This window comes from Porites lutea, chromosome 4 (genome assembly GCF_958299795.1).
Source record: "Porites lutea chromosome 4, jaPorLute2.1, whole genome shotgun sequence".
NCBI classification, from domain to species: Eukaryota; Metazoa; Cnidaria; class Anthozoa; order Scleractinia; family Poritidae; genus Porites; species Porites lutea.
Window position 1 is genome coordinate 47,459,655 of NC_133204.1, and position 70,722 is coordinate 47,530,376.

At 39.2% G+C, this 70,722-nt stretch overlaps 6 protein-coding genes across 8 annotated transcripts in view; all 6 read left to right on the forward strand.

The window, feature by feature from the left end:
• The window catches only part of LOC140935976 (proton-coupled folate transporter-like), a 12,226-nt gene extending 9,758 nt beyond the window's left edge, over positions 1-2,468 (forward strand). The window contains exons 6-7 of the mRNA XM_073385556.1: positions 469-628; positions 1,618-2,468. Of these exons, the coding sequence (XP_073241657.1) occupies positions 469-628; positions 1,618-1,834 (377 nt within the window). The 3' untranslated portion in view covers positions 1,835-2,468. The remainder of the gene's footprint in view (positions 1-468; positions 629-1,617) is intronic.
• Positions 2,469-7,215: 4,747 nt separating this feature from the next.
• LOC140933863 (proton-coupled folate transporter-like) lies at positions 7,216-12,801 on the forward strand. Of its 2 annotated transcripts, none has more exons than XM_073383523.1 (7): positions 7,216-7,496; positions 8,359-8,589; positions 8,910-9,225; positions 9,506-10,048; positions 10,823-10,906; positions 11,643-11,802; positions 12,583-12,801. In XM_073383523.1, the coding sequence occupies exons 2-7, from the start codon at positions 8,443-8,445 to the stop codon at positions 12,611-12,613; spliced, it is 1,281 nt and encodes a 426-aa protein (XP_073239624.1). In that variant the 5' UTR covers positions 7,216-7,496; positions 8,359-8,442; the 3' UTR covers positions 12,614-12,801. The 2 variants fall into 2 exon arrangements, with proteins under 2 accessions (XP_073239624.1, XP_073239625.1); XM_073383524.1 differs by having other exon boundaries at positions 7,216-7,454.
• Positions 12,802-12,836: 35 nt separating this feature from the next.
• Positions 12,837-15,327, forward strand: LOC140933864 (uncharacterized). 2 transcript variants are annotated; one of them, XM_073383526.1, is made up of 4 exons: positions 12,837-13,440; positions 14,093-14,551; positions 14,707-14,800; positions 15,036-15,327. In XM_073383526.1, the coding sequence occupies exons 1-4, from the start codon at positions 13,348-13,350 to the stop codon at positions 15,209-15,211; spliced, it is 822 nt and encodes a 273-aa protein (XP_073239627.1). In that variant the 5' UTR covers positions 12,837-13,347; the 3' UTR covers positions 15,212-15,327. The 2 variants fall into 2 exon arrangements, with proteins under 2 accessions (XP_073239627.1, XP_073239626.1); XM_073383525.1 differs by having other exon boundaries at positions 12,841-13,440; positions 14,707-14,884.
• Positions 15,328-19,420: 4,093 nt separating this feature from the next.
• On the forward strand, positions 19,421-32,357 carry LOC140935978 (proton-coupled folate transporter-like). The gene is made up of 7 exons (XM_073385558.1): positions 19,421-19,530; positions 22,463-22,696; positions 26,810-27,125; positions 27,746-28,294; positions 28,612-28,695; positions 30,338-30,497; positions 31,487-32,357. Exons 2-7 carry the CDS (start codon positions 22,463-22,465, stop codon positions 31,701-31,703), a joined length of 1,560 nt encoding a protein of 519 aa, XP_073241659.1. The 5' UTR covers positions 19,421-19,530; the 3' UTR covers positions 31,704-32,357.
• A 4,926-nt stretch (positions 32,358-37,283) lies between these two features.
• LOC140934783 (proton-coupled folate transporter-like) lies at positions 37,284-44,271 on the forward strand. Its single transcript, XM_073384349.1, has 8 exons — positions 37,284-37,434; positions 39,600-39,779; positions 40,234-40,464; positions 40,785-41,100; positions 41,381-41,923; positions 42,722-42,805; positions 43,542-43,701; positions 44,187-44,271. The coding sequence occupies exons 2-8, from the start codon at positions 39,666-39,668 to the stop codon at positions 44,269-44,271; spliced, it is 1,533 nt and encodes a 510-aa protein (XP_073240450.1). The 5' UTR covers positions 37,284-37,434; positions 39,600-39,665.
• Positions 44,272-50,037: 5,766 nt separating this feature from the next.
• LOC140935979 (proton-coupled folate transporter-like) lies at positions 50,038-60,427 on the forward strand. The gene is made up of 6 exons (XM_073385559.1): positions 50,038-50,346; positions 54,164-54,479; positions 55,100-55,648; positions 55,975-56,058; positions 57,810-57,969; positions 59,563-60,427. Exons 1-6 carry the CDS (start codon positions 50,113-50,115, stop codon positions 59,675-59,677), a joined length of 1,458 nt encoding a protein of 485 aa, XP_073241660.1. The 5' UTR covers positions 50,038-50,112; the 3' UTR covers positions 59,678-60,427.
• Positions 60,428-70,722: the final 10,295 nt, after the last annotated feature.

Genomic DNA, 70,722 nt, shown 5'->3' on the forward strand with positions numbered 1-70,722 from the left:
CTTAATTTTCGTCGTGCTGCGCTGTTTTCTTCGTCGTCATCTTGAATTCTTACGAGTAAACCACTGTTTTAATGTTTGTTGTGACACTGACTCGATTGTAGCACGGAAAGTGGCGAGAAAATGCGAAAATCTTCGTTTGAACTCGTTTCGTGACGTGCTTTCAATATGGCGTCGTGAACAGTGTGTTTGCCTTAGCAACGCGCTAATTTGCATAATAGGTCATTTAACTGTGGCCTTATCTGTCATCAACCTTGAAAGGATCATATATCTAATGTGTCTCTAGAAGGCTTTTTTCATTCACACCTTCGTCTGGAGCTATACAAGGACGAAACAGCGGTCATGACCGTGCGCATGCGTGAAATACTATCCATACCAAAGAGATTGTGTGCTGGTGGGGCTTTGTGCTGCCATATTTCTGTTTGGTTAATATTGTGCAAACGAATAACTTGGTTTCTTTTTTTTATTCAGGTTCCTTGTTTTGTGTCTACGGGATTCTGAATGTCTTTTCAAATTTTATTGGTGCAATGATTTTTAACAATGTATACGAATCGACGCTGGGCATCGGCTTCAATGGCTTGGTATTTCTGTTAAACGCTGGTTTGAAAACTTTTCCACTTGTAATCATCAGGTAATGAAAATCAAGGTCGTTGTAATTGTTTCGTCTCATTGAAGACCATGAAGTCTGATCGGCGCGGTGAATGAAAGAACATCTGTCAACCTGTTCTATGATAGCAACTTCCATTATGGCTCTTTACTGTAATAGCTAAAATACTCTTCAAATTTCGTTGAAAAACTAGACTGAAAGTGAGGTTTTTTCATGTCACGCCTTTTCAACCAACTTATCCAGCTTTTCCCCGTGGGTACTTCTTCTCTCCTTCCCCAATGTTGAGATTGGCGATTATTTGCAAACCATGGGTGATACGTGACTAGCTGTGAATCAACATTGGGGAGGGCGTAATGTGACGTTAAGTGTTTCAATAAATGTCTGGAGTATTGCAGCCTCTCCAGTACATGCGGGATCATTTGAAACCTGGCTTGTCTTTACTTTGTTTAATAGTACTGTTTGAGAGCTCTTTGCCGAAGTCAAGTGACTTTTAATTTAATTTTGTTTCTTGTTTTCCATCGGCCGTTTTCTCATCACACTAATATCTGTTGCTCAGTTGTGCTTCAATCTTAAACTTCTTGGCTAAATTTACAATACCTGGAGTTTAATATTTTGAGTTTTTTTGGATAATTAATATTAACCCTTCTTCAATTTAAAAGCCATGATTATTTTCGTGCTAAGATTTGGAAACGAGTTACCATGCGTTTTGGTTCATCTTCTTCTTCAAAATACTGGAAAAGTTATTTCCTTTAATGAAGTTTCAGGAATTCAGTACCTTGTTAAATCCAGTGAAGAAGGAGTTTGGGGCAGATAGGTTTTTTCACCCTGTCAATCCTTTCGTTTAAAGAATAGCAGTTATGGGAGTTTTTGGTGTTATTTTGAAAGTGCATCACTGGCTCGGAAACTTAATTTCATTCTTTCTAATAACATAATAATCATTTGTGTTTACCAGGCAAGAACACTGAGAATGTCATGACCTAAGTGCTTTTGTTTCTACATTTCCTGTTTTGTAGCTGCATGCACATTTCACCGCCAGAAATTGAAGTACAACAGATAGAAATGGTAGATGAGGAGCCTGGATTGAAGAGCGAAGAACCAAATGGCAATAAAGAAGACGACACCTCATTAACTAAAACGAAGATTAATAACGACGTCAACGAGAACCAATTAGACAAAACAGCCGAGAACCCAGAACACATAGAGCTTGTGCAGAAGACAGCAAATAGTTAAAACATTAATTGGGAAAACCTGATTCGCTTTTTTCCCAAAGCCTTACAATGGACTCACTAACGGGACTAATAATGGGGTGGTTTATCCGTTCTTTGCTTACCGATCAGAACTAACCATGCAAATCATTTTTGAATCCATAAATCTTTTGTAAGTCAGTTTAGAAGAAAAATTAATTCTATTATTTGAGCTTTTAAGGTAGCTGAAACACCAAGTCAACGCTTTCAAAAACAACAACAACAACAAAAATTAAATTCACTTCAGAATGTGATTGTATTGTACAAGTCCTATGGGCTCCCGAAGCATTTGAATCTGTTTTTCTTTGTAAATACACTCGAAATAAAGGGGATATTAAGTAGGACAAAAGATAGTCCAATCACGATGTGGGTGTGTATATATTATATAGTACTATCCACAAGGGTAAAATCCCGACACTGAGCGACATGGCCTTGAAACAGCGACTCAAGACAGCTTAAATGGCGACAAATGGCACAAAGAAGGGCTGAAAGTGCGACAGCGAGGGAGAAAAGCTCATAAACAGTATTTAGGGCGGATTACAGTTAAACGCCTTGTTTGTATTATACTTGAGTACTTTTCCTTGATAATCTTGTCAAAATGTCATTCGATTTTAAAAATAAACACTCATTCTGAAGTTCTTGGAACGATGAGTTTTTGAGAATTTTTTGGTGAAGTTAGAATATTTGTAGTCAGTAAAAGTTTGAAGGGCAAATGTTAAAATTTATGGAAAAATGAGAAAATATTGGATTTAAGGGTAGTTAAAAATTAAAATTTGAAGTGAATAATTGATAGATAAAAGACCAGACAGTCCGCCACCACAACAAGATGGCCCTGAGCCAATTCAGAGCGGACTAACCGACTTGCGTGAATACCCTTTTCTATCCTTCTTTGAATCCTTTCATTCTCAGTTGAACCCCAATTCCCCCAAAATTCAACTGTAATCTCCCTTAAAATACTAACAGGGACATAACCCTGAGCTTCAGAGCCAATATTCTGGCCTCAACGGCCGTGATACGGTACCCAGGAATTGCATAAAACGTTTTGTCACACGCAACTACAAACGTCTGGCGTTAAAATGAAGACTTAGTGTTTGTGAACGTGCTGGGGCGGATCTAGGGGGAGGGTGCAGGGGGTGCGCACCCCCCCCCCCCCGAGATGACCTGCGGTTTTCTAATACAACTGGTATTCTGCTAAAAAAAAAACAAAAAAAACTATGTGGTTTATTGGTGTTGAAGTAGAGGAAGAGACAAGTGCACCCCCTCCTAAAAAAATCCTCGGGAGGCTATCTTTCCAATCGAAGGTAACAGGTAAAACTTGGGAACGTTCCGCATTTGACAGGGCAGGATTTAACGGCTGGAATTCCCCAAGGATCCATACTTGGCCCTGTTCTATTTAAACATATTTACTAGGGTATCTAAAAGATAGTAATGCTGCGGCACATTCTGTTGATACTGGCATTAGTTAGGCAGTGGGACTTAAAAGAATCGAAAATGACATTGAATGTCCTATTTACATGTTGGAAAGTACTAGAATAATTACTATCAGTCTATATAAAGAACTCGTGGGAACGTTGTTTAAAAAATGATCAAGTGGTTATGAACTCTGGTTTTCCCACAGTAAATTGTAGGAAATGATAGAAATTCAGATTGTTTATCCATATATTTAATATAGGGTGTACTATCTTTTCTCTGGAAACATGATACTTTTCTTGCTGTTTATTGCACTTTATTAAGTAACAGTTATTTAGCTATATATTTATAGAAAACAACAACACAAAAAAACAGGAAAAAAAAAGAAAGAAGGAAAAAAGAGTTCGGTAGGACTTGAACCCGGCACCATCGGCTCGACGCGACTACACCTCACCACTACACCACAGAGACGGATTACGTAGTTTTGGGAAAAGTCTTTAATTTAATTCCTTTTCCATGAAACTTCCGCCTGGGTAGCGAACGATGCGAACTTCCCTGTGTTTTCATTTGACTTGTTCGTGGCGCAATGCACTCTGGTTAAATGCAATGCATTGTGGTAAAAAGTGTGGTTAAATGCAATGTATTGTGGTAAAAAGTGATGAATTCGAGAATTCGTCGCCCCTTATATATTTCCCTTAAATCCTGATTATGTTGCTGCTCGCTCCCTACGGTCGCTCCGCAGCAATGAAAGATCTCGTTTACGAGATAAAACGAAGCAACCTATCGACTTACGCAGGTGACAGATATTCTTTGTCGATAAGGATCCTTTGATAGTCCGAGAAACCGTAGACTCTGACTTGACATACCTAGTAGATAAATGGTTTTTGGAGAGTGGCATGACACTGAGAAATCTGCACTCTAAATACCAGACTATGCATGGTGATGGCACCTGGCATTTCTGCCAAAAAAAATTAAATTGCTTTTTTACCCTCGAAGCAACTAGGAATTCAGATGAACTCGTTCGTTTAAACGTGTCCGTGCGTTCCAGATCGAATTGAAATTTGGAAGTGTTGGTTTTTGAGGAGAGGGGAAAACCGGAGTACACGGAGTACCTCTCGGAGCAAGGGAGAGAACCAACAACAAACTCAACCCACATATGGCGTCGACGCCGGGAGACGAACCCGGGCCACATTGGTGGGAGGCGAGAGCTCTCGCCACTGCGCCATCCCTTGCTCCCCAATAAGGGTAAAAAACTGGTAAAAAGTAAATGAAAGCGCCGTTCGGTTTGTTTTTAGAGTAGACACACTATATATGAAGAACTTTAAGCTTTTAGGTCCTGAAGAACCCTGATGGAGCAAAGATTGCATAAAATCCTCTGTTCGGTTTATAAACTCGTCAGTAAACCATGAAACAAACCTGGAGTGTTTGAATGAGTTAATCTCATCAAGAGAACAACATATACCTTGAGAGGAAAGGACAGTTCTAATTATTTTTATTGTTATACATTGTAGTCACCATCTGTCTTCTCATTGGCTAAAAGCCTACGGTTAATTCTGGGAAACAGCGCAACCTACAGATTATTCACTAATCTGTACCTACAGATTAGTGAATAGAGCGGTTTTCACTTGACTGTCGAAGGGATTGGTTTTGGTTTTGGTTTTGGTTTTACTACGCCCTTTGGTTGGCTAGTGTATTTACTTTGGTTTTGGTTTTACGACAGTCAAGTGAAAACCGCTCTAATCTGTAGGTTGCGCGCGCAATGCATGATTTCCAAGAGTAATGTCAAGTGCACGGACAACAATGTCAAGTTCGCGGACAGCGAAGTAAGAATGGCTTCTCGATTCGCTTCATCGACCCAGCAAGAAATTGAGAAATTACTTGAAGATAAAGTATAATAAAACAATTATTAGATTCGGTTTTTGTGATATCCGGAATAATCAAGGTCTCGGTTAGTGTTATCAGCCTCAGCCTTCGGTTTCCGCTGATAACACTTACCTCGACCTTGATTATTCCGGATATCACAAAAACCTCATCCAATATATAATTGTTTATAGTACCTACGAATCGTCCCTTTAATCGACTTTGTGATACTTTTTGATAGTATTGCTGAGTTTGATTGTAAATAGCTTTTGTACAGTGTCTCATTTATTTTAGTCACATATTCTACTTATTTTATTTGCAGTGGCATACCTGAAAATAAACTGGTGAAGTTTTCTTTTACTGAGACTAATCCATATCGCTAAGGCCTGTTTTAAACGTCGTGCTACTGCCGTGCTAAGCTGGCTCAACTGTAGCTCGACTGCAGCACTAGCTCGACTTGGTTTCAGATGTCGAATTTAATTCAGTCGAATAGAAGTCGGCTGTTGCCGAAACCAAAACGCAAAAGAGTAGTAAAGAAAAAGTTTAGCAAACTTTTAAATGTATTCTGGTGTATTTATAATGTATGAATAGAGTTCGGCTTGGGGTACAGCGGTAGCACCAATCGTCGCGCTACTGCCGTGCTTAAGTCGAATTCTTGAGTTTGGTACGGCAGTAGCACGACGCTTGTAACAAGGCTGTACGTCCATTGTATTGTATTGTAAACCCCAGCACTGTGCTTTGACTATCAATTTCGTTCCCAAGGACCATTCCCTTTGAAGTAAAGGCCGCTAGAAACGAAGTACTTTTGTTAGTAGTTGTTTTCAATGTAACTGAGGAGCAGGTCGGGAGTGTTAGGCGTGTTTTGGCAGATTGGCTCCCAGATGTTTTCGTGTCGTCCCTTCTTGTGAGCCTGAAGCTGGCTAGTCATGCATAATAGATAGTCACGAGATCTCTTTGTTTACAAACACACGCTTTTGAACGAAAGCGTGGTCTTCATGTGACGCAAACCCACGCAATTTAAGCCTGAAGCTGGCTATTCATGCATAATAAATGGTCACGAGATCTCTTTGTATACAATCACACGCTTTTGAACGAAAACGTGGTACTCATGTGACGCAAACCCACGCAATTTATCAGTGACTGATTAAATGAAGAATTTATGAAGTTAAAAACTAATTATCCTCTGCACCCAGTCTGTACGTAAAGATGTGCGAAAATGTAGATTGATGCAAGTCAGATCAGATGCGGTCAGGTGTGTATTTTCGTTTCATATACATATTCTCTCGTAGTCAACGGTATGTCAAAAGTTGACTATAGTACACTGTCATTTTTGTAAACTTCAGTTGCAAACGTACAAACGACCCTATTAACTGTCGCCTTCGAAACTGACTATTGCCACAGTAGTTTCTGTTGCAAGCGTGGCCATAGTTCTTGGTGGATAAGACAAACTTTACGTAAAACACAATTCAGTTTTTGTTCCAACACTGATAGATTTCTTCCACAACGTTCACCATAATGTGGGCTGATGCAATATAGTGCAATCAGCCTCGACCTAGTGTTACCATCTCGTACATGCACTTCCGGTAACTAATTCCCCGTTACAGTTGAGTTTGTGTCCAACAGTTTCGACAATAATTTGTTTATCAACGATAATCTTGCATAAATACTGAACATTTTATGACAAAGTATTGATACCGTTTCACTAGTTACTATTGCGATTGTTGTTTATAAAGATGTGAATCACAAGCGAAAGAACTGAGCACGTTCTTTTTAAATGAAAGTTTAGGACGATTCCACAAACTGCAAATTACTAGCATAAATAAATAGTATCATTATGTTTCCGAGTTCACTGGGAATCAGTCAACCTTGCTTGGTCACAGTCTTTCTCAACAGCGTAAGTGTAGACTTTCAAAAAAGTCCTTCGTCGGATTTCATATGGCGCGGGACCTCTCCCGACTTCGTAGCTCGCGGTCGGCCGCTTCGCGGCCAAACAAGGCTCGCTCCGCTCGCCAAGAAGTCGACTTGTAGCAAGTCTAGCGTAATTGCTACAGTTGTCAGTGTTGCAAAAAGTATCTTACCGGTGGCGGCGAGCTGTTCTAGTCATGTACGGTTCGGAACGGTAAAGATTCGTCGCACTTTGAAGACGTTCTTTAGGCATCGTCGCGCAATCTGCTACTAAAAATTGTGAGCAGGAACGCGTGACGAAGCACCTGAAGAACATCAACTTGAACACGCCATATTGGACACAGCTGCCTTCTCGGAAACAGACTTGGCACTGGTAATTGTGGACAAATGGTACAGAAATCTCACGACATTCCAGTCAAAGCGAGAGAAAGGTAAATCACCTCAGAAAATTTAACCGGGTTTCGACTCAAAAGGTAATTACAAGCGCTCTTTTATCATATGGTTTGTCACTATTATTACAGTTATGTAGACTGGATACCATTTAGATTGATTAATCCACCTTAAGGGCAGATATCGATTAAAATGCAAGAAAATACGATACACCTACGACCACTGTTGTAGAGCCTACTTGTTACCTAAACTGTATAAAGAGGACCACAACTTTTCCCTCTCTCCCACTCTCTCTCTTATGTTAGACACCCGCTATTCAGCCAAAAAACTCCAGGCGTGACGAGCCAGCACGACTGATCTGATTCATCAAAATGAGTCACGCAAGCACTACAAGTCAGCTTCGCAAGTCCGATTCTGGTTGCCCACACCCTATCCAAACGTGTTCTGACGAAAGTCAAACGTCATTACTACAACCTATGATTAAGGTAGGCAGTTGAGGCAAAGAAAATTGTCAGTAATACAACGTTCTACGTTGAAATATTGTTATGTCTACTGCACCATCTCGGAGAAAACTGCACGGGAAAATGGTCCAGTTTGAATTGAGAATGTCTTTCCTTATGCATTCATCTAAAAAAGACGAAATTAAAAACCTCTTCTTCCTCTCCCCAACTCTCCCCTTATTTATTGCTAGTTTACGAAAGGCCACTGTCAGGGTGACTCTGAAGAGACGCAAACAGCATTCAATTGGGGGGGGGGGGGGAGGGGTCACATACTGTGTTGTCTCGGGGGAAAGGTGGGTAATTTTCTCAACAATTCAGTGGGAGTTTTAAGTGGAGCAAATAGCAATCATAATGCAAAATATGGGAAGTGATTAAGTAGCCACTATTTTCTTGTTGTCCTCATCCCTGAAAGCCAATTGTTTTGGATCCTTTTATACTCTCTTAGATTCCATCAAGGAACACTCTTCCACTATGGAGAAAGTATTTAACGGTGGAACCTGTAGTTTTTTTCTACTTCTACGGCTTTCTAATGTATATACCAGTTGGTGGAATATACGTGTACGAACGAGTCAGTGAAATGAAGGGCTTCCCGTATAAAAATGTCAGTCGAGAAAAAGAAAGTTGTGGAGGTGAAAATTTAAACAGAAACTCGTCACTATGGCGTCTTGAAGAAGAGGTGAGGCGAACGTTTTAGCTATAGGCACAGTTTCACAGAATTAGACATGAGACAAACTCTAGACATTTTACCGCTGCAGTCCTATGTACGCCGCGCACGTGCTTGTGTGGTTTGGTACGATATCTAGAGATATGTTTCGTACATTTTAGAGATAATTTCGTACATTACCAACAGGCAAATCTCAGATGCTCTCTCACCGGCCTGGCCAAGCGTGCCGTTCAAGAAACGGCTTGATGCATAGGAGTAATCCTCAATTATGTATTTGAATCCAAGTAAAATGATGTTCTTAGCTAAATGTTTTTAATGTTTTATATTTTCAGGTTCAAAGTCTTGCCTCTGAAATCGGATTAATCTACAACCTTTGTCTTGTCATCCCCTCTCTTCTTTTGGCTCCCCTTTGGGGGCCCTGGACAGATAGGGGAGGCAAGCGAAAACCCGCCCTGCAGTTTGCTATCTTAGGCGCATGCTTAGAGATGATAGTCACATTACTGGTGATGTACTTCAAATGGTCTGTATATGTCTTATTCTTATCCGCGACAATCAGTGGGTTCTCTGGTTTTGCTACAGTTTTGATGGTTGGAGCCACGGCGTACATAGCTGATATTTCTGAGAAAGAAGAAAGAGCTTTTCGAATAGGTGAGAAGCCTACTGTAACGAGGTCAGTAGCTGAGACTAAACTTGATAAAATTAACAGTATTTCATAGAATTTTTAGTCAACCATGATTTGACGTGATGAAGGCCTTTAAATCTCGATCTCATTTTGATTATAATATTCGTATCCTCCACTGTCACACCATCACAGTATGTCTACTTTTTGCGTATTTAAACGTTATACAATGGGTCTGACAGCAGCTGTCGAGAGACTTGCAGAATCTTCTTAAAAATTAATTTTGTATTTTTTTTCTCTTATTTACAGCTATATTGTATCTGGCAATTTTCTTAGCTGGTGTCATCAGTTTATTGACCAGCGGATTCTGGATGGAATATGTAGGTTTCGTCCCATCTGTCTGGTTCATATGGTCCTGCTATTTTCTCGCTGGGGTCTGGACTCTTTTCTGCGTGCCAGAAATTCCAAAGCCAGTCACAGACACGTCAGCTAGCTTTTTCAGCACTGAAAATATCAAGAGTTTTGTCAATTTGTTCCGATTGCAAAGAGATGCTGGAAGAAAGAATCTCTTTCTGCTGATGTTCTGTGGGGGCGTCATATTCTTGTCCAGAGTGGGTAGCGATGGTGTGGAGACGCTTTATGTACTAAGAAGTCCTCTCTGTTGGCGCCCCACGTTGGTGGGTTATTACTCCGCGTTTGAAATGTTCGTGGAAGGTATTGGAAGCGTAGTCGGGGTAGAGATCTTTAGACGTTGTTTTCGGGAGATGAATGTTGTGCGTATTGGTATAGTGACGTTTATGAGTGCATCGGTTCTACTTGCTTTTTCAGATCGTACTTGGATGATTTTTGTTGGTAAGTGAATAGGACGAATAAAATCGTATTCGGGATCTCACATCTTTTTAAAAGGTCTTTTTTATCCAAACAACCTCTCTCCCGGCCCGTCTCGCGGTATCTCTATTCTTAACGTTCCCAGATCTCTCTGTCTTACTCTAAGAGGTCTGGGAACGAGATTGGTGCCTCCTCTCGAATGAACTTTATTTCAACACAAAATTCAAACAGTTGATCGCTGATTTGCATTGAAGCTGTGTTACAAACTTAGAGATATATAATGAGACAAAAATGAATTACAATGTAAAATGATAAAAAGATCATTTACATACCCATAAGCCCCCCCCCACCCCCCCCATTCATAGGCCCATCTAACCTGCAATGAACAACAAAAAAAATACATCCGGTTAAAAGCCCCCCTCTAACATGGTGTATTGAAATGAATGCGACATTTTACGAGGTTTTGAAGGTTAAAAAAGCAATCAAATTCAAAACGTCTTTTGATCAGCACAGCCTCACTGCTATGTAGCTTGTTGTATATAAGTCCAGGGCTTATACCCAGAAGTTTACGGTGTAATACAAGACAGTTAATCTAATCTAATCTAATCTAAGGAAATAATTAAGCAGACGAATAAAGTGAGCGGGCCAGGCCAGAGCAACGCCGCGCGCACTCGCGTAATCACATATCGACTAACACTAAAAAGTACGTAGGGGCTATTTGACTGTAGATCTCTGTCAAACAAAGCTTCCTGAAAAGTCAAAGTGATAAAATTAATTTAATTTATTTCACTGATTCAGTTGGGACCGTTGGCATCTTCAATGCACTTCCTGACCCAGTGCTAATGGGTGAAATGTCAAAGATTGTGGGAGAGGGCGAACAAGGTAATTAACTAACTAGTTTCTTAGTAGACATTGCTGATAGATATGTCATTAAGTTATTACCCTCTCAGCTTCTGACCTCTTTACTTCTGTACATGGCGTACACTATTTTCACTCGCGTGCCTCGTTTAAGAAACTTAGCATTCGAATCAAATTGGGCCAATATCCCAGCTTGTTTATCCTATACGCGACCTCAAATTGTTCAATTTCCTTCTAAAAACGTTCATTGCTAAACGTAACTGTCTTTGTTTGCCCATGTAAACGGAGAAGTTCGCCCAATACTGGACCTTAAGATTTAAGGGCGAGGACGACTATGAGGACCCGGGACCCGGAAAGCTTTATTGTACTTTTTTTTATCACCGGAAAGTTTAGCACAGTTATTCTTATTGAAGGAGTTTAAGCTCTCTTCCAATCACAAAGTGCTAAAACTTCTGTTAAACATTCTACTCGTAGAATGCCAAAATGACGCTTTTCTCAACCGCGACTATTAAGTATTGAGAAAAGTCGTCCTCGACTTAAAGGTCTCTGCTGTAAGTGCTAATAGTCAAATCTCTCTTCAAAACTGACATCGCTGGGAATGCCACTATGTGTCCGACTTAGAGAGTTATGCGCCTTATGTAGCGTCAAAGGAAATGACTGAATAACAACAGGAAACAGGTCTAGGTGTCTGTTTTAGAGAGGTCTCATCGTTATAGAGGTTCGAAAGTGCTGACGTCATTGTGAATTTTCTATCCTTTAGGTTCCCTGTTTTCTGTGTATGGTGTTGTTACCACTATAATGCAGCTTGTGGGCGCTGCAATTTTCAACAATGTATACCAGGCGACCCTGGGGCTGACATTCCCGGGCTTAGTGTTCGTAATCCGCGCTGGGCTGGTTATCATTCCTTTTGTATTGGTCAGGTAAGCGTTGGTTGATGATTCCGTTAGTTCAGCACTTTCAAACTGGTCATAATAGCTAAAATAAAAACAGCTACCGGAGGAGCGACAACAACAACAAGAACAACAACAACATCTAAAGAACAAACGACTTATTAAAACTGACGAAAGATAAACGGAAAATCGAAAAGTGACAACGGATAGGCAATACCATGACTCAAAACAGATTGATGGCATTAAATTAAAGATATGTTTATGGAAATTGCATTTTGCACAGGAATCAGACTTGTCAATGAAAAACTTGTGCTTTGTCAATATTTTACTCGGCTTGGAGTTCGTTATGACCCAAAAAGAAGGAAAAGCAATAAATGTATAATAATATATCGTGAAATGGTGCTTACGTGGCTCATTCTTGACTGGTAAAGAATATCTGGTAATAGAAAAACACCTTTATGGTGATTTTCAAGGTTTTCTTGGTACTAAGGACATGATTTCTTTCAAACTGGACAGCAAAACCACGACTATGTCGACCATGAATAAACAAATGAAGCTCTGAGGAATCAGTAAAAAAATAAAACAAAAGAAATAGATAAACAAAGAAATGAATAACATAAAATTGAAGAACCAGCAGCAAACTGACCCTTGCGCAGAACATGACAGAAGAAAAGCAAAACAAGTAATATTAAAAAAATGTTTCTTATTTTGTTTTACGTTTGTTTTGTTTTGTTCCTCTTCCCTTTGCCATAAGGATCAGTTTGCTGCTGTCTTGCATTTGTTGATTTCCGTTCATCTTTCCCTCAACAGCTTTATTGAACTACCACGTTTTAACGACTAGGCCGAAGAAACCAAGGCTTTGCTAGGGAATCAAGGGATGGTTCCTACATTGTGATAAATAGTACACCGTAACCAAACGCAGTGACGTCTGTACTAGCGACCGAGGTCAAGATTCTCCCATACAGACCGACCTAGCTCGGTTAATAAGATGTTTATTATATGGCCAAACGAGAAAGCAAAGGAAAAAAACATTAAAGTGCTACTACGATCAAATTTGGGAATTTGTTTTTGATTACATATTTCGAAAATGTATGTAAAAGTGACTTACCGTGCTAAGTTTGGAGTCCAAATATGATCTGGAAGTGTGTTTATTTGCACGGCAATTTTCGTAAATGTCTTGCCGCCATTACTCGATTCAAAAAATGACCGGGAGTAGTATTTGAAGGAGTTGGGGCGAGATGTGACGTAGAAACATCAACACGGCAAAAGAAGGCAAACAAACGTGGCTAATTTCGCATGCAGGACGAGATATTCTTGAAAGCTTTTGGAGGTTCTTTCTTCGCTTTTTTGACTTAAAGCGAAAGTATGCCTGGTAGACGCTGTGTTGTTCAGGACTGTGGAAACGTAAAGAACGATGAATAGGGGATTTCTGTTCATAATTCTCCTGATTCGGGCAGCGTTAGATTAAAGTGGAAAAGGTTCGTGTCCATTCATCGGAAGGATTTCAACCAAGTGGGAAAATTTGCTGTGTGATCGGAGCATTTTACAAGGGATTGTTTTACGCTTGCTTTTCCGATGAAAGACATGAAAAGGAATTTGAAGAAGGGGACGTTTCCAACCATTTGGAAAAAACCCTCTCAAACACTATCAAAGCGGAGTCGACGATCGGTGAGTGAAATTACAATGTATTTGCGCAGCCGTGCTTATCACCATTATATTTATTTCCCCATTAACCTGTGACATGATTTTTTCTGGCATCGTTGTTCAATATTCGTGTAATGAATGCTCTGACTATTTGGACTTCCCATATTGTTGCATGTGTTTTCATACTTTTCTGCTTTCTTCTCATAGTTATAGTAAAACGGGCATTTGCGCTGAGTGGACGTGAAGTCAATTCCCCAATTCCCAGACCTTTCCACTCAAGCGTAAAATTTAGAAAAAGTGAAGCTACATAGAAATCCGGCTGTCTATTTTTTGAGAGATTATCTTGCTGTTACCTTGAGATTTGACAGTACTCTAAACTTCCCTCCAAGAAATCTTACAGCAAATTAAGAGTTACACACGAGTCTTTTAAAACGACCAAAAATGGACTTAGGCTTATTTCTACATTCTATAAGTTCAGTTACTGTTTGCGGGGTTTTTTTTCGTTTGTATTTTAATTCTATTTTCACTGTCTGCAAATGATGCATACATTTTAAGGCAAAGATGTGGTTAAACCTTGCTTCCATTTCTAGTTTTGAAAACATCGACATAAAGCTCAAATTTAAACTTGTTTTGAAGGGGAGATATAAAAAATGGCCGTACTTATTTTCATTTTTAGCTACTAAATGAAATTCTGGCTGGTCAAACTACTAATGAGGATACAGAGGAAGAAGACAATCCTGAAGAAGAGGTGATCTCTTTGAAAGGAAGTTCTGCACCTGAGGAGAGTGCTGACACTATGGGGGCTCCCAATCTCAACCCTGAGGAGTCTCCAGAAGTCGAGGGTGTTCTGAATACAAGCCAGGGTTCTTTGCTTGAGGTAAATCCTGAAAAGGAGGGCTGCATCCCTGAGACTGAGACGGGTGAGATAAGTGTTGATGCTGAGATGGCTTCAGAGGTCCTAGGTACTCCTGGTGATAAGACAGCTCTCGAGAGCCAGGGGATTTCAGGCACTGATGAGGTTACTGAGACCATGCAGATCCTGGAGGCTCAGGGAATCGAAAAAGTGCAGGATATGGATGAAGTTATGCAGATTGATGAATCATTAACGATTTCTGAACTTGAACAGGTTTCTATGGTAGGCGCTTAACTCTAATTAATGTTTATTTGCATCTTTGTATTATCATAACAATGGAAAACTACATGTGCAGTTATTTTACAATACTAAAACACAAAAATTCTAAAGTCTTGTTATTACAGCCTGTATTAATGTTGAAAGTTTGTTTTTTGTAGGATACTCCAACTGGACATGCTGGGAATTGCACAACATGCAAAACCCTGAGGAGTGAGGTGAATCAGTTAAGGGGCAAAGTCACAAGACTGAAGAGTAAGTTAATCTCCAATCAAGATCAGTGGGTTGAAACCTTTAAGGGCATACAAGAGCCGAAGCAGTTGCTGATGGTGAATGCTGGTGAGTCAACAATGACTGATGTTGATGAGTCATGTAGGCATAACTGCCTATCTTTATATTTTTATTACGTTATATTTTATCAATATTTGATTATTTAATAATAATTAAAATTTTAATGGTGATAGAATTTTTTTAATTCCATTTGTTTAAGCTATTCAAACTGATCCATGGCCAGTAACAAATGAGACAGAGTTAGGGCTAGAGGATGAATCAGAAGATGAGCAGGAAATGCAGGACGACGCATATGAGGAGTTTGAGTGTGATGAAGACCCTACATGGAGTCCTGAAGAAATCGAAGATGCATATAAAAAAACTAAAGGAAGATGATGACTTGGTGAAAACTCATCAGAACCCAAGGTACAAAGATGCAAAATTTATTGTATTTTAACATCTTAGCTCTAAGTATCCTCTGGGAAGTGATTTAGGCCTAAAACTAACTTCCAGTAAGAGAGGATCTATTTAGAAACAAGAGTACATGAAATTTGTTTTTTAATTTACTCAGATAAGAATTGCAAAAAAAAAAAAAAAGAAGAAGAGGCATAGCCAGCCCATAGACTGGAAGTCCCAGGCCTAAAAATGTTTGGTTTGTCCACTCAACCACTTGTAATAAATTATGCATCATTGGGGTGGGCTAGATAGCTTAAGGGCTGAAAGTTGTCATGTGTGCAATCAACAGAATTATTATAAAATTTAAGCATTTTTCAGGATGTATTTGAGAATAAAATCCCAACCCACAATTAGCCAGGTTTACAACAAGTTGAAAAACTGGCAACACCCTGAGAAAAACAATAAAAATGATAATCATTTTTTTATTGTTATTTTATTATTTCAGATGCTATGATTAAATGAGTATTTCCTTTCAATCATTTTTTACAGGTTGGACCTACAAGGAAAAAACATTCGAGAGGAACCGAAGGGAATTGTTTTCCTTTCCAAACTTCTTCTTTTGTTTCAGTTCTACCACTTGTGCTTCTTTTCAAAACCCAAACTTTCTGTATCACAGACAGGTACCTTGCTAACCGTAGAAAGTTTCTGCAGAAACTGTAGCCAGACAAAAGTCTGGAAGAGTCAACCAGACCTGCTAGGAAAGTTTCCAGCAGGTAACCTGCTATTAAGTTTTGCAGTGCTCTGTGAGCCGAGTGAAAAGAAAGAAACGATACATTAAAACTGTAATTAAATTCAGGCTGAATTCGATTTAATTTTTATTACTTGTGTACATGAAACTTAGAGCAACATCAGAATTCCCAGCCACTAAACTTGAGTTTAACTGAACACTAGAAGAACAGGGCTTCACACAGTGGGCAAGTTTGTCATTCAACAAAAAGCGAGTAAGTGGCTGAGAATTCTGAAGTTTGGCCCATAAAATTAATTGCTTACGGACAAGTATTCAAGCAACTACTGTAGGTCCTTCTTGGCCCCAATAGCATACATGACACTCTTCAAGAACAAACAGTGCATTTATTATTCATTTTCTTCATCTTCGAATCCATGATAATGGCCATTTTGACTCGGAAATTGTTTCCTGATTTTATTGTAGGCACAACAGGGCAAGGGGTATCGCCTGGAACTACCAATATAACTCCACAGCAGTCTTGTAAATTGGCGATAGGCCACAGACCTCAGGAATCTAGTTAGAGAAATGAGATCACTGTTAATTCAAGGAGGGATTGGATGGAGATAAATAAATACTCCTTTTAAAAATAAGCAGTTGGGGCAATAAAGCCATTTAGAAAATAAAAAATGTGATTCTATGAGATCAGTCCACGGCGATAAGCTTAGATGTATCAATTATTCAATGCTATGTAAGGTTCGATCGTTCCGATACAAAGTCAACAATACCCCAACTTACTCATCATCACTTTTGTTGCCTTGCCCACGAACAGTTGTGTACGACTTTCCAGCTCGCGTTTTTAGGCCCAGTGCAGCCACTTGTAATACGTGGCGGTTTAAGCAGACGCTTTCAAACCCTGGATGGAGGGTTATGCATACGGTCCGGTCTCGAAAGGCTTCTTCCATGACCTCTTCGCAGCGATCGATCTCTTTGCAGCAAATGCACTCCTGCGCTTTTGTAACAAGGCCGACAGAGCAGTTCGAGCACGAACGTGAATGTGAAAAACTCGTCAAACACAAGAAAAATACGTCTGTATAAAATTATTAATTGTCTGACCTCTTCAATAAAACTATCGCATAAAATCAGGACTACAGCTAATCACATAGCAACGAAATTGTAAACTTAAACAAAACACATAGTCGCGCTATTCGTCACGCGCACGATTTAACGACGGGTATGTTGAAATTGGAAAATAAAAACATAAATCTACATTCCATGATAATACCATAACATTCATTCGCTGGCACCTCTCCCGAATATCTTCGTTGAAACTGTTGTTCCTCTTCTTCTTCGCGATGAACTCTTTCGTTGTAGTCCGCGGCTTCTTCCACGGTAGCAAGGGGTTCGCAACTGTCGTCGTACGGCGCAAATTCAGACAATTCTCCAATCACTTCGTCAACTGTAAAACTTTCTAGATCACTTTCAGATGTGCAGGAAGAGGAATCCGACGGAGATGACATTTTAAACGTCTTGTTAAAAGGCTCCAGACTCACAAAATTTTCTCAAATGCGAATCTTTTGGTTGATGTTTCTACGTCACAGTGCATAAATCACGTGGTCAAACGCACGACCGCTTTGCGGAGATCTCGCGGGCTATTGTTTTGCGAACTTTGTAATGGCGGACGGTATTTACGCACTTTTCAGTGGGAAATTTCCAGCCCCCCTACGCAAGTACGGTTCCAATTTTTCGCTATTTGTATAATTTTGAACATATACAAAAGATTTATGTTAAAAAAACTCGGAAATAAAAACAAAAATTTTCGTCGTAGTAGCACTTTAATAATTTTATTTGCTTCCTTGCGCGGGCTCAAGCATTTAGCTGACTTTCTTCTGTCACTGGTCTCCAAACAAACAAGCCAATTTTTTCATATTCTTTGCTGGTAACTTTTTGAGGACAACTGTTACAACAACATCGTTGTAGATGCCGGTCTAGATGGGAAAATCTAGACCGCGGTCAAGATCGAGCCAATCAAATTCTTGAATTAGTTTGTTTCCAGTCCTTTTGAGACATTTACATAACCATATAATAATAGTTAGTCTTAAATATCGAACAGTGACAAGTGTACTTAATGACCTTATGTCTTAAGTTTATACAGGCTCTTGTCTATTTTTGTCTTTGCTTGCTTTGAACAGAAAATCCTTTTGGTAGCCTCTGAAAAAGGGTAAGCGTTATCGTTCGAACCTTTCATGCTTTGACTCGGAAATATCGCATATCCAGAAGAATTTCTCCTCTGTCTAACCTGCCTCTCAAAAATGTCCCACAAGTTTTAAGGAAGTACAATTAATGGAAGCAGGAACCCATATGGACTTCGAGTAGAACAGGGAGGAACTGCAGAGAGGGCTGTGGGCCGGCTTTGGCCAGTCCCGCTTTTTGAGGTGGTCGAGAAAAAAAATATTACCTGGGGCCCGTTTCTCGAAAGTCCCGATAATTAACGGGCCCGGTAAGCCGTCTCCGTTTATATTAAAGATCGAGGTTTCAAATGTTTTGCATCTAGCCTGATAGAACTATCAGTTAGTGAAACAAAATGGAGTAGTTTGCTAGCCAGGAGCAGCGCTCTTATTCTTTATATTTCGATTTGAATATTTGCATGATTTCGGGCCCGAAAAGTTACCGGGACTTTCGAGAAACGGGCCCCTGGTCCCAGTAGATGATCAGATTCATAACTTACAAAAGTGAAAATAACTTTATTAAAAATTTGCTGCATCGCTCATTATTAAAAGATAATTGTTTTAAATACATTTCTAGCCATATCTAAACACTTTAGTAGGAATATCATGGCCCCACCCCTTAACTTAAAAATACTCAGCCTTACGGGTTTGGATAAGCACCATGGCACACTTAATATTTTCGCGCTTTCCCTCTTAACGGCAGGTTTTTCCGCTTAGATAAGCGATTTCAAGTTTCTTTCAAACCTACCGAATCTCGGACTGAAAAAAATGGAACAGCAAACCCCCATTCGCCCAAGTCAAGGAGGAAACGCGTCATATGGCCTTTAGAACAATAGAGAATACTTTGTTTCGAATGTGCGAAGAAAACTGAAGAAGCCTCAAGGCCGAGATTAGACCACGGAGAGTTGACGCACGCGCGCGATAACGCCACCCGCGAAAAAAGTGACATCGCGTCAACTTCATTATGGCAGGAGATTTTCACGCACACTTGCGTAATTCGCTTGCTCTATAATCTCTGAAAAAAACGACGAAGTACGCGAAGTCTATGTCGAACCTGCAACCTTGGACAGAATAAAATGGAACAGCAACCATCCCACCCCCATCCCTCCGAAATCAAGGATGAAGCCCCTCTTTGACTTGTGGGGAGGGGGGATTTTCCATTTATTTTGTCCACAACTCTGGTTACGTGTGTGCCAAGCTATATATGCTCCTAAGATTACATATTATAAAACCAAATTGCGTGACACAGAGCTGTGTAAACTGTCGTTTGCAATCCATATTTCCTTATTTCGTTTACCGATATTATTTACCAGTAGTCAACAAGTAAATACGATCATCGACACTAACCATCATCACAGTATATCAAGGTAGGTTTTTGCATTGCTTCTTTAGCGTTGTGAAAGATGTAGGCAGTAGCCTTAGTTTTTAGGCACGTGATGTCAGTGGATGTAGGTGATCAGTACCAGGAGCCGACTACCACTGACACTGGCAACATTTCGGGTCGTTTACGGAGGTGGCAAGCAACGTCGTCCGCAGTGAAAGTGTTGGACAAGTTAATTTAAGGATCAACAAATAAGGCAGGGTAACTGGGCGCAATAAAAAATGACTACATTAATTTTGCATCGTAGGGTTTTCCGAACGGTTACCCGCACCTCTGTCAGCATAACTACTTTTGCCTCCAGCAAATAAATCCTGACTTATTGAGTCACTGCGATGCTGTGATGCATGCAGCGGACCTGTTCCTTTTTATCACATCATCACAATTTTCAAAGAATGGTGTTTTTATGTTCAGCTGCAAATTTCAACCATTGAATCAAATTCCATTTCACGTAGACTTATTTTCTACATTGTTATTACACCGTTTCCACCGTTTTACAGAAATCGGTCACATTTTTCATACTAAATATATTTTTAATAATAAGAAGCACTTTCCAAGTTGAAATCCTGTCTGAATGACTCGGAAACCCTGGAAAGGGGATTTTAAGAAGTCAAAATCCACTGAAACGTCCTGAGGGAACCTGCCCCCGGAACCGGCAAGAAGCTTGCGCCTTCGGCGCTCGTTTAGGAAATCGGTCAGTATTTATCCTAGATCCGCGCCTGAGATCATTAATCAAGGTTAGCCCAAATCGTGAGAATTTATTGGAATGCCTTCTCAATGTGCAACTGCTGTTTCGCCCCTCGTATCTCTTGCTAATGGCTAACAATAACGATTAATTATGGAGTGGACCGGATGTCAACGAGAGCGGGATCTTTCATTACAATTCAAATACGATACGAGCATCCACGGGTCACAGATTAGTTTAAAGACTAGACACCAGAAGGTGTATACTGGGCTGCCATAAAACCTATATATTGTGTGAAAACGAGAAGTTTACCACAACAGACAGCTGACAACGTATGAAAGGAAGAAGTAACCCTGCTAAACCCATTCCCATGCCGGACACCACCCCAACCCACGGGTCTCATTAAATTGTTTGAACTGAAACTATAAATAAATGAAAATGATAATTGATGGTCGATACAAAACAAGCTAGGTGGGTGTACCGTGTGGCACGAAATTTTTGTGGTTGTTTATTTTTGCGGATTGGGCATTCTTCCTGTTTCGCGGAAACTAATTTTTGAGACTAGGTGTTATGAAGCAAGAGTGTAGCGTGATTGTGAGATGGCGTGATGTTACTCCTTTTAAACTTTGTTATTAATAGTTTCCCTCGTCTGTCAGATTTTACTGATTGCGGAGTTAAATATTTGAAGTATTCAATTAAATTAACAACATAACTGAGCGAAAGAGAACTTGCTGACAGATCGGATTAGAAACTAAAGCTTATAGATTCAAGAGTCACAATTTCGTGTAGTGTGTGAGCGCTATAAGAATTAATTTTCGAAAAGTACCCAGTACCCAGGATTTCGTTCTTGGCAAGTACTTGCAATCAGGGTGTAATAGAAATACAGATTTTCAAACAGTACTACGATATGCGTACATTATGAAAAACCAATTCATCGTATACCGTTTTATTTCTGAATTGAAGAGGCGAGTTGTAATTGAACAGACACGATTTCTTGGTGCTGTATTTTTGTGTAGTAAATTTTAGTCAAAGTATATTTAATACTCTGGAGTAAATTTTTGCGGGAAAAATATTTTCGTTAATTTTTTTTGGGGGAAATTATTTTTGCGGATCGCTGGATAAATCGCAAAAATCATAAAAATTAGAACCCGCAAAAATTTCCTGCCACACGGTTTATCTGACCTTTTTTTGTTTTGTGGACAGCTTGTCTCTATATTTGAGGAAAACAATAAAAAAAATCGTCCCGTTCGTAGGAGGAAAGCTTCAACCCAAGTTTACCCTGCGAGCAGAGTCTCCGTCGATCTTCCTAGATAAGTCTTCCCGACTTATCTAAACCCAAGTCAAGCGTACCCCCCAAGATTACATTAATGAATTTATTATTCGAAAGTTGAATCCGTTGGTAGTTTTAGATATCAGATTCATGTCTGCATTCTTGCAAGCGTAATGATCCGTGAATTCACACGATTCAGTTACGAAATTTCTACCAGCTAAGTTTCCCTGAATTTGACGTAAAAGTCTTCTATGAAATTTAACCCATTTAAAGAGTTTCGATCTGGCCAAATACAGAGAAGTTCTCGTAAAATATTCACTGCTCAGTACGCATGCAGGAATGCCTATTTGAATTTAACACTAGTTACCGGAACGACTAACGGATTCATTTTGGGGTACGCTTGACCATCCTCGACTGTAATCGCGTGCTATACCATTGAGCTGTAGTTAGAGCGGCGCACAGAGTTAAATTGTCTAAACTAAACCAAACTGGTTAGACATGGACAGAGTAAAAAGCGAAGAAAACGTTTTTTTTGATAGTTTGTTTATACATTGCGAACCGACCGGATGAAAATGAACTCATTCAATTTTTTGAACTATCGTAGAAGGGACGTCTGTACACAGGCTAGCGTGTGCATAAGATAAGAGTGTTCATTACGGAGGTCATATATGGCGCCAGGAATGGGCTCCTGATGGCGCTTTTTATCCAGTGGGGCACTCCACATAATTACCTAGTGTGGAGGCTCCGCGCGAAAGGGGTACCTTTTTTAGGCTTCAGGTATACAAAAGAGTATAGATTTCACTAGCTGAAGTACATATGAAAGGGTAGGAAAATGCGTCATTTCGGTCAGTAAAAAGGCCCGAAGGGACTAGGCTCACCACGATCACGTTGTTTATCTTTCCTAGCAAGAAAACATACTTTGCATAGCATGCAAGATCTTATATCTTCTTTCACCTTTATGCTTAGATGCCTCAACAAAAACTTCCAAGCTGGAGAAGCTTCCTAACAGTGGAGCCTGTCATACTATTTTATGCATACGGCCTCTTCACAAGCATGCCTTTGTTTCGGCAATATGTGTACAGTGTCATCAGTGACAGGAAAGGGTTTCCATATAAGGAGCTAATAATGGAAAAAGAAGGTCCAGGGTGTCATGAAGACGTCTTTGGAGAAAACGCCACTTTAAAACGACTAGAGGAAGAAGTAAGACGGATTAAATTTTTTGAGTTTACTTGGCAATCTGAGGGCGGCACATAAGGGTCTCAGGGGCTTCCTCCTTCTCCGTCCTTGATCACGACACATCCCTAATCTCTAATTTGACAAAATAATTTTCCACCAATAACCTTAGTGCTTTTATTTGAAATTGAAACTACTTAAGAAAGTTCAAGTCGTACTCCGACCACTAACTGGGAGGCTGCTTCCCGGAAGTTCTGAGTTCATCACCGCACAGAGATGATACCAAGTGGATAATACCAACTAAAGGACCCAATGCAAATTTTTATTTTGCTTTATTTATTTGAGAAACTTAACCTAACCTTTGACATTCTTGTTGAGCTATTTTGAAGAAATAGCTCATATGTCAGTGGTGTGAGCGTATGTATCTCTGTGGCTTTGTGGGTTTGTGTGTTCAGATTTCTGTTGCAGGAGCCAAGAAGGTTGAATGTACTATGGGTTGATTCTTAGGAACCAATGAGATTTTGGCATCCAAACATGACATTGCTTAAAGTCAAACAGGGCACTTTGCGACCGCCATCTTGATTCTTCACAATCTTTTCGTCCTTTATTATGGCTAAGGTCTTTAGAAGCATAACATTGAAATATCTTCGTGATTCAAACGCTTTTTACAGTGATTTTTAAAGTACATTGCCAACAAGTAAGCCGAGCGAAGACGGTCGGCTTGCGAGACGGCCAGCTTAATGCCACGCGAAGTATTGCAGCAGGCAGAAAAATTCTCGATCGTGCTGTGAAAAGTGTAATGTACGTAAGTGTAATGTAAGGTGTAGATTCCCTGAAGATTTTAGTAGCGTTAGATTTCACGTGTAGTTTCACGTGACTTTTGATGACCTCACGCGAAGTATTGCAGCAGGCAGAAAAATTCTCGATCGTGCTGTGAAAAGTATAATGTAAGTGTAATGTTCCCTAATCCCTAGGCCTCATTATTATGCGCGGCCAATGAGTTTTGGGTCACGTGGTCCGAGAAAGTTTTTGAGGCCTAGACAAACTTGGAGAAGTGGGACATTTTGTCTCACTTGGGGCGGAGCTTTTGGAAGCGGGTGAGCTGTCAATAACTTTTCCGCGCTGATGAAAGATGTCCAGCAGCCATGGAGAGTACAGAGGATAAAGAGGCAAACCGAGCATTTTTATCATATGCACATTTTCATTGTTCAAAGTCCTTTGGCGTTTCTTTTCCATTTATCTCATTAAACTAATTTGAACTTTATTTCATCTCAAAAACTATTTGTAGGCTAAGCAAAACAGCGTCGCAAAAAATTATTTCATTAAGAATCGGAAGGTAAGCTAAAGAAATAAGTTTATATATATTCTTGGACATGAAAAGCTACCTTTCATTTCTCTATTTTAGCTTGCTCCTATAAATTTCTCGTTATCATTTCACTTCGAAATATATTTTATGTAATTTAATTTCTGGATTTGGAAGCTTATCAAACTAATCGGACCGGCTGTTGAATTTGGTCTCTGAATTTGGTAGAATGTCAACATGCCACTGTTTCAAATATTTTTTATCAATAAAGAAAAAACATTTTAATGGTTCATTTAAAAATGAACTAAAAGCGAAATTACTTGCACGTTATACAGTAGTATTCTTTCCGATTCAAAGTAATATTTTTGTTCTTTAATAATAGAAACCAGGTTAGTTATTTTTGTAATAGTGTCAATAGTGCCGATCTTTAAGCGAAGGATATTCACGCGCAAAGTTATTTATAGATTATTTCAGTTGAACGTGTGAACTTTTCAAAAATGCAAAAATGCTCACGCATGCGCACTCCGAGATTGTCTAGGCGTCTCCCGGCCGTTCGTCTCGGATACCTCACCGAAATGCATTTACCGAGAGGGCCTGGAAAGACGCCGTACAGGGACTAGGCAAAGTGTAATGCAAGGTGTAGATTCCCTGGAGATTTTAGTAGCGTTAGATTTCATGTGTAGTTTCACCTGACTTTTTGATGGCCTTTGTTGTAAACAAACTTTCCAAGTTCGGACATTGTTCTCTGCCACTCTACTGTACTTGTGGGAAGTACAACTCGCTATTTCAAGTTCGCGCTAACCTATAAATGTTATTTCCTTTTCGCTGTTTGAAACTCGACAAGTTTAAGGTTCAAAATGCCTAAGAAGAAGAATAAGAGCGATTTTAAGGCCAAGAGCATGGCAGAAATGTATAAACGAGGAGTGCTTGTAGTGGAAATTCTCTCCTCAGCAGCTCAAATGGTTTTATAAAGATTGGAACTAAAACCGGTGATGTAGGCAAATTCTTTTTCTTTCGTTGGCACTTAGCGAAAGCTACAACTAGTATTTTAGTGTTGGTGCTGCTTCAAAGCATTTTTGACCTAATTCGGCTATCACGAAGGGTACATCGCACGTATTTAATAATTATGAGTTATGTTTCACCTGCTTCAAGGTAGAGTACATAAGTTCATGTATTTTTCAAAGTTCTTCCAATGAAACAGTAGTTGAAATTTAGATAGGGACCGATTAATTCGGGAGTATGCGGCCTATAAATTGTGGTATTTGACAATTTAAAAGGCAGCATATGTTTTTTGAAAGCTGTACAGAGTACTGGGTTAATCTTGTAAACAAGCTTTATTCTCTCGCTTACAAAGTTCAACAGACCTTTTTCGTTCGGGCAAAAAAGACAAAAAAAAAAAAAAAAAAGACGCGAATTAGGTGAACAACATAATACATGCTTGCTGCTTATAAGAGTCATTATAGTTATTGAAACGTATTTTATTTAGTGAAGATGCGTAACTTAAGTAGAGACAGTAGCATTAGGGAATAAAATTAGAAGAAGCTAGTTGACAAAATAATTAGACATTGTTTTATTGAGTGGAATAACATGATGTGAGTACAAATATATTTCGGCAGTTTGATAATTTTCTTGTAAGGAAATAAATGTTAAGCTATCCACCTTTAACTTTGTATGAAGTATAATTTAATTGCAGATGTTGTAAAGCCTAGGTGATTACTTAAAATCGTTTGAGCAAATTTTCTTATTTATACTACTACACGAGAAATTTCTGCAATTTGATTGGTTTAGAGCAGTGGTATTTCAGCTTAATTTGAAATACCTACATGTGAAAATTACAAACCTCTTGCGGGTAGTAGTATAAACAAATAATAGCGTGATTTGTACGTGATATTTGGCATAAATACCACTCGTGATATTTCGAAATTGTCTCACCTTTTACTCGCCTCTGTCGGCTCATGAAATTACGTCTGACAATTTCGAAATATCACTCGTGGCACTTATGCCAAATATGACTACAAATCATGATATTACCTACACAAACAATTTGCGTTCTTTTATTTAGGAATTGTAAAAGGGACAAAGTCCAACATATTCACGAGCAAATTGTGTGCGTGAGTTATTTTTATTATCCTGCTTACTGGATTACTGTGTGATAACTCGAATTCCCGGCCTGACCTACAAACCACAAAAGGGACAAAGTCCAACACTTTCACGTGCAAACTGTGTGACTGTATATCTCATGCAGACTGGCTTTTCACTGTAATAATTGTAACTTGAATGTATGAAGACCTTTTCAGTTTAGTTACTAGTGCCTTAAGTAAAGGCTGTTTTCTTAAGAAGCAATAACCTATAACACTTTTAGAATCAAGTCGTCAGAGTTAATTAAAGACTGTTTCATCAAGTACAATCACACGTGACAAACTCGTGAATAATGATGATGAAAATCGTGACATTTCTTAGCTATTCGGTATTCGACGAGCTTCATTATCTTAAGAAACCATGAAGAAACCTTGAAACCTTCGAGTCTTCCCTCTAAGCAACGTCTGGTGAGTTAATATTTATAGTACTTTTAATTAACAATTTACTTAATTTGCAACAGATGTCAGAAGAAAAGACAGAGAAAAGTGAATCTGTAGTATGAGGATCGACTCGGCTCAGCTGTGCGCAGCGGTTCGCGTTTTCATTAATGTACAGCAATCCCCAATTTCGTACAAAAATAATCTTAATTTAGGACTAAAAAAGTTGTAGATTGTTATTTAAATACGGTTACACTGAAGCATTCAAAATAGCTCATGCACGTTAAACGTGCCTATGTTTATCTTTTTCTCATTACGCAGGTGCAAAGTCTAGCCACGAAAATAGACTTAGGGAACACCTTTTTCATGACTATTCCGTCGCTAATCGTTGCACCATTTTGGGGTCCTTGGACTGATAAGACAGGTCGGACTAAACCTGCCCTCATAGCACCTGAGATTGGAGGTGTTTTGGGAACTATGGTGATGCTTATGGTAATGTACCTCGATTTACCTTTGTATGTGATGTTTGTGGGCTCAGCTGTGATCGGAAGTTCGGGATTTTTGACGACTCTTTCGTTAGCCGTCATGTCGTATATCGCCAACACAACTGAGAAGACAGGAATCGCGTTCAGATTAGGTGAGACCTATGATATCAACATTTGTAGAGTTTGCTTTATATTCCAGGTATAAGTGCATTACAGCACCTACAAATATAGCTGACAGAGGGGATTATTGATAGCCTTTCTGACTGTTCCCATTCTTGCCTGTTACCATGATGTTGGTATCGCAGGCACGGTGAATAGCCTGCGAAAACTCGCCCCATGTAAGGAAATCCGGTGTCCGGAAACCGAGAAATTCTTGCTGGTGGATTCCAGCATCCTGGGCTTTAGAATCCGAAATACATCGTAAGGAATCTAGAATCCCGCTAACAATAGAATCTGGTGTCCTGAAGTCCCACTGATTCTGGAATCCATTACCTGGAATCCGGAATCCATGGCAGGGAATCCAGAATCCAAGACTGTCTTGGATTCCCTTACATGGGGCGAGAAAACAGTCGTTTGGTGTTGGTGTTGTTCACCGCTATGAGGGACAGTGAAAGGCGACTGTATTCGCAGGATAGCGCTTGAAAGAGCCAGTAAAGAGGAAGACCGGGAGTAAGGACCCAAAAGGAGCGCGGATGTTTGAGGCCTGTATAGGCGTACCTCATGTGTAGAAAGAAGTATAGAGAGAATGCTAACTGTTTCCTTTTACTTTCAGCCATCATGCAGATGCTTTTTTTCACTAGTGGAGTCATTAGTAAGCTGACCAGTGGTTTGTGGATTAATAGGTTCGGGTTTATTGCACCAACATGGCTCGTCCTTGCCTGTCTATCGGCGAGCGGCCTCTGGGCCGTATTCATGGTGCCAGAACTCCATAATCAAACCCGCGCGAATGTCAAACACAAGTTTTTTGATCTTAAAAATTTAAAGATTCCTGTAAAGGTCTTCAAGAAGCCACGCCCAGGGAGTGCCCGAAAAACTCTGCTGCTGGTGGCGTTTGCAGGAGCCATTCTAACCGTAACGGATCAGGGACTTGGAGTTATTCCGGCTCTTTTCGTGATGAGGAGTCCGCTGTGTTTTGGTCCAACGCTTGTGGGTTACTTCCTGGCGTACAGGATGTTCCTTGAGGGATTTGGAGGAGCGGTGGGAGTAAAGTTGTTCCGAATTTGTTTCAGCGAGAAAACAACTTCTCTTATCGCGATTATTAATCAGATGGTTGAAATGGGAATCCTGGCATTTGCAGACCGCACATGGTTGGTTTTCACTGGTATGTAGGCAGGGTTTTGTATGTGATCTGTCGTGAATTTTTTTTTGGTGCGAGTGGATTCAAATAAACTTGTATGCAGTATCTCCTAAAGCAAAGGAATAGCGGAAGCCGTCTGTATATATGCAACCTATGTAAAACCAAGTTTACTGGTGAGCGCAACGTAATGGCTAAAGTTGAATAGATCTTTCCCATACTCCCGTATTGGACAACTTGATACAAATCACTGTATTTTGTCCACCCAAGCCTCAAATTTATGCCCGGTAGTGGCAGTCATGAATTCATTTCTAAATTTTGTAATTTTTTTTCTTACTCTGTAGCACCTGCGTTGGGATTTTTCAGTGGAGCTGTCGGTCCAATTTTGATCGCCATTGCATCGAACACAGTCGAAGCTGATGAACAGGGTATGTGCCTGTAAGATCGCAATAGCACGTGAGATTTAAAGCTACAGTGTTAAGTTTTGATGTAAAAATTGGGAAACACAGAGTTGCTAAACAAGTATGGAAGGTTGTAATAGATTATTTTGTTGCATGGCGACGTAATGTGTTCAATGGATGAATAGTGGGGAACGGATCCATCAAACTACAGAGCATTTTCACATGACGTCATGGCGGCCATATTGGTGTTCCAAAACAAAGAAACGACGGCCATTTTAGTGTTCCAAGATTTACCAATAATCCTGTGGGAGTTGAATTCTTCTCTTATGCAAACGCTTTCTTTTGTTCCAATAAATTTGCATAGATGTTGCAATTGGCCGCGTGAGGGAAAATGTTCTATAGCGGGAGGAAGGATGTGGACAAGGGTTAAGTTGGGGGCTATCATTAAAACTGATATACAAGAAATGAAACACTCACTGGTTACCAATTTTTTGCACTTGTTTCGTCAGTCCCGATAAACGTTTTATCTGCCCACCGCGGTCAAACGTCCAAGGCATTGTGTTCTTATATTTGCTAAGATTTCATTTACCAGTAATAAGAAAAGTGGGCAAGGATGTATTAAATAATTAGTTAACGTAGCTATCTTTTCTCTTTTGTTGAAGTAATATTGAGCTTCATTTAGTTGAAAAAGCTTTGCGCCCGAGTAATCTTATGCTTTTAAAATGGCTCCGACCATAACACTAGTTTCAGTTTTCAAACATTTACAACCTTTTTAGTGAACTTTTAAAAAAATTGGGAAATTAACTAGTATTAGTTCTGCTATAAACTATTCCATTTGAAAAATTTATTTCTCACAAAATAAAGAATTTTGCAAAATAAAAATTACACAGGTCTATCCGAGGTGTCTATTATTGTCACACCTAAGTTGTGATTTCTGATTTATATCACAGGTTCAAAAAAATCAGGAATTGCATATTTCTGGCTTTCCCTCGATAATTAGGAATACAAATAAAATTGGAACTGACTTATATTTCAGGCCGCAGCCAAAAATTCCAAAATGTTCCCTCATTGCCGGGAACTTAAGACGTTTTTCCTTAACATGATGTGAAAAAACCTGGCAAGTTTCAGCGCGGTATTTTAAATCCTCATCTTTTTAGATCATTTAGTTTTCAGTGCGGTCCAACGCAGTCGCAAAACCGCCCTTAATTTTCGTCGCGCTGCGCTGTTTTCTTCGTCGTCATCTTGAATTCTCACGAGTAAACCACTGTTTTAATGTTTGTTGTGACACTGACTCGATTGTAGCACGGCACGTGGCAAGAAAATGCGAAAATCTTCGTTTGAACTCATTTCGTGACGTGCTTTCAATATGGCGTCGTGAACAGTGTGTTTGCCTTAGCAACGCGCTAATTTGCATAATAGGTCATTTAACTGTGGCCTTATCTGTCATCAACCTTGAAAGGATCATATATCTAATGTGTCTCTAGAAGGCTTTTTACATTCACACCTTCGTCTGGAGCTATACAAGGACGAAACAGCGGTCATGACCGTGCGCATGCGTGAAATACTGTCCATACCAAAGAGATTGTGTGCTGGTGGGGCTTTGTGCTGCCATTTTTCTGTTTGGTTAATATTGTGCAAACGAATAATTTGGTTTCTTTTTTTTATTCAGGTTCCTTGTTTTGTGTCTACGGGATTCTGAATGTCTTTTCAAATTTTATTGGTGCAATGATTTTTAACAATGTATACGAATCGACGCTGGGCATCGGCTTCAATGGCTTGGTATTTCTGTTAAACGCTGGTTTGAAAACTTTTCCACTTGTAATCATCAGGTAATGAAAATCAAGGTCGTTGTAATTGTTTCGTCTGATTGAAGACCATGAAGTCTGATCGGCGCGGTGAATGAAATAACATCTGTCAACCTGTTCTATGATAGCAACTTCCATTATGGCTCTTTACTGTAATAGCTAAAATACTCTTCAAATTTCGTTGAAACACTAGACTGAAAGTGAGGTTTTTTCATGTCACGCCTTTTCAACCAACTTATCCAGCTTTTCCCCGTGGGTACTTCTTCTCTCCTTCCCCAATGTTGAGATTGGCGATTATTTGCAAACCATGGGTGATACGTGACTAGTTGTGAATCAACATTGGGGAGGGCGTAATGTGACGTTAAGTGTTTCAATAAATGTCTGGAGTATTGCAGCCTCTCCAGTACATGCGGGATCATTTGAAACTTGGCTTGTCTTTGCTTTGTTTAATAGTACTGTTTGAAAGCTCTTTACCAAAGTCAAGTGACTTTTAATTTTATTTTGTTTCTTGTTTTCCATCGGCCGTTTTCTCATCACACTTTAATCTGTTGCTCAATTGTCCTTCAATCTTGAACTTCTTGGCTAAATTTACAATACATGGAGTTTAATATTTTGAGTTTTTTTGGATAATTAATATTAACCCTTCTTCAATTTAAAAGCCATGATTATTTTCGTGCTAAGATTTGGAAACGAGTTACCATGCGTTTTGGTTCATCTTCTTCTTCAAAATACTGGAAAAGTTATTTCCTTTAATGAAGTTTCAGGAATTCAGTACCTTGTTAAATCCAGTGAAGAAGGAGTTTGGGGCAGATAGGTTTTTCCACCCTGTCAATCCTTTCGTTTAAAGAATAGCAGTTATGGGAGTTTTTGGTGTTATTTTGAAAGTGCATCACTGGCTCAGAAACTTAATTTCATTCTTTCTAATAACATAATAATCATTCGTGTTTACCGGGCAAGAACACTGAGAATGTCATGACCTAAGTGCTTTTGTTTCTACATTTCCTGTTTTGTAGCTGCATGCACATTTCACCGCCAGAAATTGAAGTACAACAGATAGAAATGGTAGATGAGGAGCCTGGATTGAAGAGCGAAGAACCAAATGGCAATAAAGAAGACGACACCTCATTAACTAAAACGAAGATTAATAACGACGTTAACGAGAACCAATTAGACAAAACAGCCGAGAACCCAGAACACATAGAGCTTGTGCAGAAGACAGCAAATAGTTAAAACATTAATTGGGAAAACCTGATTCGCTTTTTTCCCAAAGCTTTACAATGGACTCACTAACGGGATTAATAATGGGGTGGTTTATCCGTTCTTTGCTTACCGATCAGAACTAACAATGCAAATCATTTTTGAATCCATAAATCTTTTGTAAGTCAGTTTAGAAGAAAAATTAATTCTATTATTTGAGCTTTTAAGGTAGCTGAAACACCAAGTCAACTCTTTCAAAAACAACAACAACAACAAAAATTAAATTCACTTCAGAATGTGATTGTATAGTACAAGTCCTATGGGCTCCCGAAGCATTTGAATCTGTTTTTCTTTGTAAATACACTCGAAATAAAGGGGATATTAAGTAGGAAAAAAGATAGTCCAATCACGATGTGGGTGTGTATATATTATATAGTACTATCCACAAGGGTAAAATCCCGACACTGAGCGACATGGCCTTGAAACAGCGACTCAAGACAGCTTAAATGGCGACAAATGGCACAAAGAAGGGCTGAAACTGCGACAGCGAGGAAGAAAAGCTCATAAACAGTATTTAGGGCGGATTACAGTTAAACGCCTTGTTTGTATTATACTTGAGTACTTTTCCTTGATAATCTTGTCAAAATGTCATTCGATTTTAAAAATAAACACTCATTCTGAAGTTCTTGGAACGATGAGTTTTTGAGAATTTTTTGGTGAATTTTTTGGTGATATTTGTAGTCAGTAAAAGTTTGAAGGGCAAATGTTAAAATTTATGGAAAAATGAGAAAATATTGGATTAGGGTAGGTAAAAATTAAAATTTGAAGTGAATAATTGATAGATAAAAGACCAGACAGTCCGCCACCACAACAAGATGGCCCTGAGCCAATTCAGAGCGGACTAACCGACTTGCGTGTATACCCTTTTCTATCCTTCTTTGAATTCTTTCATTCTCAGTTGAACCCCAATTCCCCCAAAATTCAACTGTAATCTCCCTTAAAATACTAACAGGGACATAACCCTGAGCTTCAGAGCCAATATTCTGGCCTCAACGGCCGTGATACGGTACCCAGGAATTGCATAAAACGTTTTGTCACACGCAACTACAAACGTCTGGCGTTAAAATGAAGACTTAGTGTTTGTGAACGTGCTGGGGCGGATCTAGGGGGAGGGTGCAGGGGGTGCGCACCCCCCCCCCCCCGAGATGACCTGCGGTTTTCTAATACAACTGGTATTCTGCTAAAAAAAAACAAAAAAAACTATGTGGTTTATTGGTGTTGAAGTAGAGGAAGAGACAAGTGCACCCCCTCCTAAAAAAATCCTCGGGAGGCTATCTTTCCAATCGAAGGCAACAGGTAAAACTTGGGAACGTTCCGCATTTGACAGGACAGGATTTAACGGCTGGAATTCCCCAAGGATCCATACCTGGCCCTGTTCTATTTAAACATATTTACTAGGGTATCTAAAAGATAGTAATGCTGCGGCACATTCTGTTGATACTGGCATTAGTTAGGCAGTGGGACTTAAAAGAATCGAAAATGACATTGAATGTCCTATTTACATGTTGGAAAGTACTAGAATAATTACTATCAGTCTATATAAAGAACTCGTGGGAACGTTGTTTAAAAAATGATCAAGTGGTTATCAACTCTGGTTTTCCCACAGTAAATTGTTGGAAATGATAGAAATTCAGATTGTTTATCCATATATTTAATATAGGGTGTACTATCTTTTCTCTGGAAACATGATACTTTTCTTGCTGTTTATTGCACTTTATTAAGTAACAGTTATTTAGCTATATATTTATAGAAAATTACAACACAAAAAACAGGAAAAAAAAAAGAAAGAAGGAAAAAAGAGTTCGGTAGGACTTGACCGGGCACCATCGGCTCGACGCGACTACACCTCGCCACTACACCACAGAGACGGATTACGTAGTTTTGGGAAAAGTCTTTAATTTAATTCCTTTTCCATGAAACTTCCGCCGGCAAGATGATCGCCAGCTGCATTAATCCAGCTATTAACAGCAAAAAAACAATGTTAACACATATTCCATGGCAATGAATGAATGAAAGAACATAATTATGCTTTTCAAAACGCCGATACACGTCCTCGTCTGCAACGTAGCCCACAAAACATATGTTTTGTTATCTCGATTTCCGCTGTTATTTTGAAGCGAATGGTCAAAATCACATCCATTTCCGGCTCATACAGTTTCTTAAGAATAGCATGGCATGACATTTTCTCACTTTTACATCACCTTCTAGCAAGCTGGAATTTGTATATCCCCCGTGTTGCGGAGTCGAAGAGCAAATACTCATCTTCTCGTCAGGTTTAACACCTGGACGAGTCAAAGGCTCTTGAATTGAAATCCAATCCCCGAGTTAACCATCGTACTTATCTGAAAGACTCCTACGTGTCTTAAATTTGGTAAGACCTCTAACCGTGCTGTAGAAAATTTGCTAAAAAGAAAACTCTGAGTCTGGGTAGCGAACGATGCGAACTTCCCTGTGTTTTCATTTGACTTGTTCGTGGCGCAATGCACTCTGGTTAAATGCAATGCATTGTGGTAAAAAGTGTGGTTAAATGCAATGAATTGTGGTAAAAAGTGATGAATTCGAGAATTCGTCGCCCCTAATATATTTCCCTTAAATCATGATTATGTTGCTGCTCGCTCCCTACGGTCGCTCCGCAGCAATGAAAGATCTCGTTTACGTTATAAAACCAAGCAACCTATCGACTTACGCAGGAGACAGATATTCTTTGTCGATAAGGATCCTTTGATGGTCCGAGAAACCGTAGACTCTGACTTGACATACCTAGTAGATAAATGGTTTTTGGAGAGTGGCATGACACTGAGAAATCTGCACTCTAAATACCAGACTATGCATGGTGATGGCACCTGGCATTTCTGCCAAAAAAAATTAAATTGCTTTTTTACTCTCGAAGCAACTAGGAATTCATATGAACTCGTTCGTTTAAACGTGTCCGTGCGTTCCAGATCGAATTGAAATTTGGAAGTGTTGGTTTTTGAGGAGAGGGGAAAACCGGAGTACACGGAGTACCTCTCGGAGCAAGGGAGAGAACCAACAACAAACTCAACCCACATATGGCGTCGACGCCGGGAGTCGAACCCGGGCCACATTGGTGGGAGGCGAGAGCTCTCGCCACTGCGCCATCCCTTGCTCCCCAATAAGGGTAAAAAACTGGTAAAAAGTAAATGAAAGCGCCGTTCGGTTTGTTTTTAGAGTAGACACACTATATATGAAGAACTTTAAGCTTTTAGGTCCTGAAGAACCCCGATGGAGCAAAGATTGCATAAAATCCTCTGTTCGGTTTATAAACTCGTCAGTAAATCATGAAACAAACCCGGAGTGTTTGAATGAGTTAATCTGATCAAGAGAAACAACATATACCTTGAGAGGAAAGGACAGTTCTAATTATTTTTATTGTTATACATTGTAGTCACCATCTGTCTTCTCATTGGCTAAAAGCCTACGGTTAATTCTGGGAAACAGCGCAACCTACAGATTATTCACTAATCTGTACCTACAGATTAGTGAATAGAGCGGTTTTCACTTGACTGTCGAAGGGATTGGTTTTGGTTTTGGTTTTGGTTTTACTACGCCCTTTGGTTGGCTAGTGTATTTACTTTGGTTTTGGTTTTACGACAGTCAAGTGAAAACCGCTCTAATCTGTAGGTTGCGCGCGCAATGCATGATTTCCAAGAGTAATGTCAAGTGCACGGACAACAATGTCAAGTTCGCGGACAGCGAAGTAAGAATGGCTTCTCGATTCGCTTCATCGACCCAGCAAGAAATTGAGAAATTACTTGAAGATAAAGTATAATAAAACAATTATTAGATTCGGTTTTTGTGATATCCGGAATAATCAAGGTCTCGGTTAGTGTTATCAGCCTCAGCCTTTGGTTTCCGCTGATAACACTTACCTCGACCTTGATTATTCCGGATATCACAAAAACCTCATCCAATATATAATTGTTTATAGTACCTACGAATCGTCCCTTTAATCGACTTTGTGATACTTTTTGATAGTATTGCTGAGTTTGATTGTAAATAGCTTTTGTACAGTGTCTCATTTATTTTAGTCACATATTCTACTTATTTCATTTGCAGTGGCATACCTGAAAATAAACTGGTGAAGTTTTCTTTTACTGAGACTAATCCATATCGCTAAGGCCTGTTTTAAACGTCGTGCTACTGCCGTGCTTGAAGCTGGCTCAACTGTAGCTCGACTGCAGCACGACAGTAGCACGACTTGGTTTCAGATGTCGAATTTAATTCAGTCGAATAGAAGTCGGCTTTTGTCGAAATCAAGACACGAAAGAGTAGTAAGGAAACAGTTTAGCAAACTTTTAAATGTATTCTGGTGTATTTATAATGTATGAATAGAGTTCGGCTTGGGGTACAGCGGTAGCACCAATCGTCGCGCTACTGCCGTGCTTAAGTCGAATTCTTGAGTTTGGTACGGCAGTAGCACGACGCTTGTAACAGGGCTGTACGTCCATTGTATTGTATTGTAAACCCCAGCACTGTGCTTTGACTAGCAATTTCGTTCCCAAGGACCATTCCCTTTGAAGTAAAGGCCGCTAGAAACGAAGTGCTTTTGTTAGTAGTTGTTTTCAATCTAACTGAGGAGGAGGCCGGGAGTGTTAGGCGTGATTTGGCAGATTGGCTCACAGATGTTTTCGTGTCGTCCCTTCTTGTGAGCCTGAAGCTGGCTAGCCATGCATAATAAATAGTCACGAGATCTCTTTGTGTACAAACACGCGCTTTTGATACCATGAACACACTTTATTGTAGTCTTGTGAGACCTTTATTAGAATATTCATGCGAAACTTGGAACCCTCATATTAAACGTAACATTGATAAATCGGAGGCTGTTCAGCGAAGAGCTACCAGATGGATCACTAGGTCTGATGATGATTATGATACTAGACTATCTAAGCGGAAATAGTTGTCATTATCTAATAGGAGGTTCTCTAGAGACGTTACATTTTTTTAATGTAATTAATGGACATTATGATATTGACATTTCAAATAAGCTCATATTTTGTAAGGACAGAAATACAGGTTATAACTTGAGGAAAAATGATACACAGGACCTTGTTCCAAATTTTAGTGGAACTGATGGTTTTAAATATAGTTTTTTTTTTAACCGTATTGTAAATGAATGGAATGGTTTACCCAATCATATTAGAGAATCAAACAGTATTGCAACTTTTTAAAAAAATGTTTTAAGCTTTTTTAAGGACTACTAGAACATTTATATTTCTATTTGCATATATTTTTCTTATATTTTAATTAGTGAGGGCATCCCTAGTATGGCACATTGGCGCTTTTGGTTGTCTCCTTCTCCACAACTTTTTATTTTATTTTTATTTTTATTGTAGTGTTACCTTATTTCATTTCATTATTTGCTTGTAATGTAGTGGAGTGAATCTGTAATAAATAAATAAATATCTGTAATAAATAAAACGTGGTCTTCATGTGACCAAACCCACGCAATTTAAGCCTGAAGCTGGCTAGTCATGCATAATAAATAGTCACGAGATCTCTTTGTATACAAACACACGCCTTTGAACGAAAACGTGGTCTTCATGTGACGCAAACCCACGCAATTTATCAGTGACTGATTAAATGAAGAATTTATGAAGTTAAAAACTAATATCCTCTACACCCAGTCTGTACGTAAAGATGTGCGAAAATGTAGATTGATGCAAGTCAGATCAGATGCGGTCAGGTGTGTATTTTCATTTTATATTCTCTCGTAGTCAACGGTACTTCAAAAATTGACTGTAGTACACTGTCATTTTTGTAAACTTCAGTTGCAAACGTACAAACGACCCTATTAACTGTCGCCTTCGAGGAACTGACTATTGCCACAGTAGTTTCTGTTGCTAGCGTGGCCACATACTGGTATAAGAACAATCTGCTCGTGTAATCATGAAAAATTTCAGTCGATGAGTCTCGGGTCGAAGCATAAAAATAAACAGATGAAAATTGATGTTATGAACAATGATATTGAGAGTCACTCTGAAATGAAATTATTGGGAGTGACCATTGACGAGCATTTGAATTTTAGTAGGCATATTGGAGAGGTATGTAAAAACGCATCTAGAAAGGTTGGAGTTTTGATGAGGCTTAGAAACATGTTAACAACATCAGCCAAACTTAAGATTTTCATTTCTTTCATAATGCCTCAAATTACATACTGTCATACAGGATGGAGCGAGTACAAGAGCGAGCGTTAACAGCCGTCTACTGCGATACGAGAAGTTCATATACGATGAGCTCTTGAGAAAAGCTAAACTCACGACACCAGGCTGTCGCCGATTGCAGGATATAGCCATAATTGTGTATAAGGCAAAGTACAATATATGCCCTCGGAACATAAAGGACATTTTTAAGCTCGATAAACCTCGCTATGGGCTCAGAAATTCTGGTGACTTTTTATTCCTCGATACAACACAGCAACTTACGGGAGACATAGCCTAAGATATGTGGGTCCAGCAATATGGTCTAAATTAAGCAAGGATGTAAAAAACGCAGAATCAATTTACAGCTTTAAAAAGAAAAGTAGTAAGGTAGATCTTGAAAAAGTAATCACAGAGGGCTGTAAAAACTGCTTTCTAGACAAAAAGGACACCTCTTAATCAATAAGTATTATTTTATATGATAAATCCGAATACGTTTTATCGATATTCTTTTTAGTATGTATATTTTTGTAAATTTTATTCTTTGTAAATATTTTTTTTATATTAATTAGTTAGAGCTGATAGTATTTTAATTTAGTGTCCCCTATTAGTAGGCCGTATATGGCCAGCTAGAAGACCTGACACTGAATCATCATCATCATCATCATCATCATAGTTCTTGGTGGATAAGACAGACTTTACGCAAAACACAATTCAGTTTTTGTTCCAACACTGATAGATTTCTTCCACAACGTTCACCATGATGTGGGCTGATGCAATGTAGTGCAATCAGCCTCGACCTAGTGTTACAATCTCGCACAGGCACTTCCGGTGACTAATTTCCGGTTACAGTTGAGTTTGTGTCCAACAGTTTCGACCATAATTTGCATAAATGCTTAACATTTTATGACAAAGTATTGATACCGTTTCACTAGTTACTATTGCGATTGTTGTTTATAAAGATGTGAATCACAAGCGAAAGAGCTGAGCACGTTCTTTCAAGACGATTTTTTAATGAAAGTTTAGGACGATTCCACAAACTTCACATTATTACTGATAAATAAATAGTATCATTATATTTCCGAGTTCACTGGGAATCAGTCAACCTTGCTTACTTTGCTTGGTCACAGTCTTTCTCACCAGCGTAACTGCTACAGTTGTCAGTGTTGCAAAAAGTATCTTAACGGTGGCGACGAGCTGTTCTAGTCAGTCATGTACGGTTCGGAACGATAAAGATTCGTCGCACTTTGCAGACGTTCTTTGGGCATCGTCACGCAATCTGCTCCCAAAAGTCGTGAGCAGGAACGCGTGACGAAGCACCTGAACAACATCAACTTGAACACGCCATATTGGACACAGCTGCCTTCTCGGAAACAGACTAGGCACTGGTAATTGTGGAAAAATGGTACAGAAATCTCACAACATTCCAGTCAAAGCGAGAGAAAGGTAAATTACCTCAGAAAATTTAACCGGGTTTCGACTCAAAAGGTAATTGCAAGTACTCTTTTATCATATGGTATGTCACTGTTATTACAGATATTTAGATTGGGTACCATTTAGATTGATTAATCCACCATAAGGGCAGAAATCGATTAAAATGCAAGAAAAATACGATACACCTACGACCACTGTTTTAGAGCCTACTTGTTACCTAAACTGTATAAAGAGGACAACAACTTTTACCTCTCTCTCACTCTCTCTCTTATGTTAGACACCCGCTATTCAGCCAAAAAACTGCAGGCGTGACGAGCCAGCACGACTGATCTGATTCATCAAAATGAGTCACGCAAGCACAACAAGTCAGCTTTGCAATTCCGATTCTGGTTGCCCACACCCCATCCAAACGTGTTCTGATGAAAGTCAAACGTCATTACTAAAACCTGTCATTAAGGTAGGCAGTTGAGGCAAAGAAAATTGTCAGTAATACAACGTCCTACGTTGAAATATTGTTATGTCTACTGTACCATATTGGAGAAAACTGCAGGGGAAAATGGCCCAGTTTGAATTGAGAATGTCTTTCCTTTTGCATTTTCTAAAAAAGACGAAATTAAAAACCTGTTCTTCCTCTCCCCAACTCTCCTGCTATTTATTGCTAGTTAATGAAAGGCCACAGTCAGGGTGACCCTGAAGAGACGCAAACAGCATTAAATTGGGAGGGGGAGGGATCACATAATGTGTCGTCTCGGGGGAAAGGTGGGTAATTTTCTCAACAATTCAGTGGGAGTTTTTAGTGGAGCAAATAGCAATCATAATGCAAAATATTGGAAGTAATTAAGTAGCCACGATTTTCTTGTTGTCCTCATCCCTGAAAGCCAATTGTTTTGGATCCTTTTATACTCTCTTAGATTCCATCAAGGAACACTCTTCCACTATGGAGAAAGTACTTAACGGTGGAACCTGTAGTCTTTTTCTACTTCTACGGCTTTCTAATGTATATACCAGTTGGTGGAATATACGTGTACGAACGAGTCAGTGAAATGAAGGGCTTCCCGTATAAAAATGTCGGTCGAGAAAAAGAAAGTTGTGGAGGTGAAAATTTAAACAGAAACTCGTCACTATGGCGTCTTGAAGAAGAGGTGAGGCGAACGTTTTAGATATAGGCACAGTTTCATAGAATTAGACATGAGACAAACTCTAGACATTTTACCGCTGCAGTCCTATGTACGCCGCGCACGTGCTTGTGTGGTTTGTTACGATATCTAGAGATATATTTCGTACATTTTAGAGATAATTTCGTACATTACCAACAGGCAAATCTCAGATGCTCTCTCACCGGCCTGGCCAAGCGTGCCGTTCAAGAAACGGCTTGATGCATAGGAGTAATCCTCAATTATGTATTTGAATCCAATTAAGAAGATGTTCTTAGCTAAATGTTTTTAATGTTTTATTTTTTCAGGTTCAAAGTCTTGCCTCTGAAATCGGATTAATCTACAACCTTTGTCTTGTCATCCCCTCTCTTCTTTTGGCTCCCCTTTGGGGACCCTGGACAGATAGGGGAGGCAAGCGAAAACCCGCCCTGCAGTTTGCTATCTTAGGCGCATGCTTAGAGATGATAGTCACATTACTGGTGATGTACTTCAAATGGTCTGTATATGTCTTATTCTTATTCGCGACAATCAGTGGGTTCTCTGGTTTTGCCACAGTTTTGATGGTTGGAGCCACGGCGTACATAGCTGATATTTCTGAGAAAGAAGAAAGAGCTTTTCGAATAGGTGAGAAGCCTACTGTAACGAGGTCAGTAGCTGAGACTAAACTTGATAAAATAAACAGTATTTCATAGAATTTTTAGTCAACCATGATTTGACGTGATGAAGGCCTTTAAATCTCGATCTCATTTTGATTATAATATTCGTATCCTCCACTGTCACACCATCACAGTATGTCTACTTTTTGCGTATTTAAACGTTATACAATGGGTCTGACAGCAGCTGTCGAGAGACTTGCAGAATCTTCTTGAAAATTAATTTTGTATTTTTTTTCTCTTATTTACAGCTATATTGTATCTGGCAATTTTCTTAGCTGGTGTCATCAGTTTATTGACCAGCGGATTCTGGATGGAATATGTAGGTTTCATCCCATCCGTCTGGTTCATATGGTCCTGCTATTTTCTCGCTGGGGTCTGGACACTATTCTGCGTGCCAGAAATTCCAAAGCCAGTCACAGACACGTCAGCTAGCTTTTTCAGCACTGAAAATATCAAGGGTTTTGTCAATTTGTTCCGATTGCAAAGAGATGCTGGAAGAAAGAATCTCTTTCTGCTGATGTTCTGTGGAGGTGTCATATTCTTGTCCAGAGTGGGTAGCGATGGCGTAGAGACGCTTTATGTACTAAGAAGTCCTCTCTGTTGGCGCCCCACGTTGGTGGGTTATTACTCCGCGTTTGAAATGTTTGTGGAAGGTATCGGAAGCGTAGTCGGGGTAGAGATCTTTAGACGTTGTTTAAGAGAGATGAATGTTGTGTGTATTGGTATAGTGACGTTTATGAGTGCATCGGTTCTACTTGCTTTTTCAGATCGTACTTGGATGATTTTTGTTGGTAAGTAAATAGGACGAATAAAATCGTATTCGGGATCTAACATCTTTTTAAAAGGTCTTTTTTATCCAAACAACTTCCCTCCCGGCCCGTCCCGGGGTATCTTTATTATTAACGTTCCCAGATTTCTCTCTGTCTTACACTAAGAGGTCTGGGAACGAGATTACGCCCTCCTCTTGAATGAACTTTATTTCAACACAAAATTCAAAGAGTCGATAACTAATTTGCATTAAAGCTGTGTTACAAAGTTAGAGATATATAATAAGACAAAAATGAGTTGCAATGTAAAATGATAAAAAGATCATGTACATACCCACAAGCCCCGCCCCCCCCCCTCCGCATTTTTAGGCCCATCTACCAGCAAACAACAAAAAAATACATCCGGTTAAAAGCTCTTCTCTAACATCGTGTATTGAAATGAATGCGACTTTTTACGAGGTTTTGAAGGTTAAAAAGCAATCAAATTCAAAATTCTTTTGATCAGCACAGCCGCACTGCTATGTAGCTTGTTTTGAAAGACTTTTTTTAGTCCGGTTACGAAGTTATATAAGTCCAGGGCTTATACCCGGAAGTTTACGGTGTAAAACAAGACAGTTAATCTAAACTTACCTATGGGAAATAATTGAGCAGATGAATAAAGTGAGCGGGCCAGGCCAGAGCAACGCCGCGCGCACTCACGTAATCACATATCGACTAACACTAAAAAGTACGTAGGGGCTATTTGACTGTAGATCTAGGTCAAACAAAGCTTCCTGAAAAATCAAAGAAATAAAATTGATTTAATTTATTTCACTAATCCAGTTGGGACCGTTGGCATCTTTAATGCACTTCCTGACCCAGTGCTAATGGGTGAAATGTCAAAGATTGTGGGAGAGGACGAACAAGGTAATTAACTAACTAGTTTCTTTGCAGACATTGCTGATAGACATGTCATTAAGTTACTACGCTCTTAGCTTCTGACCTCTTAACTTCTGTACATGGCGTACACTGTTTTCAGTCGCGTGCCTCGTTTAGGAAACTTAGCATTCAAATCAAATTGGGCCAATATCCCAGCTTGTTTATCCTATGCGCGACTTCAAATTGCTCAATTTCCGTCCAAAAAAGTTCATTGCCAAACGTAACTGTCTTTGTTTGCCCATTTAAACGGAGAAGTTCGCCCAATACTGGACCTTAAGATTTAAGGGCGAGGACGACTATGAGGACCCGGGAACCGGATAGCTTTATTGTACTTTTTTTTATCACCGGAAAGTTTAGCACAGTTATTCTTATTGTAGGAGTTTAAGCTCTCTTCCAATCACAAAGAGCTAAAACTTCTGTTAAACATTCTACTCGTAGAATGCCAAAATGACGCTTTTCTCAACCGCGACTATTAAGTATTGAGAAATATCGTCCTCGACTTAAAGGTCTCTGCTGTAAGTGCTAATAGTCAAATCTCTCTTCAAAACTGACATCGCTGGGAATGCCACTATGTGTCCGACTTAGAGAGTTATGCGCCTTATGTAGCGTCAAAGGAAATGACTGAATAACAACAGGAAACAGGTCTAGGTGTCTGTTTTACAGAGGTCTCATCGTTATAGAGGTTCGAAAGTGCTGACGTCATTGTGAATTTTCTATCCTTTAGGTTCCCTGTTTTCTGTGTATGGTGTTGTTACCGCTATAATGCAGCTTGTGGGCGCTGCAATTTTCAACAATATATACCAGGCGACCCTGGGGCTGACATTCCCGGGCTTAGTGTTCGTAATCCGCGCCGGGCTGGTTATCATTCCTTTTGTATTGGTCAGGTAAACGTTGGTTGATGATTCCGTTAGTTCAGCACTTACAAACTGGTCATAATACCTAAATAAAAACAGCTACCGGAGCAGCGACAACAACAACAAGAACAACAACAACATCTAAAGAACAAACGACTTATTAAAACTGACGAAATATAAACGGAAAATCGAGAAGTGACAACGGATAGGCATTACCATGACTCAAAACAGATTGATGGCATTAAATTAAAGATATATATGTTTATGGAGTTTGTATTTTGCACAGGAATCAGACTTGTCAATGAAAAACTTGTGCTTTGTCAATATTTTACTCGGTTTGGAGTTTGTTATGACCCAAAAGAAGGAAAAGCAACAAATGTATAATAATATATCGTAAAATGGTACTTACGTGGCTCACTCTTGACTAGTAAAGAATGTCTGGTAGTAGAAAAACACCTTTACGGTGATTTTCAAGGTTTTAATTTGTTGATTTCCGTTAATCATTCCCTCAACAGCTTTATTGAACTACCACGTTTTAACGACCAGGCGGAAGAAACCAAGGCTTTGCTAGGGAATCAAGGAATGGTCCCTACAATGTGATAGTACACCGTAACCAAACGCAGTGAGGTCTGTACTAGCGACCGAGGTCAAGATTCTCCTATACAGACCGACCTAGCTCGGTTAATAAGATGTATATTATATGGCCAAACAAGAAAGCAAGGGAAAAAAACATTAATAATTTTATTTGCTTCCTTGCGCGGGCTCAAGCATTTAGCTGGCTTTCTTCTGTCACTGGTCTCCAGTCCAAACGGGACGAAATTTACTGTTCAAAGTCCAGCTTTGGACAGACTTTGTACAAACAAGCCAATTTTTTCATATTTTTTGATGGTAACTTTTTGATGACAACTGTTACAACAAGATCGGTCTAGATGCCGGTGTAGATGCTGAAAATCCAGACCGCGGTCAAGATCGATTTTAGTCAATCAAATTCTTGAAATTGTTTGTTTCCAGTCCTTTTGAGACATGTACATAACCATATAATAATAGTTAGTCTTACATATCGAACGGTGACAAGTGTACTTAATGACCTTATGTCTTAAGTTTAATTTATACAGGCTCTTGCCTATTTTTGTCTTTGCTTGCTTTGAACAGAAAATCCTTTTGGTAGCCTCTGAAAAAGGGTAACCTTTATCGTTCATAGACCACATAATCCGGAAAAAATGGCGCCAACCTTTCATGCTTTGACTCAGAAATATCGCATATTCAGAAGAATTTCTCCTCTGTCTAACCTGCCTCTCAGAAATGTCCCACAAGTTATAAGAAAGTACAATTAATGGAAGCAGGAACCCATATGGACTTCGAGTAGAATAGGGAGGAACTGCAGAGAGGGCTGTGGGCCGGCTATTTGAGGTGGTCGAGAAAAAAAATATTACCTGGTCCCTGGTCTTAGATTCATAACTTACAAAAGTGAAAATAACTTAATTAAAAATTTGCTACATCACTCATTATTAAAAGATAATTGTTTTAAATACATTTCTAGCCGTATCTAAACACGTTAGTAGGAATATCATGGCCCCACCCCTTAACTTAAAAGTACTCAGCCTTACGGGTTCGGATAAGCACCATGGCACACTTAATATTTCCCCGCTTTCCCTCTTAACGGCAGGTTTTTCCGCCTAAATAAGCGATTTCAAGTTTCTTTCAAACCTACCGAATCTTGGACTGAAAAAAATGGAACAGCAAACCCCCATTCGCCCAAATCAAGGAGGAAACGCGTCATATGGCCTTTAGAACAATAGCGAATACTTTGTTTCGAATATGCGAAGAAAACTGAAGGAGCCTCAAGGCCGAGATTTAGACCACGGAGAGTTAACGTGCGCGCGCGATAACGCCACCCACGAAAAAAGCGACATCGCGTCAACTACATTATGGCAGGAGATTTTCACGCGCACTTGCGTAATTCGCTTGCTCTACAATCTCTGAAAAAAACGACGAAGTACGCGAAGTCTATGTCGAACCTGCAACCTTGGACAGAATAAAATGGAACAGCAACCATCCCACCCCCATCCCTCCGAAATCAAGGATGAAGCCCCCCTTTGACTTGTGGGGAGGGGGATTTTCCATTTATTTTGTCCAAAACTGTGGTTACGTGTGTGCCAAGCTATGCTCCTAAGATTACATATTATAAAACCAAATTGCGTGACACAGAGCTGTGTAAACTGCCGTTTGCAATCCATATTTCCTTATTTCGTTTACCGATATTATTTACCGGTAGTCAACAAGTAAATACGATCATCGACACCAACCATCATCGCAGTATATCAAGGTAGGTTTTTGCATTGCTTCTTTAGTGTTGTAAAAAATGTAGGCAGTAGCCTTAGTTTTTAGGCACATGATGTCAGTGGGTGTAGCTGATCAGTACCAGGAGCCGACTACCACTGACACTGGCAACATTTCGGGTCGTTTACGGAGGTGGCAAGCAACGTCCTCCGCAGTGAAAGTGTTAGACAAGTTAATTTAACGATCAGCAAATAAGGCAGGGTAACTGGGCGCAATAAGGAATGACTACATTAATTTTGCATCATAGGGTTTTCCGAACGGTTGCCCGCACCACCGTCAGCACAACTGCTTTTGCCCCCAGCAAATAAATCCTGACTTATTGAGTCACTGCGATGTTGTGATGCATGCAGCGACCTGTTCCTATTTATCACATCATCACAATTTTCAAAGAATGGTGTTAATATGTTCAGCTGCAAATTTCAAACATTGAATCAAATTCCATTTCATGTAGACTTATTTTCTTCAATGTTATTGGGCCGATTTTTGTTAACCGCGTTTTCTTTGCTAACATGCTCATCAGGAACAAGAACCGACGGGTCTTAAGGACCCATGAGCCTCCACTATCATGATCCTGACACATCACGCAACCTAGTTTTAACTTAACTTTTAAATAGTTCAGTTTTAAGAGCATGTTAAAACAGATCATCAATCAAGGTTAGCCCAAATCGTGAGAATTTATTGGAATGCCTTCTCAATGTGCAACTGCTGTTTCGCTCCTCGTATCTCTTGTTAATGGCTAACAATAACGATTAATTATTGAGTGGACCGGATGTCAACGAGAGCGGGATCTTTCATTACAATTCAAATACGATACGAGCATCCACGGGTCACAGATTAGTTTAAAGACTATACACCAGAAGGTGTATACTGTGCTGCCATAAAACCTAGACTAGATAGAAATTATGTATTGTATGAAAACGAGAAGTTTACCACAACAGACAGCTGACAGCGTATGAAAGGAAGAAGTAACCCTGCTAAACCCATTCCCATGCCGGACACCACCCCAACCCACGGGTCTCATTAAATTGTTTGAACTGAAGCTATAAATAAATGAAAATGATGATTGATGGTCGATACAAAGCAAGCTAGGTGGGTGTATCGTGTGGCACGAAATTTTTGTGGTTGTTTATTTTTACGGATTGGGCATTTTTCCTGTTTCGCGGAAACTAATTTTTGAGACTAGGTGTTATGAAGCAAGAGTGTAGCGTGATTGTGAGATGGCGTGATTTTCCTCATCTTTTAAACTTTGTTATTAATAGTTTCCCTCGTCTGTCAGATTTTACTGATTACAGAGTTGAATATTTGAAGTATTCAATTAAATTAACAACATAACTGAGCGAAAGAGAACTTGCTGACAGATCGGATTAAAAACTAAAGCTTATAGATTCAAGAGTCACAATTTCGTGTAGTGTGTGAGCGCTATAAGAATTAATTTTCAAAAAGTACCCAGTACCCAGGATTTTGTTCTTGGCAAGTACTTGCATTTAGGGTGTAATCGAAATACAGATTTCAAACAGTACTACGATATGCGTACATTATGAAAAACCAATTCATCGTAAACCGTTTTCTTTCTGAATTGAAGAGGCGAGTTGTAACTGAACAGACACGATTTCTTTATTTTAGTCAAAGTATATTTAATACTCTGGAGTACATTTTTGCGGGAAAAATGTTTTCGTCAATTTTTTTTTGGGAAATTATTTTTGCGGATCGCTGGATAACTCGCAACAAATCGTAAAAATTAGAACCCGCAAAAATTTCCTCCCACACGGTATCTCTAGTTTATCTGACCTTTTTTTGTTTTGTGGACAGCTTGTCTCTATATTTGAGGAAAACAATAAAAAAAATCGTCCCGGTCGTAGGAGGAAAGCGTCAACCCAAGTCTACTCTGCGAGCAGAGTCTCCGTCGATCTTCCTAGATAAGTCTTCCCGACTTATCTAAACCCAAGTCAAGCGTACCCCCCAAGATTACATTAATGAATTTATTATTCGAAAGTTGAATCCGTTGGTAGTTGTAGATTTCAGATTCATGTCTGCATTCTTACATGCGTAATGATCTGTGAATTCACACACGATTCAGTTACGAAATTTCTACCAGCTAAGTTTCCCTGAATTTGACGTAAAAGTCTTCTATGAAATTTGACCCATTTAAAGATTTTCAATCTGACCAAATACAGAGAAGTTCTCGTAAAATATTCACTGCTCAGGACGCATGCAGGAATGCCGATTTGAATTTAACACTAGTTACCGGAACGACTGACGGATTCATTTTGGGGTACGCTTGACCTGCCTCGACTGTAATCGCGTGCTATAGCCCGTGCTATACCATTGAGCTGTAGTTAGAGCGGCGCACAGAGTTAAATTGTCTAAACTAAACCAAACTGGTTAGACATGGACAAAGTTGTTTATACACTGCGAACCGATCGGATGAAAATGAACTCATTCAATTTTTTGAACTATCATAGAAGGGACGTCTGTACACAGGCTAGCGTGTGCATAAGATAAGAGTGTTCATTACGGAGGTCATATATGGCGCCAGGAATGGGCTCCTGATGGCGCTTTTTATCCCGTGGGGCACTCCACATAATTACCTAGTGGGGAGGCTCCGCGCGAAAGGGGTACCTTTTTTAGGCTTCAGGTATACAAAAGAGTATAAATTTCACTAGCTGAAGTACATATGAAAGCGTAGGAAAATACGTCATTTCGGTCAGTAAAAAGACCTAAAAGGACTAGGCTCACCACGATCACGTTGTCTATCTTTCCTAGCAAGAAAATATACTTTGCATAGCAAGATCTTATATCTTCTTTAAGCTTTATTGTTACCTCGGAATCGTTGTAAACATTTCCTGTCAATTGATTGGTTTTATACATATTGAAATAACAACAGCCTCTGTATAAACATCTACATACGACATTAGAAGATTGATCACTAAAGACGTGATTACAATAATTGTATAAATGATGATAAAAACAAAGAAAAATAAAATCAATAAAAAATTAAACGTAAAAGCACAGCTGAAAGCAAGTATATGTTACCTAAAAGCTGGCTATTGAAGTACTGAATTCTTCCATAAGGCTGTTGTGTTGATCAAAAACACTGTTGAATTTCACTGATCCAGTTGCTCGTAATGTTTACATACCGAACAGTTTGAGTTTAACAGCTAATTCGGGTGATTCTTTTAGCGCTTCTCACTCGATCAGTACGTAGCGCACTAACTGTACAAGGTTTCCTGATAAAGACTCACTTGGAAGAGTTCACTTGTAAATGGGTCTCTCGTCATGAACTATACCACTTCCAAAATGTACTCTTGCCATCTTTTACTGTGGGCTAACCATCAACAGCGTTTACATTCGTATGTTTGCATTCGTATGCTTCCACCGAAGATAGATTGCTAATAGCATTGAATCGTTTCTAGCTCCTCGGAATGTACTCTGCTGAAGTGCGCTGATCTATTCACCGCATTCTACGCATACACTTATATCTTGCGCACGCGCTTAACACGCCAGAGTGCGATTTGTGCCAGAAGGAAAAACCAATCCCATGCTATAACTGGGCTTGCTTCAGGCAGCCCAGTAAAAACAAGTTTAACCTTAAAACTCATAGACTAGATAAACTTCGTATAAATGATCGGGATCTTCATTTAGGACCGTGGAAAAGGATAATATGTGGCGGTGAAAAAGTTCGTAAGAAAAGTACGTTTAAGAAGAACCAAAAGCCAAGAAAGCAAAGGCACGCCCTAAAAGATCTTTAAAAACATAACAAATTTTGCTTTTGAATACATGTAGCAATTCTTGGATTGGGCTTTGCAATGATGTGAACTCAGATCGAGACAGCTGAGGCACTAAACCGTCAGTCCCGTTTCCGTAGGTGTCAGTACAATTGACGTCAATTGCCTTGATATCGGCAAGCATTTGCCAAATTTTTTCAAGGCTGGCTGATTACGAAAAAATTACTATACCATAGCTGGGAGATGTAAGCCAATCACAAACGTGGAAATATTTTGAATGAATAATGATTCGATTTATCTAGTTTCAGGGTTATTTCAAGAGAGATATTCTCCCAAAGATCGTGCAGTTGTCTTCTTATTACTCTACGATAACAAGATGCCTCAACAAAAACTTCCGAGCTGGAGAAGCTTCTTAACAGTGGAGCCTGTCATACTATTTTATGCATACGGCCTCTTCACAAGCTTGCCTTTGTTTCGGCAATATGTGTACAGTGTCATCAGTGACGGGAAAGGGTTTCCATATAAGGAGCTAATAATGGAAAAAGAAGGTCCTGGGTGTCATGAAGACGTCTTTGGAGCAAACGCCACTTTGAAACGACTAGAGGAAGAAGTAAGACGGATTAAATTTTTTGAGTTTACTTGGCAATCTGAGGGCGGCACATAAGGGTCTCAGGGGCTTCCTCTTTCTCCGCCCTTAATCACGACACACCCCTAATCTCTAATTTGACAAAATAATTTTCCACCAATAACCTTAGTGCTTTTCTTTGAAATTGAAACTACTTATGAAAGTTCAAGTCGTACTCCGACCACTAACTGGGAGGCTGCTTCCAGGAAGTTCTGAGTTCATCACCGCACAGAGATGATACCAAGTGGATAATACCAAACGTGAATTAGGTGAACAACATAATACATGCTTGCTGCTTAAGTATGGAAAGCCATAACTTTCTTATGTGGTTATTTATCATTATGTGGTGTGGTCTTTTTCTTCATTATGTCTTGTGGTTACTTCATTATGTCTTGTGGTTACTTCTTTATGTCTTGTGGTTACTTCATTATGTGGTTTGTTCACTATGTGATGTGGTTTGTTCATTATGTGATGTGGTTTCGTCTTCATGTTTTTTTGACTTCACTTCCGGTGCAAAGCTCTAGTACCCAGGCTTTACTCGTTACTAGGAACTAGTCAAACCGGTTTTAAGAGGGGCCCCAGTTCCTGCTCTTCAGCGTTGTCAAAGATAACAAAATGGTGGGATAAAGGAAGAAAACATCATGAAGAGTATTCTGAAGGACCTCCGAACTCGAGTCTCTTTTTTCGAAATTTGCTGCCAAAAGAATTGAGCCTGAAAATGTATCAGAGTTGTCCGATGACGAGCTTGTACGTCTTGGTGTAACTACGATCGAGGATCGTCATCGCCTCCGTGCCCTTTGTGCTAACACCGAAAAAAAAAAAAAGTCTATGGCTGCATCTGCTCTTTGCAAACGCGTGGCTCTTTTCAGCGGACGTAGTGGCAGCAGTAGAAGGGGTGGACGTGGTGAGAAATGAGAAGTTTCTTCGACGAGAGTTGGACAGTAACTTTCATTTGTTTAGCCAGCCGCCATCAATCGAGAATTTCGTCGTCGACAGAAAAGCAAGTGCTTGGACTCGGCATAATAGCTCAATCAATTCCAAGTGTGCTCATCCCCCCGTGCATTTGTTGGGCATTTCAATTCAATTCAATTCAATTCAATTTTATTTACACTTTTATAAAATATTCACATTATATATATTAAGGTAGGAATACACTAATAAAGGAGGAGAAGAAGAAGGAAAAAAGAAAATTAATGGCTTGGATAGAAGTGTACGGTGGTCAAGGAGCTTAGCTTTCGAGCTAACCATTTTGTCATTTTGTTTTGGAAACTGAGCTGCAAATGCCCCATGGTGGGGCCGGGCGTTCATACAAAAATCCCACGGTGGGGCTTAAAAATAGGGTGCAAATGCCCCACTCCGGGACAACACCAAAACTGTATTTTCCAGTAAATAATCTGCAAAAACCACATTTATGGATTTCTAATAACCTTATCAAAACGTGTGAAGCGCCCTACGCAAATGGCCCTTAGTGGCAAGTTACAATTATTACAAAAAAAAGATCACATCCATTTGATTAATATCAATTATAGAACTGTAAACTAGAATTTTAATAATACTTCTTATTTTCGAAGACGTTTAATATAGTGAATAAAAAAAATTCAACTGATGAGCTATTAAACATTTTCTCATCGTAGCAGAACTGTTTCGTCAGCGTATTACTTGCCGCATTGGTCGTACAATACACGAAGTTTACATTAACTTTCAAATATCTCGCAAAGTTTTTCTAGGCCTTTCTGCCTCAACCATTCACGCACAAAGAAAGTGTCTTTCCTTTAAACCGTTAACTCTTCAAGCGATACATTAATTGTTTTTCCTCCATGTTCGAACTGATCACGTCATGATGGCGGCAGGCAATTTCCCAGACGGATGCAGAAGTGATGGAGTGAAAACCGCACATATCTTTTTAAAGCAAAATTATTATAAGTATTCTTTAGAGAAATATATAGGCATATTTTTAAGGGAAATATTAAAAAAAAGAACGACGTTAACCTTTTCTAGAAAAATTGACAATTTCCCCACCCCCTGCCAGAAGTTTTCTGACAAATTCCCCACTGCCGGGACCTACAAGATGAATGGTTGCCTGTTTCCGCCATTTTGTAATCTTTGACAACGCGGCTGGAACTGGGGCCCCTCTTAAAACCGGTTTAACTAGTTCTTGGTAACGAGTAAAGCCTGGGTACTAGAGCTTCATACCGGAAGCGAAGTCAACAAAACATAAAAACGAAACCACATCACATAATAAACAAACCATATAATGAAGTAATCACAAGACATAATGAAGAAACCACAAGACATAATGAAGTAACAACGAGACATAATGAAGTAACTACAAGGCGTAATGGAGTAATGAAGTAACCACGAGACATAATGAAGTAACAACGAGACATAATGAAGTAGCTACAAGGCATAATGGAGTAATGAAGTAAGCACGAGACATAATGAAGAAACCACACCACATAATGAAGAAACCACACCAAATAATGAAGAAACCACACCACATAATGATAAATAACCACATAAGAAAGTTATGGCTTTCCATACTTACGAGTCATTATAGTTATTGAAACGTATTTTATTTAGTAAAGAAGCGTAACTTAAGTAGAGATAGTAGCGTTAGGGAATAAAATTAGAAGAAGCTAGTTGACAAAATAATTAGACATTGTTTTGTTGAGTGGAATAACATGATATGAGTAGACATATAATTCGGCAGTTTGATAATTTTCTTGGAAGGAAATAAATGTTAGGCTATCCACCTTTAACTTTGTATGAAGCGTAATTTAATTGCAGATGTTGTAAAGCCGAGGTGATTACTTAAAATCGTTTGAGCAAATTTTCTTGTTTATACTACTACATGAGAAATTTCTGCAATTTGATTGGCTGAGAGCAGTGGTATTTCAGCTTAATTTGAAATACCTACATCTGAAAATTACGAACCTTTTGCGGGTGGTAGTGTAACCAAATAATAGCGTGATTTGTACGTGATATTTGGCATAAATACCACTCGTGATATTTCAAAATTGTCTCAACTTTCACTCGCCTAACGGCTCATGAAATTACGTATGACAATTTCGAAATATCACTCTTGGCACTTATGCCAAATATCACTACAATTTATGCTATTACCTATACAAACAAGTTCTTTTATTTAAGAATTGTAAAAGGGACAAAGTCCAACATATTCACGAGCAAATTGTGTTCGTGAGTTATTTTTATTATCCTGCTTACTGGATTACTGTGTGATAACTCGAATTCCCGGCCTGACGTACAAACCACGAAAGGGGCAAAGTCCAACACTTTCACGTGCAAACTCTGTGGCTGTATATCTCATGCAGACTGGCTTTTCACAGTAATAATTGTAACTTGAATGTATGAAGACCTTTTTTGTTTAGTTGCTAGTGCCTTAAGTAAAGGCTGTTTTCTTAAGAAGCAATAACCTATAACACTTTTAGAATCAAGTCGTCAGTGTTAATTAAAGACTCTTTCATCAAGTGCAATCACACGTGACAACTACGTGAATAATGATGATGCAATTATCTACAACAATGATGAAAATCGTGACATTTCTTAGCTATACTTCTGTCAGAAGAAGACAAAGAAAAGTGAATCTATAGTATGAGGATCGACTCGGCCCAGCTGTGCGCAGCGGTTCGAGTTTTCATTAATGTACAGCAATCCCCATTTCGTACAAAAATCTTAATTTACGACTAAAAAGTTGTAGATTGTTGATACGGTTACACTGAAGCATTCAAAATAGCTCATGCACGTTAAACGTGCCTATGTTTATCTTTTTCTCATTACGCAGGTGCAAAGTCTAGCCACGAAAATAGACTTAGGGAACACCTTTTTCATGACCATTCCGTCGCTAATTGTTGCACCATTTTGGGGTCCTTGGACTGATAAGACAGGTCGGACAAAACCTGCCCTCATAGCACCTGAAATTGGAGGTGTTTTGGGAACTATAGTGATGCTTATGGTAATGTACCTCGATTTGCCTTTGTATGTGATGTTTGTGGGCTCAGCTCTGATCGGAAGTTCGGGATTTTTGACGACTCTCTCGTTAGCCGTCATGTCGTATATCGCCAACACAACTGAGAAGACAGGAATCGCGTTCAGATTAGGTGAGACCTATGATATAAACATTTGTAGAGTTTGCTTTATATTGCAGGTATAAGTGCATTGTAACACCCACAAATATAGCTAACAGAGGGGATTATTGACAACCTTTCTGATTGTTCTCATTCTTGCCTGTTGCCATGATGTTGTTATCGTAGACACGGTGAATAGCCTGCGAAAACTCGCCCCATGTAAGGAAATCCGGAGTCCGGAAACCGAGACATTCTTGCTGATGGAAACCAGAATCCTGGGCTTCGGAACCCGGAATACATCGTAAGAAATCCAGAATCCCACTAACGATAGAATCTGGTGTCCTGAAGTCCACCTGATTCTGAAATCCATTACCTGGAACCCGGAATCCATCGATGGCATGGTATCCAGAATCCAAGACTATCTTGAATTCTCTTACATTGGGCGAGAAAACAGTCGTTTGGTGTTGTTCACCGCTACGAGGGACAGTGAAAGGCGGCTGTATTCGCAGGATAGCGCTTGAAAGAGTCAGTAAAGAGAGGAAGACCAGGAGCAAGGACCCAAAAGGAGCGCGGATGTTTCAGGCCTGTATAGGCGTACTTCATGTGTAGAAAGAAGTGTAGAGAGAATGCTAACTGTTTCCTTTTACTTTCAGCCATCATGCAGATGCTTGTTTTCACTAGTGGAGTCATTAGTCAGCTGACCAGTGGTTTGTGGATTAATAGGTTCGGGTTTATTGCACCAACATGGCTCGTCCTTGCCTGTCTATTGGCGAGCGGCCTCTGGGCCATATTCATGGTGCCAGAACTCCATAATCAAACCCGCGCGAATGTCAAACACAAGTTTTTTGATCTTAAAAATTTAAAGATTCCTGTAAATGTCTTCAAGAAGCCACGCCCAGGGAGTGCGCGAAAAACTCTGCTGCTGGTGGCGGTTGCAGGAGCTATTCTAACCGTAACGGATCAGGGACTTGGAGTTGTTCCAGCTCTTTTCGTGATGAGGAGTCCGCTGTGTTTTGGTCCAACGCTTGTGGGTTACTTCCTGGCGTACAGGATGTTCCTTCAGGGATTTGGAGGAGTGGTGGGAGTAAAGTTGTTCCGAATTTGTTTCAGCGAGAAAACAACTTCTCTTATCGCGATTATTAATCAGATGGTTGAAATGGGAATCCTGGCGTTTGCAGACCGCACATGGTTGGTTTTCACTGGTATGTAGGCAGGGTTTTGTATGTGATCTGTCGTGAATTTTTTTTTTTTTTTGGTGTGAGTGGATTCAAATAAACTTGTATGCAGTATTTCCTAAAGCAAAGGAAATAGCGGAAGCCGTCTGTATATATGCAACCTATGTAAAACCAAGTTTACTGGTGAGCGTAACGTAATGGCTTAAGTTGAATAGACCTTTCCCGTTTTCCCGTATTGGACAACTTGATACAAATCACTGTATTTTTTCCACCCAGGCCTCAAATTTGTGCCCGGTAGTCGCAGTCATGAACAGTCATTTATAAATTTTGCAACTTTTTGTCTTACTCTGTAGCACCTGCGTTGGGATTTTTCAGTGGAGCTGTCGGTCCAATTTTGATCGCCATTGCATCGAACACAGTCGAAGCTGATGAACAGGGTATGTGCCTGTAAGATCGCAATAGCACGTGAGATTTAAAACTACAGTGCTAAGTTTTGATGTAAAAATTGGGGAACACAGAGTTGCTAAACTAGTACGGAAGGTTTTAACAGATTATTCTGTCGCTATGGTAACGTGATGTGTTCAATGGATGAATAGTGGGAAACGGATCTATCAAGCTACAGAGCATTTTCACATGACATCACGGTGGCCATATTGGTGTTGCAAAACAAAGAAACGACGGCCATGTTAGTGTTCCAAGATTTACAAACCCTGTGGGAGTTGAACTCGTCTCTTATGCAAACGCTTTCTTTTCTTCCAATAAATTTGCGTATTTCAAAAAAAATGTGTAAGGAGCCGTTGTTTATGTTATTATTTGTTGCTTATTTTGAAGCCTTGTTACAATTATCATTGAATTTGTGCAGGTTCACACGGTACACTGAAATTTGGGGATAAAAGTAACTTTTAAAATTTTTTAAAAAAATGCCTATTCAGCGTTTTTCCCCATATTGAAGCACAGTCATCTCTGAAAAATGCGTGGTTACCCCAGTTTTCTTTTTTGGGAAAAATACTTACCAGCAGTGGGCACCGTCCTTAATTTCCTAATTTTTTTAAAACTTCACTAAAAAGTTGTAAATGTTTGAAAACTGAAACTAGTGTTATGATTAGAGCCCTGACCATAACACTAGAACTAACCCAAAAGTTCCAGTTCGATTATGTTCGATTGGGTCATGTCGCGTGTCTGGTTGTGAAAATTGCAACATTTCTGTCAACAGTGGAAAGTATCGCGTCGGATTTCAGCCTTGTGATTAAAATATTTCCAAAATAGCGCTCTTAGATACCAACTTTAGCCTTCATTTTCTCTACTGCTATTTAACGAAAATGCTTCATTTTTTGAATTTGAGTCCAAGTTAAGAGTACATTTCAAGTAAGGACCAGTTTTGTAAGCATGATCATTTGTTGACTTTATGGCAGTTCTGATACCTTGCAGTGTGTTGATAATATCTTAAACTTTCAATAAAAGTAACAAGCTTAACTTTGAAGTACTCCTGGCTTAGCTAATCGAACAAAACCGAACAAAAATCAATCGAACTCAATCAAACCAGCATAATCGAACTGGAACTTTTGGGTGAGTTCGGGGTGAGTTCGATGAATCGAACTCGTAAGTTCGATTACCGAACTTAGACGAACCAATGGAACTCAATCGACTCGATTAGTTCGATTTTGTTCGGCAGAAGGACAAAACGCATCCAGGTTCAATATGTTTGTGAAGCAGTTAGAAATTAAACAAAAATATTTCAATTAACCAGGAATTAAAAAAAATCTTTAGTGTTAAATTAAAGCGATTCAAAATCGATAAATTCACAGTTAACACTGGGAAACATGAACGGTGTGATAAAACCTCGGAGCATACACAGGCAAAATTTATTGTCTTGATAAGATATTTGTACATAATAACAGGCAGTGCTTAAAGGCGGTAACGGAGATAAGACTTACACTCTTACACTTCTAGTTTGTCGGTCTGTTGCCAAATTATACAAAGCGTGAGGTAAGTTCGATTGTGTTCGATAAGCTACGCCGAGAGAACTTTACAAATTTCTCTCGTATGACGGCGGTGAATTATTGTTTCACACCTTCGTCTGGAGCTATACAAGGACCAACTAAGCGGTTATGACCGTGCGCATTTAAGCACGCCTCAAACCCCCTAACATTGTGCAAACGAATAATTTGTTGTTTTTTTTTTCATTCAGGTTCCTTGTTTTGTGCCTACGGGATTCTGAATATCTTTTCAATGTTTATTGGTGCAATGATTTTTAACAATGTTTATGAATCGACGCTGGGCATCGGCTTCAATGGCTTAGTATTTGTGTTAAACGCTGCTTTGAAAATTTTTCCACTTGTAATCATCAGGTAATGAAAGTCAAGGTCGTTGTAATTGTTTCGTCTCATTGAAGACCAGGCTGATCGGCGTGAATAAAACAACATCTGTCAAGCTATTCTATGATAGTAAGATCCAGTATGGCTCTTAATAGTAGCTACAATACTCTTCAAATTTCGTTGAAACATTAGACTGAAAGTGAGGTTTTTTCATGTCACGCCTTTTCAACCAACTTTTGCCCGTGTGTACTTCTTCTCTCCTTCCCCAAAGTTGAGATTGGCGTTTATTTGCAAATGGGTGATACGTGTATCAAAATTGGGGAGGGCGTAACGTGACATTAAGTATTTCAACAAATGTGTGGAGTATTGCAGCCTCTGCAGTACATGCGGGATTCATTTGACACTTAGCTTGTTTTTGCTATGTCAATAGAGTACTAAAGTGTGACGTCATAAAAATGAAATTTCTGAAATTATGGGATTTGTCAGGGTATTTTGAAAGAACAATGTCCAAGAGGCCTACTTGCCAAAAATGAGCATTTGGGGGCAAATTGTTTCTGAGATCGTAGCCCAGTTATGCTTACAAAACTCCATACAAACCCTCCTAAATTTTTTTTGGGTCGACCCAAAAAAAAATTACAAGGGTTTGTATGGAGTTTTCTGAGTATAACTGGGCTACGATCTCAGAGACAATTTGCCGCGAAATGCTCATTTTTGGCAAGTAGGCCTCTTGGACATTGTTCTTTCAGAATATCCTGACAAATCCCATAATTTCAGAAATTTCATACAAACTCCATACAAACCCTCCTAAATTTTTTTTGGGTCGACCCCCCAAAAAATTACAAGGGTTTGTATGCAGTTTTCTGAGTATAACTGGGCTACGATCTCAGAGACAATTTGCCGCGAAATGCTCATTTTTGGCAAGTAGGCCTCTTGGACATTGTTCTTTCAGAATATCCTGACAAATCCCATAATTTCAGAAATTTCATTTTTATGACGTCATCACTTTAGTACTCTATAGTACTCAGTTTGAAAGCTCTTTACCCGATCTCCAGCTTGCGAACTGTGCGTTGTCTGCAATAAGAAACCTCAAGTCAATTGACTTTTAATTTTATATTTTTCTTGTTTTCCACCGGTCGTTTTCTCATCACACTAATATCTGTTGCTCAATTGTGCTTCAGTCTTAAACTTCTTGGCTAAAATTACAATACAAGGAGTTTAACATTTTGATTTATTTTGGATAATTGATAATAAGATTCTTCAATTTTTGAAAAAGCCATGATTATTTTCGTGCTAAGATTTGGAAACAAGTAACCATGCGTTTCGGTTCATCTTCTTCTTCAAAAAAAGGAAAAGTTATTTCCTTTAATGAAGTTTCAGGAATTCAGTACCTTGTTAAATTCAGTTAAGAAGGAGTTTGGGGCAGATAGGTTTTTCCACCCTGTGCATTCCTTTCGTTTAAAGAATAGCAGTTATGGGAGTTTTTAGTGTTATTTTGAAAGTGACGTCACTGGCTCAGAAACTTCATTTCATTCTTTCTAATAACATAATAATCATTTGTGTTTACCAGGTAAGAACACTGAGAACATGACCTAAGTGATTTTTGTTTCTATATTTCCTATTTTGTAGCTGCATGCACATTTCACCGCCAGAAGTTGAAGTACAACAGATAGAAATGGTAGATGAGGAGCCTGGGTTGAAGAGCGAAGAAGCAAATGGCAATAAACAAGACGACACGTTATAAAGTAAAGCAAGGAGTAATAACGATGTCAACGAGAACCAAGTAGACAAAACAACCGAGAACCCAGAACACATAGAGCTTGTGTAGAAGACAGCAAATAGTTAAAACATTAACCGGGAAAACCTGATTCGCTTTTTTCCCAAAGCCTTACAATGGGCCCACTAACGGGACTTAATAATGGGGTGGTTTATCCGTTCTTTGCTTACCGATCAGAACTAACCATGCCAATCATTTTTTGAATCTATAAATCTTTTGTAAGTCAGTTTAGAAGAAAAAATAATTCTATTATTTGAGCTTGTAAGGTAGCTGAAACAACCAAGTCAACTCTTTCAAAAACAACAACAACAACAAAAATTAAATTCGCTTCAGAATCCGATTATATTGTACAAGTCCTATCGGCTCCCGAAGCATTTGAATCTGTTTTTCTTTCTAAATACACTTGAAATAAAGGGGATATAAGGTAGGAACAAAGACAGTCCAATCACGATGTGGGTGTTTATATATTATATAGTACTATCCACAAGGGTAAAATCCCGACACTGAGCGACATGCCCTTGAAACAGCGACTCAAGACAGCTTTAAAAATGGCGACAAACGACACAAAGATGGGCTGAAACTGCGGCAGCGAGGAAGAAAAGCTCATAAACAGTGTAAAGGGTTGATTACAGTTAAACTCCGTGTGTGTATTATACTTGAGTACTTTTCCTTGAAAATCTTGTCAGAATGTCATTCGATTTTAAAAATAAATCACTCATTCTGAAGTTCTTGGAACGATGAGTTTTTGAAATTTTTTTGGTAAAGTTAGAATATTTGTAATCAATAAAACTTTGAAGGGCAAATGTGAAAAGTTATGGAAAAATGAGAGAATGTTGGATTTAAGGTAGTTAAAAATTAAAATTTGAAGAGAATAATTAATAGATAAAAGACCAGGCATTCCGCCACCACAACAAGATGGCCCTGAGCCAATTCAGAGCGGACTAACTGGCTTACGTGTAATTACCCTTTTCTATCCTTCTTTCTTTCATTTTCAATTCAACCCCAATTCCCCCAAAATTTAAACTGTAATCTCCCCTTAAAATACTAACAGGGACATAACCCTGGGCTTCAGAGCCAATATTCTGGCCTCTAAACGGTTATACAGTACCCAGGAATTGCATAAAACGTATTTTCAGACGCAACTGCAAACGTCTGGCGTTAAAATGAAGTGTCTCTGAACGTGAGACTCTATATCTTTCTAATCGAAGGCAACCGGTAAAACTTGGAAACGTTTCGCATTCGACAGGGCAGGATGTAACGGCTGGAATTCTCCAAGGATCCGTACTTGGCCCTGTTCTATTTAAATATTTATGAAAGATCTCGTTTACGTGATAAAACGAAGCAACCTATCGACTTACGCAGGTGACAGATATTCTTTGTCGTTAAGGATCCTTTGATAGTCCGAGAAACCGGTACACTCTGACTTATCATAACTAGTAGATATAAATGGTTTTTGGAAAGTGGCATGAAACTGAGAAACCTGCATTCTAAATACCAGGTTATGGTGATGACACCTGACATTTCTGCAAAAGAGTTAAGCTAAAAACTGGTAAAAAGTAAATGAAAGAGCCGTTCGGTTTGTTTTTAGCGAGTAGACAGGCACACTATATATGAAGAACTTTTTCAAGCTTTTGGGTCCGGAAGAACCCTGATGGAGCAAAGATTGCATAAAATCCTCTGTTCGGTTTATAAACTAGTAAATCATGAAACAAACCCGGAGTGTTTGAATGAGTTAATCTCATCAAGAGAAACAACATATACCTTGAGAGGAAAGGACAATTCTACTTATTTTAATAGTATCTACGAATCGTCCTTTAATCGACTTTGTGATACTTTTTGATAGTATTGTTAAGTTTGATTGTAAATAGCTTTTGTACAGTGTCTTATTTATTTTTATCACATATTCTACTTATTCTATTTGCAGTGGCATACCTGAAAATAAACTGGTGAAGTTTTTCTTTTACTGAGACTAATCCATATCGCTAAGGCCTGTTTTAAGAGGGTCTGAGTGGGGGGGTCCACTTGTCGGTTGTCGGTTAAAATTTAGTTACTTTGTCGATAGTCGGTTAAAAATTTCGATCTTTGTCGGGTGTCGGTTAATCTCAGTTAATAAGTAAAAATGCATATTAATTATTAATATTTGTTATGTGTTTCAATCAGTTTCAAGACTTTGATCCCTATAAAACATGTAAAACTTGTAAAAATGAATCATTTGATTGAACTTAAACTTCATTATGCAACATGATAGTGTATTTCACCAAAGCGTTTATTGCAAATGCGAACTTGGTTTCCCTGTTGATCACAGGGCACTATAAAAAGTAATGAAGAGAGGTTAATTGGACACAGAGGGAAACGCCCAGTCTAACCTTTTGGATACGTAAATTATTTTTGGTGAAAAACTGCAAGGGGTGACAGGTTGCACATCTATACCGGCGTGAAAGACCTTTAATATTTTGGCTCCAACAAGCATGTTCTTTGCTATGGTTTTCCTTTCTTTCAGGAAATAATTAAGGGGTGGTTCTTTAAAAAATTAGCAAAGTAGCGGTTGGTTTTGTATGAGATTCCACTTTTCCATTAAAGCTTCTTTTACGACCAGAAGAGAGTTACAGTGTACTGCGCAAGCGCGACCAGTAAAAAAAGTACAATCACGTCGTCCTGCAATCCACAAGCTTCAGCAGGTATAATGCACCTATCAATGTAATGCCGTCGGGGAGGGAGGCAGAGCGTAGGGTGGAGATTTGACTTTTTTCAAAAATTTGCAATCAAATTCCCTGCCCACGGGCAAGTCATTCCAGTCAAATGCAACCAAATTTCCCCACCCTAGGCTTCACATTGCTGTCAATCCCAAGGCAGAACCCAAGAAAGGCACAATAAAAATATCTCCAAATAAAACTCTGCAATCTTCTATAAACGTTGCTGCATCACCAAAGATACATGTTCCTGTGACAGCTGCAATTATACGTTTTAACCATAATTGGTGTTACACTGCGTAGAATACATAAACCTTTAGGAGAAAGTCCACATTTTGTAAGTTTAAATATACCGTTCTTAATAAAGGGTACAAAAAAAGTCAGTTTCGTAAGTTTACACTGATTGTAGCGAATGAGCCATACACTTATCAATTGTGCTTGCAAAAATCGACTTGGTTTCTCTTTACTTTCGTTTATTTTGATTCCACAGTATTTTAAGAGGTTCAATTGATCAAAAACACGCTAAAACAAACGAAATTTGAAGACAAAACAGTGAAATTCACTCAGCCTTCGCTTGTTCTCATTGACCTCCATGACTTCCTGATCTTTTCAAACCGTATGGCGCATGCGTGAAGCGTGGAAGTGGGAAACAGATGTTCCGTCGCAGTCTTTTTCGCCCAAGTCGGCAGTCAAATATCTCCACGTCGGGCGAAGAAAGATTCAAATATCCCCTCCCCCGGGAGAACAAGATCAGTCAAATGCCCTACCCCAGGGCCAACAAAGACAAGCAAATCCCCACCCCATACCCTGCCCCCCCCCCCCCCGCCCCGCCGGCTTTACATTGATAGGTGCATAAATCCACTGTTTAAGCGATTTTTGAAGTCCTTTGTTTTTTCTTATCCTCGTAAATCCAGGTATCGTTGCTTTTTTCTCGTAACAAGCGATGTTGATTGAAAATTCGACTAAAAGTGTACTGTGAAAGGTTTGAACCCAGGAGTCATTTCAAAAGTAGGTTGAGTTTGATCGTCCGGGTAAACGTAGTCCTGAATAGGACTGTTGTTGTTGACAGTGACTGACGTTTCGACAACCTGTGCGGTAGTCATCTTCAGAGTCAAAGTGAGTTGTATTACGTCAGTTGATATTATTATACTCTGGTTATTGATCTGATTGGTCAATTACGTCGCGACGTTATTGATCGTCTGTCAGTTAAGCCGTGATGTTATTGGCTATGAAGACTAAAAGTATACTATAATGAATTGTTTTTACTGCGAAGAATGACAACAGCTGTGGAGGCCGAGCGAGCGAACTCGTAACTGAGAAATTTATTTGTACGTATTTAGGTAAGGCAAATCATATATCTTTAATATAGAGGACATAAACTTTATATGGGAAACAGCTATCACATCAGAATGTCTCTTTTTCCAAATCTAAACTCTGACAGACACTCGGACTCGGTCACCTCATTCAGGTTGAAAGTTGAATAATCTTTGTTCGAAAAGCAGGTGTTCTTCCATTCGAAAAAGTCAGACAACACAAAAAATTCTCCATCGTCGATGAAATTAGACGTACGGCTTAAAAATTAGACCTCGCATTGTTTTAAAAGACGCCATTGCGAAAAACTTTGTTGCGAACGAACATCACAGTTTTACATTTGTGTTTACATTCAGTGTCGTCGTCGTCGACCTACCGACCGATTGCATCTTAAGTTTCCTTTTTCCTACCGAAACTGACGTTCTCGTTCCAGTCTTTTCCCAGTCAACAGACGTCGTCGTCGTGAACTTCGTCGTGGTTCTTAAGTTCCCTATTGTGTCAAGAAAAGCAACATTTCTTTTCCTTCCTTGCTCGGTTTTGTTTCAGGAGCGCGGACTTCGGTTTCTGTGAGTTCCATTTATGATTGCAATTTGTCTTTCAAATTGTGTTGGTAGCCTCTGTACATTATCAACCATCAAGCGTTCTTTTGAATTTTGAAACACTTTCCTCAAACTCTTTTGACAAATCGGTGGGTGACAAGCCGCAAAATGTGTGCTGGAAGGTTTCCGTAGTCTTTACATCAAGGATAACTTTTTCGTTTAATCTTGTGCCTTTGTATACAACTGTGTCTAAAAACATTGTCTCAGTGAATTTCGGTGGTGAATTTAATAATAGGATCATGCAAGTTTGCTTCTTCGAAGAAAGTTACGATGTCTGGTTTAAAGACGGTTTAGCTGCTTAGACTTTGTGTTTCAATATATGACATGAAAATGTTGGCAGAGGAAACTGCTGTCTTTGTGCCCATCGCGGTACGGTGGGTTTGGAGGTAGAGCTTTCCATTGAACGGGAAAGAATTTTCTTTGATGATTAATTTAAGCATTTGTCGCATATAATGTTTAGGACTAGGCGGGTTGTAGAAATTTTTGGCGTACGCTCTGCAAACCGATTTCAATATCCTCGTTTTGTGGTACTGACTTGTAAAAAGACTTGTGACGTGGTATCTTGGGTTACTTCCTAGAAAGGTAGGAAAAATACAATATACTCTTCTTTCTGAAAAAAATATAGACAATGTCGGTCCATGTCGGTAGTCGGTTAATAATTTTCCTGTCGGTAGTCGGTAATTTTTTGCGCGTTTTGTCGGTAGTCGGTAATATTTTTTGCCCTTTGTCGCTAGTCGGTTAACCCCATTCACACCCTCTTTTAAACGTCGTGCTACTGCCGTGCTAAGCTGGCTCGACTGTAGCTCGACTGCAGCAAGACAATAGCACGACTTGGTTTCAGATGTCGAATTTAATTCAGTCGAATAGAACCGCTGTTGCCGAAAACAAAACACAAAAGAGTAGTAAAGAAACAGTTTAGCAAACTTTTAATAGTGTATTTACAATGTATGAATAGAGTTCGGCTCGGGGTACAGCGGTAGCACCAAACGTCGCGCTACTGCCGTGCTTTAGTCGAATTTTTGAGTTCGGTACAGCAGTAGCACGACGCTTGTAACGGTGCTGTATGTTCCATTGTATTGTATTGTAAACCCCAACACTGTGCTTTGACTAGCAATTTCGTTCCCAGGGACCCTTTCTTTTGAAGTACAGAACGCTAAAAACAGGCTAAGTGCTTTTGTTAGTAGTTGTTTTCAATCTAACTGAGAAGCAGGCCGAGAGTGTTAGGAGTGATTTGGCTGATTGGCTCCCAGATGTTTTCGTGTCGTCCCTTCTTGTGAGCCTGAAGCTGGCTAGTCATGATCATGCATAATAAATAGTCACGAGATCTCTTTGTATACAAACACGCGCTTTTGAACGAGAACGTGGTATTCATGTGACGCAAACCTACGCAATTTATCAGTGACTGATTAAATGAAGAATTTATGAAGTTAAAAACCAATAGCTCTACACCCAGTCTGTACGTAAAGATGTGCGAAAATGTAGATTTATGTAAGTCAGATCAGATATCGATGCGGTCAGGTGTGTATTTTCGTTTTATATTCTCTCGTAGTCAACGATACGTAAAAAATTGACTATAGTACACTGTCATTTTTGTAAACTTCAGTTGTAAACGTACAAACGACCCTATTAACTGTCGCCCTCGAGGCATTGACTATTGCCACAGTAGTTTCGACAATAATTTGTTTATCAACGGTAATCTTGCTGAAATGCTTAACATATTATGACAAAGTATTGATACCGTTTCAGTAATTACTATTGCGATTGTTGTTTATAAAGATGTGAGTCACAAGCGAAAGAGCTGAGCACGTTGGGTGTTACGAAAACTAAGACCCTTGAAAACTAAGACCTAAGACCTAAGACCCTTCTTAGTTTTCGAGATTACGAAAACTAAGACCCCCTAAAATCGAATCCGTCGAAATATAAAGTCAAATTGTAACCGAAATAGGTCTGATCTGTCAAATTATGTCATGTTCGAGGTCCGTGTGGTTTTCGTCCATTTGATTTTTATTCCAAATTGAAAACTGAAAATCAAAAATTCCCAATCGTGATTTTCAATGTTTGATTCCTCAAGAATTGAAAATCACAAATTTACAATCTCAATTGTCAATTTTTGTTTCTAAGAAACATAAAATTGAAGAACAATTTTCAATGTTTCGAAAATCAAAAATTGAAAATTGAAAATGGTCAGTTGGTGGTATTTATTTCTTGTTTTTAAGGAAAAGGAAAACTAAACGATAATCTTCAATTTTGAGATTTTTGGTTGATACCGAAGTTAAAATTGTATTTTGAATTTCCTATTCCCTAAATTCAATCTTATTAAAAATTCAAACTTGACAAAGCAATTTCATGTGTAAAGAAACTGTGGCAAACAGAAATAATGCTGGTGAAATCCAAAATGAAAACCGTTTTTTGATTTTCCTATTTATGAAAAACAAAAATTGCCAACCGACTAAAATTACCTGTCACGGGAGGGGAGAGTAAAAGCGGAAGTGACGCGACTGCAAAGAAGATGGCGGTAGTCTTGTAGTGAATGTTCCATGTCTTCAGTCGTCGAGCCGTCTCTGGGGGAAATGTTACGCCAACAGCAATCCAAAGCTTGCCTGTATCATGGCCGAGACATTTTCAAAGAAATGATCTGAATGTTTTTTTACTGATAAGTATGCTTTTGTTGTAACCTTGCAGCATATACCTACGCAACGCAGCCGGGTAGAGCGTTTCAGATCGGCTGTGAAGTGCGGCCGGACTGCGGACTGTGGACTACGGACCACGGACTGCGGACTACGGACCACGGACTGCGGACTGGGTATATATAAAACACGGACCAGGTATAAAATTCGAACTACGTGCTATGTTTTTAGTTTGATAATATTGTCATTCGACCCTAACCATATATAACTCCTTTAATGTTGTTGTTAAAGTGAAGGAATTTTGGCTCTAACAAGAAAATCTTTAGTCTACGAGTAGTCCCCCATTTTTCCTCAGGGAGAGTAGAGCGTGTGAAACGCGAGCGGGCGTGAAAATCACCCCACGCGAGAAAAGGCGACACGCGGCGGGGAGAGAGTCCTTTTCTCGCGTGGGGTGATTTTCACGCGCTATCGCGTTTGGCTCGCTCTACTATCCCTGAGGAAAAATGGGGGTCTACTCGTAGTCTAGAAAAATCTTTAAAGACTTTTCCTTCCGATAAGAACCAATGGGGGCGTGGAGATATATTTGCGCGAGTGTTTTTTTGCCCGTAATAACGTGCCAGTGTTTCATTAGAATCTTTTTGAGATTCGAAGTTGCAGGATAGAACGTCGTTACAAACGGCAAAATCTTTTGTTTTGGGTTTATTATCCATGGTTTATTTTACAAAGCCGCATTGCGCGATTCGAAGCGCAATTCGAGTTCGGCTAGGATTGTTTCCACAAGGTAGTGAGGGTAGCCTCGTTCTGTAAGACGTGTTAAAAACTCATTCCTCTTTAACTCCAGTTATCGGGAATTATTCCTTAACCGAGTTCGTTCTGAGTAAGTGCAAGGCTATACCATATACGAAGCCCTTTTTAACGATGAGAGGTCAAAATGAGAAGAAATTCGCATATTAAAACGTTTCTGTCGGCTCAAATAATGTGTTTAAATCGAATGAATCGTGGTCCTTTAAAAACTTTAGTGGTCAAGGAAAACAATCTGTTTTGATGACAGTTCGTCAGTGTAAATTTTATTGTTGAGTGGAAAGAGTTCGCGAAATCAATAAAGTTGTTGATTTCGGTCTCATGAAGAGTCCACACTGAGAATATGTCATCAAAAAATTTCTTCCAGCCGGAGAAATGGCTGTAAGGGCTCGCATGTAGTAGTTGTTTCTCAACGTGAGCCATGAAAATGACCGAGAAAGCAGCCGCCATTTTGGTGGCCATTGTAATGCCGTGAGTCTCTACGTAGTGTTTGTCGGTGAATTTGAATTAGTTTTCTGTTAAGATCACCCGCATTAAGTCTCCCAAATATGAAGTAAGGATAGGTAACTTTGACTGATAATGTTCTTCGTAATGGTGACAGACGATTGCGATTCCCAGTCTTCTTGGGAAATGCTAGTGCATAGAGAACACACGTTTAACGTAGCTTAAATTGCTTCATCTAGAAGAGGCGTGTTTTCGATGATATCACTTTTGTGCGGCAGTGTCCTCGATGTAAGACTCTTGTTTTTGCGCGATTGGCCTGGTAAAAGCGAGTCCACAAAACTAGAAATGCGTTCTTTGGGACCACCGCTACCAGAGACGATTGGTGTGCCTGCAGGAATAGTTTTATGTATTTTGACCAGCATGTAAAACGCTGGTATTCTTGGTGATTTTGGCCAAAACTGAGCCACTTGTTTGAGCAATGATGCCCGTTTGTGAAAAGAGCGTTTATAGTTGAAGGCCTACTCTGGGACCTTAACTCGCCTTAACTCGCCCTAACTCGCGACTTGAGATTATGTTCAAATTCCCTTATCTCGCCTTAACTCGCATTATCTCGCACAAACTCGCCCAATCTCGCCACTGCCAAGTGGATACCAATTTTAATATCTCATCCTACTCTCAGTGCAATTTCACAATTACTCCATAAAGGGAAGACGCCAAAGAATACAAATTTCAAAAGTTTAAAAGATAGTGATTTTTAAGGAAAACAGGGTTTTTACCTTTAAAAAAATATGTAATTGACCAATCCCATCCTTCTGGAATTTCCAATAGCCTCTGTGGTAAGGGTATTTCACCACTAAAGATTCGATGAGGTTTTTCTTACTTAACATTGTCATGCCTTGGAGTCACAACTGGACTGTCAATGGAACTACCAGGAACAGCCTGAACATGCACTTACTCGTTGCCTAATGAAAAGGCTTCAATGCTAAGCATGGTAGAAATTCCAGAGGCATGGGGTCACAGGGTCTAACAAATCCCACATTCACTGTTTGTGTTTTGGTCCACAAAGTAAGTGACATTAACTAAAAGCACAAACAGTGAATCCATGAAAAAGTTTTCATAAAATAGTTTAAGGTTTAGTCTTACACTTCTACGCAAGACAAAGAAACACTCTAAATTCAAGATTGCTTTGAATCTCTCAATTGAAGAAAAAAATATTTTCCTATGATTTGTTTCTAATTTTTGGCTTAAAATAAGAAATCTCGAATTTAGAGTGAAATACAAAAACATAATACCAGAATATCAAATTTTTAGTTTTAAGCTGGTTAATGATTTTCAAAAAAAGTTTACTTGTGATGGAAAGTTTAATTACTTTGCAAATATAATGCATGCAAGCTGTTTATGACATATGAAGAGTAGTAGCATACGTATCATCTTATAATCTGATGAAGCTTAATGAGGATTCCAGCTGACAATCATCAATGAAAGGCTAGGATGTAGCCAGAATCGAGAATCCTTTAAAAAGTCCAACATACTGGTTGCAGTCCATATTTCTTATAAATAATTCTTATAAATAATTCTTGTAAATTTTACCTCGCACTAGAAGATCTGTACATTGGTTCAACGTGACATCCTGTATGGCCTACATTGTAGTCAGACTGGCAACCATAACCCAGGCATTATTCAGAAGACTTGTTACATTTAGCCCTTAGCTGAATAAAGGATTGCTAAAAGTACAGTATTTTGCATTGATAGCCAACTTCGTTCGCCATCTTTGAAATTACCCAGAAGTATACTGGTAACTCGTGTCTTCCCAGGGCCCTCTCGCTCAGCCTATTGTCCTCGATATGCATTCTGGGTAATTTTCAAGATGGACGGGAAAACTTCTGAAGAAAAGGAGGAGAACTCGTGCAAAACTTTTGATGTTTAATTCGAGAAGTTTCAAAATGTATCACATGCAGGTAAGCTAAGCTAAAGCCTTTTACCCTTGCAACGTTAACTCTATAAGAGCCTTGTTGATCCCAGTCCACTGGCAAGTTTTAGGTTGGAAGCTTCAATGTGGCGTACGTGACATGAAAACACGTACAAAACGCCTGAGCCGGTGATCATTTTGTAAAAATGCGAAGCAGGAAAGATTCATCAGTGACAACTCTTAAGAGTTTGGAAGACAAAGCCGATAGTAGAGAGTGTTTTCTTGTTAATCAAGTTAAATAAGGTATAGTCCTCTGCACAACTATAAACACTTTCTGACATTTTGTAAAAAATAAGTAAGCCTGAACAGAAAATATGGTCATTTATTTTTTGCTGTTTTGCTAGGCTAAGAATGATCAAGAGTTTACTATCAAGTTAGCTTGATCCTCCTTTTCTTTTGTAGAAATCAAGGTGTCTCTCACAGGATTGTCCAAGTTTAAGAAGAAGGGTTTCTAAAATATGGGAACTGCTGTCTTGGCGAAAAGGCATCAGCCTTCATTTGCAAGAAATTAGAATAGATTATCCGAGGAAACGAAAGGCAATCATTTCTGGCAGTGAAAACAAACAATTGA

Bases quoted from the DNA above. Each gene is read 5' to 3' on its own strand.
- LOC140933864 (XM_073383525.1), top strand. From the start codon at position 13,348: ATGAAAGACATGAAAAGGAATTTGAAGAAGGGGACGTTTCCAACCATT. The intron at 13,441-14,092 runs GTGAGTGAAATT...TTTCATTTTTAG, and splicing joins CAAAGCGGAGTCGACGATCG to CTACTAAATGAAATTCTGGC. The intron at 14,885-15,035 runs GTGAGTCAACAA...CATTTGTTTAAG, and splicing joins GTTGCTGATGGTGAATGCTG to CTATTCAAACTGATCCATGG.
- LOC140933863 (XM_073383523.1), top strand. From the start codon at position 8,443: ATGTATATACCAGTTGGTGGAATATACGTGTACGAACGAGTCAGTGAA. The intron at 10,907-11,642 runs GTAATTAACTAA...TCTATCCTTTAG, and splicing joins TGTGGGAGAGGGCGAACAAG to GTTCCCTGTTTTCTGTGTAT. The intron at 11,803-12,582 runs GTAAGCGTTGGT...TTCCCTCAACAG, and splicing joins ATTCCTTTTGTATTGGTCAG to CTTTATTGAACTACCACGTT.
- LOC140935978 (XM_073385558.1), top strand. From the start codon at position 22,463: ATGCCTCAACAAAAACTTCCAAGCTGGAGAAGCTTCCTAACAGTGGAG. The intron at 28,696-30,337 runs GTATGTGCCTGT...TTTTTTATTCAG, and splicing joins AGTCGAAGCTGATGAACAGG to GTTCCTTGTTTTGTGTCTAC. The intron at 30,498-31,486 runs GTAATGAAAATC...CCTGTTTTGTAG, and splicing joins TTTCCACTTGTAATCATCAG to CTGCATGCACATTTCACCGC.
- LOC140935979 (XM_073385559.1), top strand. From the start codon at position 50,113: ATGCCTCAACAAAAACTTCCGAGCTGGAGAAGCTTCTTAACAGTGGAG. The intron at 54,480-55,099 runs GTGAGACCTATG...TTTTACTTTCAG, and splicing joins AGGAATCGCGTTCAGATTAG to CCATCATGCAGATGCTTGTT. The intron at 55,649-55,974 runs GTATGTAGGCAG...CTTACTCTGTAG, and splicing joins CACATGGTTGGTTTTCACTG to CACCTGCGTTGGGATTTTTC.
- LOC140934783 (XM_073384349.1), top strand. From the start codon at position 39,666: ATGAGTCACGCAAGCACAACAAGTCAGCTTTGCAATTCCGATTCTGGT. The intron at 39,780-40,233 runs GTAGGCAGTTGA...ATACTCTCTTAG, and splicing joins TACTAAAACCTGTCATTAAG to ATTCCATCAAGGAACACTCT. The intron at 41,924-42,721 runs GTAAGTAAATAG...TCACTAATCCAG, and splicing joins TACTTGGATGATTTTTGTTG to TTGGGACCGTTGGCATCTTT.